At 43.9% G+C, this 72,089-nt stretch overlaps 1 protein-coding gene across 1 annotated transcript; it reads left to right on the top strand.

Moving 5' to 3' along the window:
• Positions 1-12,948: 12,948 nt before the first annotated feature.
• ADAMTS5 (ADAM metallopeptidase with thrombospondin type 1 motif 5) lies at positions 12,949-50,709 on the top strand. The gene is given in 11 exon segments (XM_050970863.1): positions 12,949-13,142; positions 13,184-13,352; positions 13,354-13,683; positions 14,683-15,540; positions 24,950-25,082; positions 36,621-36,788; positions 40,473-40,756; positions 41,880-42,063; positions 42,490-42,665; positions 43,315-43,490; positions 46,795-50,709. Coding segments are annotated over 11 exon segments (3,237 nt in total). The 3' UTR covers positions 47,360-50,709.
• The last annotated feature ends 21,380 nt before the right edge of the window (positions 50,710-72,089 follow it).

Genomic DNA, 72,089 nt, shown 5'->3' with positions numbered 1-72,089 from the left:
TTGAAGGTGCTCCAGCTCCCTGCAAGTTTGGATGCTTATGGCATTTGGATAAGGATCTGCCATATCCAACTCATCCCGAGTAAGCCTAAAAATCAAAATTTTCTGTACATACAAGAGGCCCTGGACATTTCAAGACCACTTTGCTGTCTGACTTGAGCTTGGAGACTTGGCTGGTTTTCCAGCAAATCTCTCATCAAGAGTTTCACTCTGTTAAATTTATCTAAGCAGCAGTGAACCTTTTCAGGTACCAAATCCGAATTTAATTTTAACTGACGAACTTTCATTGCTGTCGTGCTAAAAAGCAAGAAAAGCTCCAACCCTTAAAAAACCGAACGAAACAAACAAACAAAAAACCCTAGAAATCACAAGGGCAGACATTAAGCTGAAAGCAATTTATTTATTTCTGTGAAGTTATTGTTCAGCAATTGGTCTCCTCCTTTCCAACAATCAGCAGGTTCCATCTCATTCTTGCTCCTGGAGGTGGAGAAGTTGGAAAGGGCAGAGCACAACAAACTCGCTCAACATCACAAAGATCTCACAGGTCTTTAGCAAAAATTTTGCAAAACCATTTCCCAGCTTTTCAGGAGCTTTTCAGCCTTTAGTGAAGGGACAAAACAGAAATCAAAGCAAACAGAGGTTGAACATTCACAGTCTCTAAATAGTGTTAACAATCATTAAGCACTGCTGCCCGAGTCAGTAAAACACCAGTTGTCTCAGATTAAAACTCTGCCTAACAGCCTTTTGGAGAACATCCTTTAACAGAATAGACCTTTCATTCCTTCTGGTTTCATTTTGGAGTGGTTTTTTTCAAAGGTACCGACAGTATCAACATGATGAGAAAAGACAAAATCAGCTGTGGGTCTGATTTTTCGGGGAATCAAAAACAAGCAGAGAGGTTCTCCTGCACAGGGCTTGAGATCCAACATTTCCGTAACTATTCAGCAAACCTCCCATGGAAAGACTTCCCACCACCACCTTCCTCCTACTCCCATCAAAGTGTGGCGAAAAAAGCTGGTAAATGATGACTTTAAATCATATCCCGGCAAAGAAAGTAGGCTGCCAACAACAAGGAGTTTTACATGAAGTTATCTTTCTGAGTCTCAAACAAAACAAAGCCTATCTTATCTCCACATCCATTTACATGCTGTGATCTGGAGTGGTTTCACGTTGCGTTTTGTTTGAAGAAGCAGGGAAAAAAAAAAAAAAAAAGCCAAAAACGTTTTGCAGGAATTTCCCTTATTTTAAAACGACCTGATTAGTCCCCAGGTTTGCATAGATTTCAACCCAAAACTCAGGTGCAGCGAGGCAGGGCCGTCCTTTGCTTTGTTTGCCCATCTGTTTCTGTGCACAGGGGAATCGTGGCAGAGCTGTTTAAATGCAAATGGTGCTGAGAATATGGAACAAGTTACCCGAGTCGGGAGCCAGCGCTCAGCATACATGTGTTCAAATTACCGGGGATTTGTTCCTCTGCTAGGGAGGATTGAGGGATGAAAATGCAAAACCATGGGATTCAGCGAAGCTAAACAAAGGAATCCATGCTACATTTTGGGCCAGATGCCTTTTTCCTGAAGAGATTTTGCTTCCAAAGGATTCAGGTGCAAACTTGTTGTCTGCTGGGATGGAGAGCCAAGAACCCTTGGTTTGGGTTTGGGTGTGACACGTGACTGCAGGCAGGGGGTTTCTGCCTGGTTTTCTTCTGATTCAAGTTTGTTTTGGTTTTTTTTTTAATCTGCAAAGCATGTGCACTAGGAAAGGAGTGCTACAGGCTGTGGCTGAGGGCTGGGTTTTGGCCAGGCCTGAGTGGGTACAAAGCCAGGCAGAGAGAGCTGGTGGAGGTTGTTAAAAACCTGCTTCGTGTTCAGCGGGATCCAGAGAGGTTCCCTGGAACCAGCTGTAGAAAAATCTGCTGGGCCTTATCAATGGGTATGGCCTGGCAGAAAGCAGAAAAACACCTCCTCCCCTGAGTGCCTTTCTTCTGAGACAAAATTCCTCTGACATCCACCAGGGAACAAAACCCTGGATCACCTGAGACTGAGCTTTACCTACAAGGCATCATCTCAAGGCAGATGATGGCTCTGATACATTAGCTCAAGCACAGAACTGAGCAAACATGTCTGCAGGACTTCTAAATTAGAGCTGGCTGGTGTCCAGGCACTTCCAAGCAGGAGCAGAGGAGCCTCAGGTCTGTCTGAAGTGTCCTCTAGATGGATTCTCAGATAGGATGCTCTGAAGTGTTGCCTCTTGTGGTTGCAGTTGCCTGTGTGGGTGGCTGAGCTCTCTGAATCACATCTTGTGAAAACAGCACCTTGACAGTCCCATTAACAACACAGAGAGTTCTGGGTTCAGTATGAAAACCCTTCTTTTCAGAGTGCCTCAGATCTGAGGGATGGTTTGGAGGGGAAAAAAAAGAATCTGATTCAGAACTTGAAAGGAATTCATGTCTTTGCCACAACATTTATTACTGGGAAGCATTACTAACTTTTACTCTAAGAGGCATCGACCAATAACTCTCCCAGTGTTTTCCTGGTAGCACAGCAAGTAAAGGAGAAAGGGAGTGTTTTGCTTTCCAGCATTAAAAAATGAAATAAAATCCCCCCCTTACATGCACACAGAGCGCCCTCAAATCTGCAGAAAGAGCCTGAAACTCAAACTAAGGGCAGAGCTTGCTAAAATCCGTAAAGCCATGTGACTGCAGGGCACTCACACCACAACATAATGAAAACCATCAGAAAACCAACTTCATGTGGCTTTCAGGGACCCACAGCATCTGCTGGCTTTGTTTTGGAATTCTGCCTGTGCCCCATTGAGTCACAGTGTCAGGAGAAGAATGTGAGGGAGTCCTGGGGCCCTGCAGTGCAGGAACAGCAGGAACATCCCAGCTGAAGCCCTCCAGGTGCTTGTTAAAACAGGGTGAGGCAAATGAGGGAGGAGGGAGGGCCACAGGGGATACACTGCAGGCAGCAGACAGTCTGATGGGCCTTGCATTGGGTGCAGCCATGCATTTCCATACCTGCATGAGTGCTGCATTCTCGCTGCATGCCTCGGCTGCTTGGAGTGGGGACTACTCAGAATCTCTGTAAATGAGCACTCAGATCAAAAAAACACCAAAACCAATCAAATATTGCACCTCACTCAGCATTTGCTTCCAAGGACAAGTACAGCTTGTGCACAGTGACTGATGTGCAGCGAGGCTTTTTCTCAAGGACTTGCAGATTTTCCTCACCCACTAAATGTTTTCTCCTTGTGCTGGTTTCAGCTGGGGTAGAGGTAATTTTTCCCCTGGTGGCTGATGTGGGGCTGTGTTTTGGGTCTGATAATACAGAGATGGTTTTGTTATTGCTGGGCAGGGCTCACACAGAGCCAAGGCCTTTCCTGCTTTTGGTGCTCCTGGGGAGGAGGCTGTGGGTGCAGGGGACACCGCCTGGACAGGTGACCCCAGCTGACCAAAGGGACATCCCAGTGACATCCTGCTCAGGATGTAAAGGGTAGGGAAGAAGGAGGAAGAGGGGACATTTGGAGTGGTGGGGTTTGGGTTCTCAAATCACTGTTAGGTGTCATGGGGATCCCTGCTCTCCTGGGGATGCTGAGCACCTGCCCATGGGAAAAATTGAATTAATTCCTTGTTTTGCTTTGCTTGTGTGCAGCCTTTGCTTTCCCCATTGAATCGTCTTTATCTCAACCCATGAGGTTTCCAGGTTTTACTCTTCCAATTCTCTCCCTGATCCCCTGACTGGGGAGTGAGGATGTGAGACTGCTACAATGCTCTTCACTACAAAATTGCTCTGACCTCATCTACACAAAACTGCAGACAGTCTGTTCTAAGTAAGACAATAAAACCCTGCAATTAGAATTTACCAAAATGAGCTCTTCAGAAGATGCAAACAGGAAAGGACAGGGGGGTTTTATGTCTCTGTGAAGTGCAGGAGGGAGCCCTATAAGTAGAAACGTGTCCAAGCAGCCAAAACAGGGCTGCAGTGAGGTCGTGTCTCTGTCGGTGGCACTCAGGAAGGCTGACTTCACTCAGGGACCCCCACAGCCACGTCCTACACAGCAGCCCCAGGCCTGGAAGGCAAAGGCTGCAGCTCACAGGGGCTAGGGAGGAGGTGACTGTGCAACCAGGAACTCTTATTCACCCTCATTACGCTGTGGTTGCTCAGGGTTGTTCATGTGGATTTGCTGAGGAGTAGAAAATATGCAGCAAACTGGACTGGAAACTGAGGGACCTCAACGTGTGATTGTGAAGAGACAGCATCAAGGAAGGCTTTCCTTCTCTATAGCAAAATACACAATTCACAGACAGCACAGTTTAATCATTTTATCAGTAGCCTGCAAATTGATAGAGAATCATGGAGTCATAAAATGACCTTGGTTGGAAGGGATGTGAAAGATCCATCTAGTTCCAACCCCCCTGTTGTGGATAGGGACATCTTTCACTATCCCAGGTTACTCAGAGTTTCATCCAAGCTGGCCTTGGACACTTCCAGGGGCAGCCACAGCTCCTCTGAGCAACCTGTGCCAGCACCTCCCCACCTTCACAGGGCAGAATTCCTTCCTTTTATCTAATCTGTCCCAATAGAGAGCCCTGAGGGACACCACTGGTGACTGAAGTATAAAATCAGAGTCACATAAATCATAAAATCAGCTTTGGAGGCAGTCTGAGCTTTAGAATGGGCTGGACACTGGCATGAAGAATTTAGGATCCTGATGATGAAGCCTGGAGCAGAGCAGTGCCTCTGGAAACAAAGGCTGGAAACCATGACCTTACAAGAGGAGCATTCTCTCCAGAGAAGCAGGGGCTGTGCAAAAGCAAAGGGAGGAGCTGCTGCTGCTCCTCAGGTAATGAGTTCCTGGTGTGGTCTCTGCCCAACAGAGTTATGGAAGCCAAGTTGCAGCAATAAAAGAAATATCTTTGTCCAGCAGCAATTTCCACAGCTTAGAGATATTTTTGATTAACTGAAGGAGGCCAAAACACGGACTGAAATACTGAAAAATTGGTCTTTGCATAAACACAAGGTCTTTGCTGTGCTTCAGTCTGGCCAAGAAAGGGTCAGAGTGATGAGCTATTATCTATAATTTGACTAACTAGGAAAAAAGAAGCAGCAGACTCTTCAGCCTGGCAGGAAAATGCTTAATAAGGTGTGATGTCTGGGCACTGCAGCTAAAGGGATTTCAGATGGATGCCATTTTTTACCAGTTAAGGTTAATAAGCATTGGAACACCTTTCCAAAAGCTCTCATTTCTTCCCTGAAAATACCAAGTTTTAATGAGTCGAGTGGCTCAATCCGAGTGCTTTGGGTGTGAACACATGGCATAAACATAGTGGTAACACTCATCCTCCTCACAGCACAGCAGCTGGCACCTTGTGGGACACCAGGTGCCATGCTGGATGGAGTTCCAGCATGGAAAGGGGAGGTTTTTGTTGGGAAAGGTCATGGGTGGGACATTGCTTGGTTATGTTTTCTCTTAAAACATGTCACCATATGGTTTCCATGTTTGGAAGTGGTGAACTCCTGCTCTGAGCAGAGGAGAATGGTTCTGCTGCACTGGGGATGGGTGAGTTTTTATGAACCATGGAAAGTCGTGCTGTTCACTGGCAAGGGCTTGAGTACACACATTTGTCAGTTCATACTGGAGCACATAAACCCCAGTAAACATCAGGAAGGAAATAAGGTTGCCTGGTGTGGTTATGATCTAGACCATGACATGAACGTTGCAAAATATTCCCCTGGGAGAAAAAAAATCTGAAAATATTGCAAGCAAGAGAGCAGAGGAGAGAGAGAGAATAGGTGATTTGAGAAGCAGCTTCGAGGCTATGATGAAATCCCTGCAACTCAGACTGCACAGGAGAGCAAAGTTTGGTTTGGGTGGAAAGTTTCTTGCCCTGTTTGAACGCCATGAAAGGTGGGCTGGATTTTTTTACATTCCTTTGTAAATCCATTTCAGGCCACAAGAGATTTTGTAGCACGATGTAGAGTGGAAGAGTGTTTTTGTCTAGTGGACCTCAGGTTTTTCTCCTGCTGAAGGTCAGGATAGATGGATTTTGGAAGGACCAGTTGCAAGATCAAGCTGGTCTGTGCTCTGCCTACACATTCTATCTGTTGAACACTGCATTTTTTAATTTATTTTTAAATTTCTTTGCATCAGGGCTGCTGAAGATTTCCAAGACTCGTATTTGATGATATTCTAGGTGTCCAGAAAGGAGAGAAATAATTTCCTGTAGCAGGAACACTTTCACGGCAGCATCAGGTAATAGAGCTCCCCCATCCCTTTCAAACACCCTCCCTGAACAATGGTGAAAAAGGAGTCGTGATATTTATCAATTTCCACCATTGAACTTCCTGAAATGGAAACCCTAATGACAGCCCATGCAGGCTGTATGGTCAGGAAAACCAGACAAAGTCTCCCATTGTACCGGGCTGGTTGTTACGGGAGAGGATCTGCCTGCTTTGGTGTAACAGGATGTACTGCATATTTTGTATTTTTGCCCAGTGCTCCAATCCCTGTGGGCTAAACCTTTTCAACAGCAGCAATAAAAGAAGAAAAAGACTGAGGCCCTTTTCTTATACCACTTTTATTTTCGGGGGATATTAAATACAAAGAGTTTCACTCTCGATGGAAGTTGTCCAACTGACTCCAGGATACTGTGTAATCATTAGGAACTGGAAAAACTCAAACTGCCTGTCTGTAGTGGCTTGGATAAGACCTGCTGGGAGCCTTCCAGAAATGAATATTGCAGCTGTGATGAGACTCGTGTTTGGGCTTTTCTTTCGGGGTGAATCGCGCCCTTACGCCCAAGGCCAGCCTGAGCCTAATGCATCACTTGAGACCCATTTAAGCCCTTAAAATAAGACTAAAATTGCATTTAAATGTCACAAGGACCTCCCAGCCCTTCTGAGGGAAGTGAGTGTGCTGCAGGATATGTGCTAAACCTTCAAATGTGTGTGCTGATCATTAACGTGCCTGTGCTAATCATTAAATGGATGCTCTCCACTGCTAGAGACAGGAAAATATAGCCCAGAAGCTGCATCCCTGTCTTACAGACTGGACATCTCAGCCTGCACAATGCCTAAAACCTTTGAATGGAACCTTGTGCAGGGCTCAGCTGACACTGTTCCTCTGAAGTAGCAGGCTGCTCCAGGAAGGGGTGCAGCTGGATGGGAGATCTGGATGTGGAAGAGCTGGCTCAGGACGTGGCGCCCACTCAGTGCCCCTTTGGGAGGATTTCTTTGGTCTAGCTCTCTCCATTACCTGTGTGTGTCCAGGGGAACTTATTTCTGGTTGAGTTTCACCCTAAGGGATCCCCTGTGACCCCTCTGTGGTGCCAACCTAAGCACAGCCAGTGGAGGTGACAGGAGAATCCCTCCAAAAGCAGGACCATGATCCTGCCCCAGAAGCACCCTGGGAGCACCTCCAAGCCCTCTTGGACAGCAAGAGCTCCCGAAATGGTCCTGCCTGGGGATTAATGCTGGGAGAGCAAGCTCTGGGTTCTCCACCTTTCCCTTTCACAGCTAAGATTTCTCTTTGGAGTGAGGCTCAGCCAGATGGAGCTCTGGGCCGGGCAGTGGTGCCACCTGAGAGCATTCCCTCCTTCTTCACAGGACCTGCAAAGTCCTTCCTTCCCCCGGTTTCAGGGCAGCCAGGACTGAGATGGAAAAATCCATGCACAAAGCAACCAGAACTCGATCTCTGAAGTGGTGGAGCGTGTGTGTGAATGCCAGGTGAGATCTGGCAAGGGAATGTTTGTTTTAATTTTCTCTTTAATCACTCTTACGGTTTCAACTTTGAAGTGTAGGGAAGTACATTTTCTGGTTTATGCCTCAGATGACATGGAAAAAGATATTCCACCTCCAGTCCTGGAATATCATTTATGGATGTGCAAATTCATAAAGCCATGCCTCTAACAATTTGCCCATGTGGAATCATCCCAATTTGCAGCAGCTGAGAACTTGACTGAAAAAGAAAATAATTTTAAAAAATAAAATGTTTGAGGCATTTATTTTATTATAATTGCCCCAGAATTTCAGATCTAGCTATTTCAGAATATAGGATCAACATCCAGGCTCTGTGCAAAAGAAGGGCTGGGAGGACAGGGAGAAGCTGAACATACACATCTTTGGGAAAATATTTAAAGAAATAATGACAAAAAGTGCTAAGGTTTGGAGGGGTGCAAGAGAACGCAGATTTATTTGAGCTCTGTTTTTCTCCTACAGATGTTCTGCTAACTAGAGCAGAGATGTTCAGAGACCACATATTGGCTGTAAAATTCTAAGACTGAGATTAATTAAATGTCTGCTGCTCCTCATATAAACTACACTCGAGAGTTTTTCAGGCCTTCCACTCCTCTGAAGGAACAGCTGTAGAATACATCACATGCATTTCTTGCACCCTTAAGATGTATTTTTATAACAAGTGTCATTTTTTTTTACAAGGAAAGTTTAACATTTTACCCTTCCTCTGATCATCTTGCTGCTGTTCAGAAAATAAAAAAGGAGAAGGGTCTGATGCTTACTCTACTAACATGTGATACTTCCTGCAGAGCACTGCCTCCACCCAACACGTGTTTTTAAACAAAATTCATGGTAGGTTCAATGGTCACAATTATTCACTTGTGTTATGGCTGATGTGAGTCCATTTCTTGCAGCAAGTTGGAAGGTGAGGACCCCATTCCAGCCTATTTCTCCAGGTTAATGCCTAAGAAATACAATTTGTCATTTGCACCTCCTTCTCCTCCTGACTGGACAATCCCACTGCTTCTTTTGACCCACCAGCTCATCCCTCCCCTGGATACCTGTAAGACAAATACTTTTATTACATTATATATTTTTATTCAGGTTTAATCTTGCAGAAATCTCTTTTTCTCCTCCAAGATACCTCAACAATTTGATTTCTAGCCAAGCCTCAGAGAGTTTCCTATTTTAATTTGATACTGTACCCACAGCTTCACAACATTCTTGTGTTGTTACAGTAAAACAATACAGGAGTTTAAAAGTGCCCAACCCACTTTAACTCCACACCCCTCACAGCTGCCTCCTCAGCCCTGACAGAAAAATGAAGCTAAAGTTAAATCCAAAATTTTCAGCCTCCTGGAACTGCTATAGCCTTGATCCACTGCTTGCACATGCCACTTACAAAAACACAACCCCCAAGCAAAGGTGTCTCCTTTACTCCCTTGAAGGTGTCATTGCCCATCAAGAATCAAATAAAACATTTTGCCTTAAAGCCACAGCTGTTGCCATCAAAACCACTTGCATTCCTGACCAAACATGACTGGTTTAAGTTCATGATTTTGTTTAAACCGAAGAGCTTGGCCAGTTACAGCTGCTAGGAGTGGTGGACAAATGCAGGGGTGGCTTCTGAGGGGCACAAAGGTACAACCCGGCTAATGCCATCCAAGGAACTGAGCAACAGCCTGTGTCTTCCTTGAGAAAATACTTTCTGATTGTTTTTCTGAGGTAGCTGTTACTTGACCTTCAAATAAATAATTGAAGGCCTGGAAAAACTTTGTCCTGGACTCCTTGGAAATGCCAGCTGTGGAAATGGGAGAGGGCAAGGATGCAGAAGTTACCTCAGTCTCCAGGAGCACCTGGCTCCCAACCCATCCGTGGAGGCTGGCAGCAATAGGATGCACCAATAATGGTGGTGTTTTCTTGTTTATCAACCACAAATCCATTCCAGTATCAACAAGCAAGCTAAAGTCACTCAAAACAGCTGCCAGCAGGTCTCCATCTCTGGAGGTTTTCACAGCATCCAAGCCACAGAAAGATACATGGTCCAAAAAAGGGACAATGTAGCACATGTTGCTATCCTAGGGTGAGGATTAAAGGCTATATAATTTATTCCAAATGCTGGAATATCTAGTCCTTTCCAGAAGACTAGCCTAAAATATTAATCTTTAAGAATTCTTTGCAAAATTACTTATAATGAGTATTTTATTTACTAGTGAGCCACTTAGAAATAACTTTCTTCAGTGGTTTTAATGCATCACTGAAGGGAAGCTTTAAGATGAGGGGACTTGAGCAATGTAATCATCATTTTTGCATTATTAAAACTTCTGACAAGACCAACAAGCCATGGCCTTGGACACTTCCAGGGATGAGGCACCCCCAGTTTCTCTGGGCAACAGGCTCAAGTGCCCCACCACTCTCAGAATATAATTTTTTTCCCCTAATATCCAATCTAAACATCCTCACTTTTGTTTTGAAGCTGTTCCTGTAGTTACAGGCTGTTATAAATAATCTTGCTCCATCTTTCCTCCAAGTTCCCTTCAAGGACTGGAAGGCTGCATTAGGGCACCCCAGAGTTTTTCTCTCCAGGCTGAACAATCCCAGTTTTCTCAGCCTTTCTTTATTAGCAGAGCTGCTCCATCCCTCTGATCATCATCACAATAAAGTTTTCCATGAAGGCAACAGAAGAGACACCCTCGGGAGGGACAAATTGTTGTCCTATGTTAAGAATTGTGTTCCTACAGGTAGATCTTTGAAAAGGACCTTACCAAACCTGGGTCAGCTCTAGCCCTACATTGATCACAAGTCTATCAAATGCTGATTTTTTTTTTTTTTTTTTGGTATTTAGAATATGTTGGGCAGGCAAATTTCTTGGGTTTGATTCGGCCTTCTTATAATTTTACTGAACAAATGTTACTTCCCACAGTTATTGCCATCTTCCCTGGGCAGTGACTTAGAAATGCCAGACAGTCCTAACAGCAGAACAATGAAAACTGAACAGAATTATTGTAATTTCCAAGAAGGAGGAGTTCAATTAATGGGGAAAGACAGGTGCTGCAGGGGGGGACATCCCTGCTAGGCCTGGACTGCTTGTCACAGGGCTGTAGGCAGATCTTGGATTCATGGTTTTCTAACCCCTTCTAATGTGCTTGAGCATTGGAAAAGAGGTGATGTGAAACAGGACCTTTTATTAAAAACTGGAAGGACACCTGGATAAAATCATTAACAACCTTTCCATATCTCCACATCTCTCCAGTTGCTCCTTCATGCGAGTTCTTATAATGCTTAGAGCAAAGTTTCTTATGTGACTAAAACACTATAGGATCAGGAATCCCCTGCTACCCAGGCATTCCTGAGTCCTGATCTGCAGGATCCTAAAGGCTTTCACAGACAAACCCAGGGGGTCAAACACAACTTTAATGACAGCAGCTTGTAGCTCACAGAGACTTCCCAGAGGATTGCACCTTCTTTCATCAGGGTTGAATTTGATCCAAAGTGTACAAGAGTTGTGTTGTGCCTCAAAGCTAATTGAGGATTTGTGGCTCTCTATCTCTCAGTTGGGAAAGGTCAGCCTTGAAATTTCCAGGTCAGAACTGCTTGACAAGGATTTAGTGTCATCCACAACTCGGGACATGCTAACAGGATTTCTTGTTTAAAGGCAGCGCTCTAACTGTAAAGAGAGGCTAAGAGGGCAAAACTGCGAGGAAAGAGATGAATCATTCCAGTGATTTATCCTTGCACTTCCAGGCTCTCAGACTGAAAGATGTTCCCTCTCATTGCACGAGGCATGACTGACCCATCTTTCCATTACTGCAATGCTGTGCTGAGTTATTGCAGTTCAGAGATGTAAACAGGACAGATTTCCTAATCTGTGGGGTTATTTGCACAAAATAACTTGTACCTTCCTGGAAAGCCTGGATCCTTGCTTGGTGTAACAGGGCAGCCCAGCCAACTTCTTTGGTCACTTGGGAAATCAAAGACAACTGCAGAGATGAACAGTGGGACACACCATTTAATTATCACCAGCCTTTCCAAGGATTCCTGTTTTTCCAAGGTTATATGGCCGGACAGTTGGAATTAGGCTGCAGCCTGGGAGAACATTACACTGGCCTCTTGTGCACCATATCCCTTTTCATTGACAAACTAACACTTCTTTAATGAGATGTGCTGAGGTCGTTATCCAAAATACATTCCTTATCCCAGATCTCATCTCTAGCACCTCTCCCAGGGGTATCTGGGAGTTTGGACCCAGACACATTTGCAAATCCAGGGCTTGATCAGGTCCCAGTGAAGTCAATAAAAATATTGTTGGTGCTGAGCAGGCATGCATTAGGCTCAAAGGAAAAGTAAAACCCATCCAAGAAAATTACAGGTTCGTTTTTCAAGCAAAAGATGTCTTCTCTATTTTTTTTTCTGCTGTTTTAACTTTATAAGGAGTTTAAGTAACTGAGAAGTGTTTAAAATTTTTAAATTTTGAATAGTCCTGGCCCAGTGCCCAAAAAGTTAGTGTGACCTTCCTAATACATACCTCTTATTAATTTTGAAACTTACTGGCTCCAGTGAAGAATTTTTGGGGATGACAGAACACTGAAATATAGAAAAAGAAATACCAGGAGGTTGAGAAGTGAACTGTAGTTCGAGGCATCACCATTTCCGGAAAAATGGAAAAAGAAGAATGAACACTTGCAAAACTTTGGTGAGTTAAACATTTCATAAGCACAACCTCAGGGTTACGTTAATGCAATCATTTACACGGGAACATTAATTTTTGAAGCTTTTGTGCCTTCAGTTAAGCTGTTCCTTGAAGAAATGGTGGACTTGCAAAGCAGTCCCTGGAAGCTCCAGGGGCAGGTCTGTGCTTCCCACCACCCATTCTGACCCTGCCAAGCATTACAGGTGTACACATCATTTTCTTCCAGAGCGGTCAGAGGTTTATTTGCTGCTTGCAGGTGAGCATGAGGCTGGAGACCTGCATCCCTGCGGAGTCCTGCAGCCAGAGAGCACCTGTTCCTGGCACTGTGGAGAGGAACCATGGGATAAACCTGATCCTGGACGTGCAGAGGAAACATGGGATAAACAAGCACTTTTGTTTGTCGCTGTGGGGTCTGGACCTCAGCGGGGGGAAATCAGTCGGAATCCTCAGGGGACCCCTTGCTGTCACCTTGCCAGAGCCGTTCCAGCCGAGGGAAGGGGACATTTGCCATCTCCACCCATTGCAGCGGCAATGCTAAAGTGCAAAGGTGACTGCGGTCACCTGTCCCCGCTGGAGCCCCAAGCAGGGGGGGCGGCAGACGAGGGGACGGGGTCAGCGGCTCTGTGCGACAGCGGGGGGATGACCCAAGGGTCCGAAGTCATCCCGAAGGTCAGAGCAAGCATCACCTCCTCCCCGCCCACTGCCGCCGGGCTCGGGGAAGCACGGTCCGCCACGGTGGATGACAGCTTGCGGCACTTAATGACAGGCTGGGCGCAGACAAAGACGGGAAGTTCGGCGCTGCCCGGGGCAGGGGCCGGGGCCGAGCGGGGACACGGCGGGACCCGGGGGCTCCATCAGCCCGGCAGAGCCGTGGCCGCTCCCTCGCTGGCTCCGGAGCCAGGCACAGACCTCTCCTCCTCCTCCTCCTCCTCCTCCTCCTCGTCCTCCCCGAGCTCTGCGAGCGCAGCCCCGGCAGGACGCGAGGTAAGCGCGGCTCCGGCCGCGGGCACATCCCGAGCCCCGCTCGGGGCTGCCAGCGATGCGGGGCAACCTCGCGTTTTTCACACACAAACACAAACACAAACACAAACACAAACACACGCACACACACACAGCAAACATCTCTCTCCTGCCGGTCTGTCTCTGTGCCGTGGCCCGGCTTCCTCCGGCTCTTCTCCTCTCCCGCTTCCCTCTCTCCCGCTCACTCTCGCTGGTTTTCTCCTCCCCCCGAAGCCGCCCCCCCTCCCCCTTTCCGCCTCCCCTCAAGTTTCTCCTTCTGTCTGATTAAATGAGAAGGAAGTGTGGGAGTGGTGGTTTTGAAGCTCTCCCTTTAAGAGGCAGCCTGCAGTGACGAATTGTTGAAATTGCCATTGCAGGATGGCATTCCGCTATAAATTCATTGTTCCACCTCCTCTCATCTTCACATTTCTCTCCCTTCTCCTCTTGTTCACATCGACTGACTGGGGATAACAACAACAACAACAGGAAAGATACAGGGAGGGGGTTTTTACAGAAATCCAGGACGTTTTCCGCTTCTTGGGCTTTTTTTTCTCTTTTTTTTTTTTTTTTTTTTTTTCTTTTTAACCATCTCACCGGAGACGATCGAGACGGTTTTGGGTGCCTGAATTTCTTCTCCCCCCTTCTCCTCCTTCTCTTCAAAACAAAAGAGAGCAAAAGAAGGAAAGGAGCCCACCGGAGCCCGAGAAAGTGCCGAGTCGCAGCAGACCTGCTCCTGCTCCTGCTGCTGCTGCTGGTGATGATCCGGTGACTACAGCAGAGAACTGGAAGGGGAGTGGGAAGTGCTCAAACTTCTCTACTTGCCGGCTCCGAGCCGTCTCTCCTCCTTTTCCTCTCTCCTCACTCTGCCTCCCCGGCAGCAACGATTTGGGAATTTTTTAATTTTTTTTTTTTTTTTTTTTTTTGCCTCTCTCTCTCTCTCTCTCTCTCCCTCTCTCCCTTTCCATGTGCTCCCGGCTCTTCCCTGCAGAGAAACACAAAGTTCACACGCGAGCGGCTTTTGTTGACATTTTTTTCTCTCCCACTCACACTTGACTTCGGGAGGGAGAACTTTTTTTTTATTTTCTTTTTTCTTGTCGTTCCTTTTTTCTTTTTTTTTTTTTTTTCTTTTTTTCCCCCTTCCCCTCATCTCTCCTTTTCTCCCCATCCCTTAACTCCGCTGCCGCGCTCCGCCGGCCGGCTCCCGTTATTCCCATCATTATCACCACCACAATTCCCATTACCGCCGCCCCGCTGCCCCGCGCCGAGGCGAGGATGCTGCCGGCGCTGCTGTGGCTGCTGCTGGCCGCCCGTGCCGGCCGCGCCGCTCCGCCGCCGCCCGCACCTGCCGAGCCCGGCGCGCCGCCCGCCCGGCCCCCCGCCCCCGGGCCGCCCCGCGGGGCCGTGCGGCGCCTCGACCCGACCTACGCGGGGGGCGGCAGGGCGGGCTACGTGCTCTACGCCGGGGGACAGCGCTTCCTGCTCGACCTGGAGCGCGACGGGCCGCGCTGCCACTACCGCGGCACGGTGGACGGCAGCCCTCGCTCGCTCGCCGTCTTCAACCTCTGCGGCGGCCTCGACGGCTTCTTCGCCGTGGGCCGCTCCCGCTACACCGTGCGCCCGGCGCGCCGCGCTCCGCACGCAGAGGCCGCGGCGCGGATCTACGGCGAGGGCCCGGCCCGCGCCCCCCACGTCTTCCGCAGGGAGAGCTTCAGCTTCGAGACGGTGCCGGCCCGCACCAGCTGCGAGACCCGAGACCCCGCCAGGCCGGCGGGAGGGGACGGGAGGCGCCGGCGGCGGCGGCGCTCCGTGTCCCGGGCCCGGCAGGTGGAGCTGCTGCTGGTGGCCGACGCCTCCATGGTGCGCAAGTACGGGAAGGGGCTGCAGCACTACCTGCTCACGCTGGCCTCCATCGCCTCCCGGCTCTACGCGCACGCCAGCCTGGAAAACCACGTGCGGCTGGCCGTGGTGAAGGTGGTGGCGCTCGGCGACAAGGAGAAGGGGCTGGAGGTCAACAGGAACGCCGCCACCACGCTCAAGAACTTCTGCAAGTGGCAGCACCAGCACAACCGCCTCGACGATGACCACGAGGAGCACTACGACGCCGCCATCCTCTTCACCCGCGAGGTAGGCATGGCCCTGGCCGTGGGCACGGCCATGACAGCGACGAGGTGTCCCTCGAGCCTGGGGTGGCCGGGCTGCCCGACCTCCGGCCGCCCTGCTCGGCTTTGCTGAGCTCCTGGATCCGGCTCGTCCATCGGGCAGTGCAGCGTCTCAGGGACCGGCACCCACTGCCGGGCATGGCAGAGGACTTGGGATTTGTGTATGTCCCCTGGCCTGTGCTGTCACCCCAGCCGTGGGTTCACGGTGCAGTGTTGGGACCCCAGCCCGGTGGAGAGGTGGGAGCTTTGAGGTGGGACTCAGCCTGACGTCCCTTTGCTTCAGACTCTCCTGTCTGTCCCTGTGAGATGTTTAACACCCTCTGCACAGGTGGCCCAGTCGGAAAGGGCTGATAGCACTTCCCAGCCTAAATTAGTCCCCAAACAAACCTGGTAGGGAAGTGGTGGAGAGCACCTTAAGAGCACAGACGGCTTGCCTGTGGAGCACATCGGGACGCTGTTTCCAGCAAGGATAGCTCCGCCGCGCTGGAAGCCAGCTGCGCTTGTGGTTCAGGTGTAGGACGTAAGTGCAGACCGCAGGTAAACAGGGCTGCACAAGCTGAGTGAGCTGGGCTGGGTGGTGGCGAGGGGCTGCAGTCCCTGTCCTGACCCCCGAGTGGGTGCCCTCATCAGCTGTGGCTTGGATCTGCTCGCCTTGCCCATGCAGAGCCGTGCCTTGCTGCTCCACGCTGGGTTGTTGATTAATTACATTGCCAGAGGTCGTTAAGGGACATTGCTCTGGTAGACATGTGGCCGAGTTTATGCAATGAAGTTCTGTAAGAATATCCCTTCAGCGGTTTGGGCTTGGTGTTTTCTTTTTTTCCCTTTCCCCAAGAACGAAAAAAATAACTGCATGACTTTCCGTTCATTTGAGTTCTCCGGCTTTGCTACATGGTAGGAGTCTGCCAAAAAGGATGCTTTGGATGGTTTGTGGAAGGAGTTGCTCCAGAAGGGGGAAAAAAAGCGCCTGGCTTGCTTTTATAGCTGTAAATAGTTGAAACATTAGGTTCTGTGTCAGGCATCACTTGTACAACAGGAGCCCTTTTTAGCAGTTTAAAGCCCATCAGTGCAATTTGCAAGCTTTCATTTTTTTATCGTTATAACATGCATGAAAGCTGGCTACCTAGACTGGGTCAGAGTGTCTTTTGGTTTGCTAAAAACATCTTTTCCAATGGCTTATCAAGCCTGGGCCAGAATCCATCACTTCCCTCTGAAGAGTGTTTATTCCTGCTTATTTCCCTGGATTATATGACAAGTCCAAAACGCTTAGTGAACCTTAAAGTCAATCATTAAGTAAATTTGGACGAGGTAGGATGTGACTTTAAAGTGCAGTTTCCTTACAGATGCTTAGCTGTAATTCTTTGCGTGGACACCCTCCTGCCAGAATAAGAGGGTGCTGCTAATCAGTAATCAGCTTTCAAAGACTCATGAGCACTGCATAGAATTACCTCTCTGGACTGTAAATAGTGCATAGAATAAACAAATCACCACGGTTCCTGTGGTCTCCTTGCACTCTTAAGATGCAAATGTTGCTTGCACTGCTGCTCAGGGCTGCTTCATGAGAAGAAAAGCACAGGTTTGTGTTTTCTTGGTTTACATTTTAACAGCCTTAACTCCGGGATTAGCTGCTCGATGCAGTTCAGGACAACTTAATCTGCTTTAATGCTTTGCTGTGTGCACACGGACATTGTTTGGCAGCGTTTGACTGAATTAAGAACCAGACTGGAGTTTCTTGCTACATGTGTTCATGATGTTCTTTGCAGAGAGTGTGTGTGAGCCCACACGATTTTTATATGCTTACCCTTGAAATGTCAACATGAATCTATTTGCTCCCTGTGGAATGTAAACACGAAAAGGGTTAAAGGATTGAAAACGCAGTGGAGATGTTTCCTGGAGAAAACAGCCCCGCTTTGAACTAAAGGAGAGATTTTTTCCAGTTTAGCTTTTCAATGAGAGTGGCAGCAGTTGGCAGGAGAGCACCACTTTTACAACTCTGTTTTGGATGGATGAAGTTGGTTGCTAAGATACAAGACGCCGAGCCGTGGCTGCGTGTTTTGATGGGCTCTGAATATCGTCATGCTGATTTTTGAGCATCCAGATGTCTCTTTCTAAGTGCCTTGGGTTTCAGGCATTGGGCAAACGTGGGAGGTACATTTTCCATCGTTGTTTACTAACTGAGGCCACCTTGAGCTTCGTGTTGTCAACAGAATAATATTTGCAGATCGTTTGTCAGCTGAATGCGTGGCCTCAGCTGTATGGAATTGGCTTTGTGTAGATAGAATCTGCATTGTGCATGGCTGATGCCATACAAATCCCTAAATAATAATTATCTTTGTTCCAGAGTGACATTCGATTGGATGGTATTTTTTTACACCAAAAGAGGGCTTTATTTGAGTTTCTATATGAAGGAAGAATCCTGACAGAATTCAGCAGTGTTGCTTCATCCTCTTTCGTTGTCTTTACTTCTTTAAAGATAAATTAGGAACCATTGGTAGACTGAGAGTGCATTGGCAGCTTTCCTTCATTATTAAATTAGTGGTGGTTCACATTATATAAGTTCAAATTATGGTTGTCATCCTCGTCATCATTCATACTAGGAAGCACTTCCTATGTAAAAAAATTTAGAAGGAAATTCACTGATCCTGAGTTAAAACAGCCACTTACTTCTGGTCATAATCTATATTTAATTGGATAAAGGCTTTAAAGCAATTATTCTGCAGATCACAGTAAATCAATATGAACATGAATTCAGTTTGGGGTGATAGAGGCAACATCTTAAAGCTGTTTTTAGGCTTTGTGTTGCTTATCAGTGATGGCAAAGGTCCATTAGCTGCAGTGGGTCCTCTGCTTACTCTGTAAATGCAAGGATCACTAGAGTTACATGTCTGGCCATTGTGAAAACCTTAAGTGGACACAGAAATCATCTGTCACTAAATATTGCAGAAGTGTAGTTGGGTTCCACAGTGATTTTTTAAATCTTTTGACCCACGAGGAGCAGGATGAAGCATGGCAGAGGTCTGACTTGACAGTAAGCAAATGTGATAATTTTCTGGTATTTCTAAATCTCCTCAAGGCAGCCTGACCATAAGAGCCTTAGAGAGTGCATGGGTGCCCTGCTGTTGGACTACTTTGGGGTTGAGTCCTTGGCAGCAGCTGTAAATCTTTGTGCCTCATGAGTCCTAGAGCATCCTCCCTGGAATGTGGTGGTGCAAGGATGCTGTTCTGGTGGCCAGGTGAGTCTCCTCCACCCCTGGAGATTAGATCACTTGTTGTCCACAGCAGTGAAGTCAACAGCAAATTTAGAGTTTATTCTGTAGTTTGCAGGAGCTGGAATCAGATTATCTTCGGATTTTTATGGGTGCAACAAAACACTTGCCAGATTATTTGCTGCCGTAGATTAGATGGGACTTGCAAACTGCAGTTGAGCTCACACTGTTCTTTTTCTGAGGTCCAGCCTGGCCTCAGTTATCCCCTAGAATCCAGCCAGTCTGTTTCATTAGTGGCCCTTAGTTAAATTTCAAGTGAACTATTGAATGCATTTGGACAAAATCCAGCTCTCTTCCTTGGGGGCCCCCCCCCCCCCCCATTCTGAATCATCTGAAGATTAAAATAGATGTTTCTCACAGTAGATACAAGACATTAGGAGCAAGGAAAAAATCCTTTCCTAAGTGCTTGTTAGCATCATCTGTGATAGTACCATCATGCCTGGCTCGAGCAGAGGGTTCATGCTAGAGCCAAAGGCCACTGTCCTGCCTTTTTCTACACAGTAATTATATGGAGCTGGTGTGTTTGATTTAGTTTAACTGTCCATCTGGCAGTGCTGTTGAAATTTAACAGCAAGCTTTGTATTATCTCAGCTCTGTAGATGATAATTTCACTGCATGAAGCACATGCTTTCTTTGGCTCTACTTCTTTCTTCTTGTTTTTTTTTTTCCTCTTTTCTCTGTTATCATCTTCCAACAATTATTATCCCCTAGCAGTAAAACAAGTCACTGTACCAATGGTCAATAGAATAGATTTCACTGTTAATTATTATTACTCTGAAGAAATTGTAGTGTGATGTGTATACCAGTTTCACAGTGTTTTCACCAAGTTTGTTGCACATTGAAATAACGTCCCTAGGGAAAATAAAGTGGGACATAACTGATAGAGGAGAAGTTTGATTCACCCTGGTGTGGAGAGATGGTGTGGAGTTTCCCCACAAAGGAACTGTGGGCTTAGGCAGGTTAAATCACACATTTTTACTTGGTCATCAGTCAGAAGTTTCACGGGGAAACTTCTCCCCATGCAGATCCCAAATGCTTTATTTGCATTTTGTCAGTATTTTAAAATAATCTGTAGTTTGTATCACTTTGCTGTTTCTTCTTTTTTTTTTTTTTAATGCTCAAGCCTCAGGTTCATAAGCAAACAACCCCAATTTTTAAGCTCAGCTGCTGGGGAAATACATTTGGTTTTGGCCAGTATCACCATTGTGGTTTTCCTCAGAAGGTAACCAGGCTTTGGCCACCCTCTCAAAATGTGGCCAGGGGAGGACAGAGCAGTAACCCAGCCTTTCCTCACCCAGGATCCTTTCCGCTCATGTGAATGTTGCATTTGAACCCCCGTGTGCCACTCCAGGTTGCTGTGACATCAGTGAAGTTCTCCCACCTTGCAGAGGAGCTGAAGGGAGGGTGGATGTGTGTTCCTAACACCACCTGACCCCACCCTCCTGCCCAGGCCTGCGGTGGGAGCGCTGCTGCAGGATGTCGGAAAGTCGAGCTTAATTCCTTCCTCTGCTGGAGGGATTTTAGGTCTGTATCCCCCACCTCCCAGGAGAGCTCCTTAACCAGGAGGTTGTAAGCTGTTCCAGGTGTTAAGGAAACTTTCCACCCCTCTGACCAAAGGTCTGTCACTGTTTAGTGGGTAATTCATATGGTGAGAACGAGGGTGATCGTGACCTGAAGCCGCTGAGTGGAGCGCAGCGCCTGGAGCAAGGTGGTCTGGGTTCCTCAGTCACTGTTTCTGTGATTTACCACAGGCTGTTCAGTGGGAAAGAAGAAGGATGAGCAATAGGGACCAAAAATTGGGTCCCTTCCCTGACTGCACTTCAGCTGCAGCCTGGGCTAGGGAAACCGTGGGCTCAGGGGCTGCTCCAGGAGGAGCCGCAGCTCTGTGTGCTTGGCAGGAGCCTGGTGTAGACCACAAAGTGCTCTCCTAAAAAAGATGCTTCTAGTTGACCTCATCCCTGGAAGGAATTTGTAGCTGGATCACTTGAGCTGATGAGCTGCTGCAAAAGGACCAGAAGAACAAATGAACAGAACTGTAAAGGTTTTAGCTGTGCTTTAAAGAAGGTGATGTGCAGCTTGACCTGCTACAAAGCTTCATCCTGTTGGTTCCTCTCATTCTGGTCTGAGAAGCTCTGTGGGCTCAGCTTCCCTCAGGGCCAAAGGTGGAGGAACATCTGAAACATCTGAATGAAATATCTGAACCCCAGTAAGCAAAGTGCCCAGCTGTTCCAGACTGTGGAACTGTGGCACTTTGGGGCCCACAGGATCCCAAACTGCAAGCCCAATGAGGGGTAGATAACTCAAAAGACTCGAGGACATGTTCTTCTGCCCTTAAATCCCACCCAAGTGTCCACGTTGGTGCTCACATCATGATTCGGATCTGGTCAGCGGGCTCTGACCTAATACCAGGTTTCACTAAAGAGTTTATTCTTGTTTTGAAACCTACTGTAGAACTCATTTCAGGTGAAATGAGCTCCCTGCTCCAGCCTGGACATGGTGACAGTTACCTCCCTTCACAACAAGGCCATGTATACATGGCAGCCAGCCAGCTGCTCCTGATGGATTCAGAATGCCAAGAAAACTTGGCCTCTAATGAGCTGTCTAATTAACTACTAGACTTGTGATGTACAGCTTAGTTTTACTAAGCCATTCCTTTGCCAAAGCTTAAGTCTCAACATCTCTTGCCTCCTGCATAGCAAATGCATTTCCTTGCCATTCTTCTGTTTTGAAACTACTGTAAAGCAGATCGAGGGCCATGCTGCTTTCCTTCTTTAGAAATATCAAAAAACATTCTTTAACTCTTCTGCCACTGTTTCAAGGTGATTGAGCATCCAGATCTGAGTAGCTGATTAACTTTGTAGTAGAAGCAAAAAAGCCCAGAGTGAAATAATCATTGGAAACTGATTTTATGTATCACGAGTCCCCTCCTTCCTCGTGCTTTAGCTGGAGTATGAAAAGTTGAGGCTGCCCACACAGATTTTTTAAGATTGCATCATTACATTGAAGCCTGTTTTTAACAAAAAGTTAAAATGTTTTCTAGGGAAATAAAACCTTCTACTGTGCTCCCAAAAAGTTTACTTCATGAAAGTAGTAGACTGCTTTCCAGGACTGCCCAGGAAAGCAAAAAACAAATATAGCTATTGATTCTGGTAGTAAATAATCCATAGCCAGTGTTTGATGGCTAAGCAGGTGTGATTTTCAGGAACATCACTTGCAGTCAAGCTGTTTGGAAGCTGGTATTGGTGAATTGACCCAGAAGCAAACTTTTCAGAATATTTGTCTCAGAGATGCCTCTTGATAGGCTGCAGCTTTGTTTTTAGTATATACTAGGAACAGAAAAATATTCCAGTTCAAATCATGCAGAGGCAGGAGAAGTAAAGAAGTGAATGAGATAATGACAACAGAGGAGCCCTCAGTAATTTGCCTAAATGAGTATTGATAATGTCAGCCTTAGCTGCATACGAGCATCCTCAGGCAGCCACCGAGGGCTGGAATTGGCAGGGAAAACCAGGATGCTCAATCCATGCTCTGCCCAAAGCACTGCCATGGCATGCCCTGCTCTAGCAGCAGATGGGTGACCCACAGACATCCCCATGACAGCTTCTGACAAAGGAGCTGATGCCAGAAAATCCTTTCCTGTCCTTGTTTCCAAAATCCTTTACAAGCCCCTCTGTTGCTTCCCAGCTGGGATTTGGCGGCGGCTGCAGGACTCCCACACTGGCTGCTGGGGGACCACAGGGAGGTGGCCACGGGGCTACTGAGGGACCAGGGCTCTGCTGGAGCACTGCCACCACTGTCTGACCCCAGGCTGGGCGCTCTTCTCCTTCCTGGGGATGGCTGGTCCCACGTCATCTGAGGACACCTGTTTGCCAGCTGTCCGTGGGCAGTTGGAGGAGCTAGGTGATCTGGCATATCAGCAGTGTGCAGAATCATGTCTTCCCTGCTGTGGGATTTTCTAAGACCAGCCCTGATGTCTAGGGAAGACATTGTAATGCCATCCTGGGCACAGCTTTTGAAATACTGAGGGGAGATTATGGTACCATGTCTGCCCTAATATTCCATGCTCCACACATCCCATCAGAATTAGCTCTGTGGAAGTTTGCAAGATTGCCTGCTTAGAAAAATTTATATTTTTTTAGTTATGTTTGTGTCATCAAACCTGGTGAATCATTGTGAAGTCTGGCTGTGGGTGCTGGTGTAAATTCCCAGTGTAGCTGCTTCTTGTGTGCAAATGGGAGTAAATCCTGAGTGGCATGAGGCATCTGGGTGCTGATACCATTGTGCCACACTGGGAGCAGCAGTGATGTCAGTACCTATGTAATAATGACACCCAAATACCAGAAAATACTGAGTGACATAGGACCTGCATGCAGAGACAAAGCATGAATTAATGCAGTTTATACTGTTTTGGCATTCCCAACCTGTCTAGCCCTCCTCCAGTAAGCTGCTTTCTGTCTGATTGATGTGCTTTTCAGTACTTGTGTAAGAATTTCGGTTCAGCTGCTTGTGTGGATTCAGGTCACATTGCTCCATCACAGGATCAGTCATGTTGGAAATGACCTCTGAGATCATTGAGTCCAACCACCTTGTGCTGGACCATGGCACTGAGTGCCACATCCAGTCTTTCCTTAAACACTTCCAGGGATGGGGAATCCACCCCCTCTCTGGGCAGCCCCTTCCAATATCTCATCACCCTCTCTGTGAAGAAATTCTTCCTGAATGTCCAACCTAAACATCAAGCTTAAGACGGTGTCTTCTTGTCCCACTAATAGTTTCCTTGAAGCCAGAACTGAGCCTGAAATTTCTCCTCCATATATGTAATACTGCTTTGTACTTTTAGCTTGAAAATTTCCTTTGTTGGGAAAAAAACCCCACCTTTTTTCTTTTTTTTTTTTCTTGTGTGTATTTGTGAGAGATGCTCTGTCACAGTGTCTGTGCATTAGGTTTTTCTTTGACTTCAGTGGGATTTGAATCCTGTGCTTTTCCAGGTTTGCCTAACCTGTCATAATCAGTGAACACTGCTGCTCTGAAGCCTCCCACAAGGTGTCTGTTATTCAGGTGGATTAATTAGGAAAGGCTTCATAAAAGGAAATCCTTGTAGAAAGAGATCTGAAGGGAAGAAGAGAATCTTGAAAATGAAGGGAAAAAAGTGCCCTTTGATCATTTTGATAATAACATTTGTCGTGGCTTAAAAATGACAGTTTCATTCAACCACAACGAAATGTTGAAGTGTTCCAAATAGCATGGCCCCTACTTCTCCTGCTCATCCAAAAAAAAGTGTATATATGCACATGCACAGTAATATTCTTCCCTCTGCTTCAACAGAAGCATGGAGGAATTGCTGTTGGTGATAAAAGCACAATGTCTGACCAAAGTTGAAAGACAAAACCTGATGCTACCTGCATGGTTTTTGGAGACACCCCCATATCCACTTGTGGGAGAAGTGGTTAAGTTGTTGGGATTTTGAACTTTCTCACACCACTGACTCTCAGCAATCTCGGAGGATTGCTTAATACTTGGTATATTATTGGGTAAGACACGAGTAATTGTACTGCTTGACAGATGTGGAATGAGGTTTCACATGTAGCAATCTCATTTCTGTTAAATGAGAATATAGGATTGGCTTCAGAAAAGAAAGGTGATCTCTGGTTCAAGGACTGATCAGGAAGCTGAAGCATTCTCTGGGCTTTGCTTTACTGTCTGTAAATAAAGAGAATTTTCTGGTTTTATTGTCAATGAGGAAATGCTTCCACACCATATTTTCAGCACCTACCTCAGTGCAAGGGTGAGCATCGCAGAAATACAAATTTACAAATTTAACTAATACAAATACAAATGTAACTAACAACAATTAGAAGCAACAACTAACAACAATTAGCTGCAGAATGTGTCCAAACCCTGTTAAAGTCCATGGAAATACTCCCACTGACCTTACCAGGGATTGCCTTGCTGTGCTTTTAACATCTTTAGCTGGAACTTTGCGTTGATACTTTCATTTGGGACCTGCCATTGGCAAAGGCGCCTTTAACCGGTTGTTACCGCTGGGTGTAAAAATTCATTGTAATGATTTTTTTTCTTTTTTTTGATTTTTCTTTTCCCCTTCCTGGGCAGGATTTATGTGGGCATCATTCCTGTGATACCCTGGGAATGGCAGACGTTGGGACCATCTGCTCCCCCGAGCGCAGCTGCGCGGTGATTGAAGACGACGGCCTCCACGCAGCTTTTACGGTGGCTCACGAAATTGGTATGCAGTGCCTTTTCTGTTCCCCTGCCAAGCCAAACACTCCCAACAGCTGCATTAGGAACCAAAATACCCCGCAATTAATTCCAGATTTCCCCCGGCCCAGAGCCCCGCCTGGGGATTAGGGCTGTGTACATATGCACTTCAGGGTTAACTAATAAGGGATCAGAAGGCAGGGGAAGGCGCACAGTAGGTGTTTCCTCCCTGACAGTGGCCTTTCTAAGCAGCAGTTGAAGTGAAAATTCAAAGGCTGCTGCTACTGCCCAGAGATGTCTGTGCATGGCCCTCCTGAGAAAGCTTTTGGCCCATCTGGTGTGATTTGCATGCACTTATTTATTAGAAAACAAGTCGCATTTTTCAGCTCGTTGCATGTGCTGTTAGGAAGCTTTTTTCCTTGTCTTACCTGCAGAGAAAAGCTTTTATGGCAAAAATCCAACATAATTCCAGTATCTTTGTAAGTGTACAGAAATTAGTTTTAAATCCTGTAAAAAGTGAAATAGCATTTAGGTGATAAAAATTTGGTCACAAAACCTGTTTAGCTTTGTTTCAGTTTCCACCTCAGAGAACAGCAGTTAAAATAGGAGCCTTACATGTACCCTTCAGAAGGGTTTAGGATAGAATTAGTGACAGAAGAAAGTTTGTGTTCTGGGATATGAGTTATTACTTATTATGTCATGATATAACCCTTCAAGAGAGATGCTGCCATCTTGATAATGTTTAATTTGCTGATGTTTTGTGAGCTGTGTTCACTGGAAATACATGTGCTATAAGGACTATTCACTTGGGGGAGTGAACAGCAGTTTGAAAGTGGAGAATATTCTTTTTTTTCTCTTTTTAAAAAAAAAAATATTCTTGGAAGGAAATGACAAGGAAAGGAGAACTTTCAGAGAGAGCCAGCTGCTGAATTGCCTTGTACCTCCTGCCAAACCAAAGTAAAGTTTGCTTTGGGAGTATCATTGCAGTGGTTCCATTTTCAAGGAGCTTGCAGGTAGAGCCTGAGATCTGAGTGCCTTATACATAGGGCTGAGGAAAGAGAGGTCACCAAGGATGGAAAATGACCTGACTCTTCAGTGACAAGTGATCCTAACCCTGCTCCTCTTATGGCTCTGCAAAGGAATTGCATCAGTGGTGGCTGGAGAAGTGATCAGACATTGCATGAAAACATGAAATACTGCTGCAGGATGAGTCCCCAAAGCAGAAATTTTATTTTAGTAAGTAGTAATGTCACAACAAAAGAAAAAGTTCTCTGGAATCACTAATTCAGTGCATTTAGAGAAAGCTGCAGCAGTGTAGAAAGACAGATTGACATGGGATGTGGATGCTGTGAGTGAGCCATCACAAATCTGGGATGGGTTAAATGGCAAACTTAGCCTGAGTGTTGGGGACACTGCTTGTGTCCCTTGCATCCAGAAGTGATGTGTCTGCTGAGGGTCCTGGATAGGGTTGGGTGAGGAGCCCTCTTGTTGTGGTTCTAGTGTGTGACAAGGAAAGCAATGTCTTTCCTGCCATTTTGGCAGCAATAAATACATTTTTAGGTAGATTAAAAATGAAAGAGCACAGACCAGTAAAGATAAGGATGAGCAGTAAACGTTCACATTGTCACCTTGAATTCCACACAGAGAAAATATCAGCAGAAGTGAATTATTTTTGGTGATCTAGAAGCACATTTTGGAGAAAGGCCATTTACATACCTAGGCATTTACAGGAATCTCTAAAAACTATAATTTTCAATGTAAAAAAGGCATGAATTGAAATGAATAAATAAGAACCCTAATGGACATAAAACCTCAAGTTTGAGGCTGTTTAAAATAACATCCTCTTTTTTTTTTTCCCTCCTCACCAGAAGTTTTTAAGAAAGGAGGGGTGTCAAGTCACAGAATGATCTTTGTGTGTGTGGCCTGAAGTGGGAGAAGCTGAGAAGAAAACACAGCTAAAATTGCTGGAGTACTTAAATTAAATCAAAGGTCAAAAAAGGATGAAAAATAAAAGTGTGGCATGGATACCCTTTAGTTAAGCACTTTGGGGAAAACCTTGCTGTATTTTATTTGGAGACCAGATTTCTTCCTGCAATCCAGAAATCTCCAAGTTCCCCCTGTCCTGTGGGCAGGGTGTAGCTTTAATTTTACAGTGGCTCAGTTCCTCAGTCAGAGGGGATGGTCTGAGCCTGAGATGTTCTTCTCTTTCCCTGGGAAGGTCAGGGTGAGCCACTGGCTGAAGCAGAGTCACTCTCAGGGCTTTTTGTGCATGGGGAGCAGATGCAGCATCCTTAGCATGGACTTGATCCTCAGAGTGTCCTCACTGTGACTTCCAGTGGATCTGAATGCTCTTTCTTCCCCTCTGAAGGATCCAAGAGCATTTTCCAGGCTCAGATTCTTTCTCTGGAAGGCAACCAAAGTCAATTGAACTGCAGCTTAACCCAGCAGGAGGATGCACAGCCCGGGGGCTGGTGTTGGATGGGTGCACAGGCAGCCAAAAAACAGCTTTGCTGCAGAACAAACCTGCTGCTTCTGTTGCCAGGGTTTCTGCCACATCACGTGGGAGATGTTTGTTTTATTTCTTCCAGATAAAATAGATGGATTTTGAGCAGTGTTTTTTGAGGGAGAGTGAATGAATGAGCAGCAACAGGAAAAACCTCCACAGGCCTGTAGAGGAGAGCACAGGAAGGAATAGGTGCCACCAGATTCTTGGTATAAATTATTAATTGGCAATAAGAGGTGGAGATCTTCATATAAAGTTTGATAAGGTAGGACCTAAATCTTGTCTTATATGTAGAAAAATCAGTAACAGCTTGTCCCCAATGTCAAATGAAAAAAAAAAAAAAGAGGATAATGCAACAAAAACCTGGAAAGAAGCCTTGTGACTTTGAATGTGGTACTCCAGTTTCTGCTCAGAATACAGGGGAGCAGTGCTAGTACCATTAATGTTATTTTGAAATCACAGCCTGCCAAGGCATCCAGCCACCAACAGTAAATCCATATCTGGTTATTTTCTAGCAGGGTGTGTACTGCTGTCTGTGGGACAGCAGTAGCTTCATTTCCTCAAAAATAACCCCCTGGATTCTTGCCTGAAATCATCACCCTGTTGTGGCATATGGGTGCTTTTTTTTACTTCTAGCAACTCCTTCAACTACACCTCCAGAGCTCTGCAGAGCTGTCTGAGCTTAGGCACAGTATATAGCCATTCTCCAAGCCTTTGTTATCAGCAGCCTGTTGTCTGCAAAAAAATGATATTTCCTTGCTTCATGCACTTCCCTGCCTCCTGGGGACATGTGGAGGGGAGCAGTAAAGAACCTGAGATTGCTCATAATCTCAACAGTTATTTAATGTTTTTCTTAGGGCAGCTCTACATTGCTTCTCCATGTGTCCCTTACTAAAATAACCATCAGGAAGCAACACCAATGAGATTTGCACTCTAATAGTCTGGACTTTTGGATCAGAGGTTTGTTACTTTGACAGTGCTGAATTATAAACAAGTGAAGATCAGCACGATCCAGCAACAGGCACAGTCAGTCAGTTGGAATTACATTTGACATACTTTGTGATGGGATGTTTCCATGTTCTGCAGCCTGGTGCTGTGTTTGAGGTGCAGTCATGGTCAGAAGTTTGTGCTGGAGTCCCACTGTGCTTTGGCACAACCATACCACCACCCTGAACTGTTTGCCATCTACAAAAGCAAAGTGAGAAGAGTTCAAGGGGATCTAAGAGGAGCTACTGCTTGTTTTATCTGTAGGAAATTTCCCCAAATCACAAAGGGAATCCCAGGGAAAGCCAAGAAGTAAACCTGAGTTTTGATCTAGAGTCTCCTGAGTTTTAATCTGGTCCTTAAGTACAAAAGCATCCTTCCTGCAGCCTTCAAGCAGGCAAAGCTCCAGTTCAGCTCAGTGGGAGTTATATGGGTCTAACATTTTAAATTATATTTATCTTTGTTCTTTCCATCAATCTTAAGAAACTTACTTTTTAAAAAAGAGGCAATACAGCCTTTTTTTCTCAGTGATAATGTTCATTTGACCTTTGCAATGTTCCTACTCCTCTGTTACACAAACACTCTGGCATGCAGTTACTCCTTCTGTCCTCCTGAGTAATATGGTTTACTGATGTTCTTTCCAAGTATTTTATTTTTAGGCTATAGCTTTAGCATTGCTGCGTGGAACTAATTAAACCTTTGTTAATTAGTTGCCTTTTATCTTTCACATGTGACTTTTGGGGAGGCAAGGCCAAAGGGTGGGATAAAAGCAGCCTTCAAATACGTTAAAAAAATTGCTGCAAAAATTTGCATAATAAATCATTCCCCTTGTCCACCTGGGACAGCACAAGGGGTAATGGCCTGAAATTGCATCAGGGGAGATTTGCTTTAAGCATTAGCCAAAATCATCTGAGCAGGACAGTTGAGGGCAGGAGTGAAGTGCTTGGGGAGGCTCTGATTCTGGAGGTTCACAGGAGCCATCTGGCTGAAGCAGCTGTGGCTCAGGGGATGCTGATCCTACCCCAGGGCAGAGGGATGCACAGGATGCCTTTTCAAGGTCTCTGCTCAGCATCATTTTCTGTGGTTATGAGGAGTTAGCACAACATCCTCCACAGCTGGGCTGTGTAATGCCTGAAACCAGGGGATGCACAGAAACTAAAGCTCAAAAGTCATGGAATATTTTGGGTTGGAAGGGGCCTTAAAAATGATCCAGTTCCACCCCCTGCCATGGCCAGGGATACCTTCCACTATTCCAGGTTGAACACTTCCAGGGATGGGGCAACCACAGCTTTTCTGTGCCAGGGCCTCACTGCCCTCACATCCAAGAATTTTCTTCATATAACAATTATGAGTTTGATACCAAATCTTTTCCAGCATGGCATCACTCTCTGGCCTCTGTCACCACTGAGGACACAAGTGTCATGAGCACTGTCAGCAAAATGTATTAGAGAGTATCATTTTCTGTAAAAAAGCCATTTTAGAAGTGAGGTATTGCTCCTGGCATCTCTGCTCAGGTGGTTCACTGAAATGCATCAGAATGCCATGAGCTCTGAGTGGGTTGGAGCTGTTCATTCAGAGCCTGAGCTGTGTTTAAACTGCAGGAAGGAATACCATGTCTAACTTAGAGCAAACTGATTCTGACCCCTTCAGTAACAAATGGAACTGAGAACAACGTGTGTGATACTTACAGGAGTCTTTTGATGTCCATAGAAGAGTCAAAAAATCCTCCCACTCCTTGTTTTGCCACATGTGCTCATTTTGTGTATGTTCAAAAGTAACTAAAGACAGCAATTTTCCTTTGCCATGTTCTGCTGAACATGCAGCCCTTTGATTTCCAGGCTGTCAAGATAAAGCAGATAAAGACAAACTTCAGACCTGACAGCTACAAATCTCCTGGAGCCTTTCATTTCAAGGGGGATACATTGCCAAGGGCACAGAGTCTCACAGCCACATGAGAAAAGCAGTGGAGGTTGTGAGTCTCATATTAGGTGTCCTTCATGACAGATGAAGTTTAGGCAAATATCCAGGTAATCATAATTAGGCAGATTTGCTTTCTTGAAACAACAGCAAAAAACTCCAGAGAGTACACTCATTTAAGTTTTCTCTGCTGACATACATCAGGAAAATTGCTTGATTCTTCTTCTTTGAACCTTTTTTTTCCAAGTTCTATCTTAATTTCTGCTTGCAAAAACTCTCAAATTAAGCCTTCATGAGCATACCCCTTTTGGTTAAGAGGATGGGTGGGCAGACAAAGCTAAACCTTCACAAGAGCTGAAGGTGGGGCAGAAAATTAAGCTGATGCCTCAAAAAGCAAACATCAGCTGTCTAAAATGTTGCTGGTTAAAATTTTGAATAAAAATTCTTGGCTTGCCCAGCAATATTTTTATTAAGTTGTAATGTTATATAAAATATATCATTGCTCCACCTGCAACAGACATGGTGCTTAAAGCAAAGTGTAAAACTGTGTTTTGCCTAATATTTCACAGCAGTCACTATCAAAAAATATGGTATGGACGTGGTTTAGTGGTGGATTTGGCAGTGTTAGGTTTATGGTTGTGCTCATTGGTTTTTTCCAACCAACCTAAGTGATCTCTGATTTTATGATCCTAAAAGAAGTTCAGTGTCCAGCCTTCCAGACTGCAGGGTAAAGTAGGGATTGCTTTCCTCCCTGGCAGGTGGATAATATAGATAATACCAATCCAATAATTTGTGGTAGTTTTTGTGGGGGGAGGCTTCTGGTGCAGCAGACAATGCAATTTTTGCATTCTTGCACTGTGTACTCCCACAGAGTTCATTCATTTACCATGAGCTACTGTGAATTATGTTCTTTCCAAGCTCCTCTGAACTGAACAGGTGTGAAATAGGTGTCACCATCTCCTGCTTCTTCATTAAAATGAATATTTCTCTTCTGCATGCCCCATTAATTAGTGCAGTGTGGACCTCCAAGGCCACATCTTTTTAAGGATTATTTAAGTCTGTGTGGACACAGTGGTCTCTGATTGCCTGGGCAGAACCTGGCCTGGGAATTGCCTGTCTGACAGGGCTGATGGGTCTGTGATCTCCCACAAGTCTGTTACAACAAGCCAGCTCAGCACAGGTTTGTTTTGTGTAAAGTCTGCAGCACTGGTGGGTAAATGTCTGATTGGGGCTTTTTTTTTTTTAATGTCTGCTCCCAAGAAGAAACTGCACTCCAGACTATTGTTTCATTCAGTCTGAAGAACTCTTTTAAGCCAGAAATATTAAAAACTGCCTCTGGGCTGGAGATTTAAAAGAGAGAGTGAGTTTTTTAATCCTTTTCCTTTCATAAGTGGCTGATAGCAGTCAAAGAAAAGAAAACTGGAAGTAAAGTTCAAGAATAAAAAAAAGAGGAATGTCTAGTATTATATTCTATGCTTTATTTTTTGTAAGCTTGTGTAACTCAAATCACTTCTGTTTATTAAAAAAACCACCAGCTTTATTAATTGTTATTGCTTAGGTCCATCATGACTTCAAGAAGATTCCTGAGTGATAGCAGCATGAAGTTCTTTATAAGGAGTCAGAAACTCACAGGACTTAGAAAAATAGCCCATGCCAGAAGAAATGGTTTTATTTTGACAGGGTTCCCACGTGCAATCTTTGTTTAGCCAAGGGCAGAGCAGGAGGCTGAAGCAGAAGGTCTGGCCTGGTGATTATTAGCCCAAGGATTGTTGAGCCAGGAGCTTCCTGAGAGCCACTGACTCACAGGGGAACCTGGGGCAAATCTCTTGACCTTCTTTTGCTCCCCAGTTGTCCCAGCTGGAAATGAGGTGAAAGACATGAGCTCACTGGCAAACATGTGCTTCATCTGAGCTGAGCTCCTCTGAGAAAACAAATCACAGTGCCTGCAGCATTTTCAGCCTGCTGTGCCACCTTGTATATGTCTCCTGTGGTCAGAGGGAGTGCAAGAGCTGCTCTTTGACATGCTGTCCAAATTCTTGTCCACTAGCAGGTGGCTTTTTTCCTGGAGACCCACCTTGGTTTGTGCTTTAGCAAAGCCTGGAGTTGGCTTGCTGTATGTTGTGGATATTTTCTGTTTTCTTGTTTCTAATGCTTGAAATAGCAGTGAGAAACCTAGGACAGGATGCATGCTGTTCACTCAGAGAACCTCTGCAGATAGTCTAGAACTGGATATTAAGAAAACCTAGAGATATCCAGGCTCCAAGAAGCATTTGGACAATGCTCTCAGGCACAGGGTGTCCTGTGGGGCTGTCCTGTGCAGGGCCAGGAGCTGGACTTGGATGATCCTTGTGGGCTCCTTCCAGCTCAGGATATTCTGTGATTTTAGTTTACTTCCCACTCTTCCTGAGAGTAAGAGAGCTGCTTCACCACACTCCTGCTTTCCCTGCAGGGCTCTTGTGTCCTGATCCTTAGAGAGCTTGAAAGTTTTAACTGACTTGTCATCATTTCTCTGAAGTATTCCCACCTTGTATTAGGGATATAACCCCCATTCCTGCAAGGTGTAGGGATCATTTTGGAACCCTTTTCAGGTATTGTTTCCTGTTGGGCTGTAGCACGTGTTGGCCTTCAGCAGGGAAAGCTGTGAGGGGAGGATGTCACTCCATTGGGGTCATTGGTCTTTTTGGAGTTGGAGATGAATTTACAAGCAGGCACCTCCTCCTTGGCTACAAGAGGGCAAGCCCTGCCTCCCCTCCATCTGTTTCCTTCACCATTTCGTGCATTCCTACAGCATAACTTAACTAAACACCATCCTGCTGGTAAAATTGTATTATGTCATTTTCACTCAGTGGGAACTGTCAGCACCACTAAGATGCTTCATTAAGTAGAAAACAGCAGATAATCTAGGAACCCATTCTCAATCAGTCATCATTTTACACAGCTGCTGGGAGCCTTTTCTTTTTCTTCAATAGCCCAGTTTGACGTTCGTACGGGTACAAAATGGGGTGGGGCTGAAATTGGCATTGTTTTCAAAAGCCTTCTGTGTAAGATTTGTATTCCTCGAGTCTTCACTTCTGACCAGAGCTTTCACCAGAGCTCTGCTTCCATGCAGGGTCACTTGAAGGATCAGCCTTTCCAATTTGGAAGGCAAGCACCCCACCAGAAAATGCCAGAAACCACCATTAATGTCATGGAATAACATCAGCAGGGTTTTATGCATGTGAGGGCTGGTGGGGAGAGACTTCTTGAAGTAGGAAAGGAAGTGTCCCTCCCTTAATTTTAGGATGCAAAAGGATGAAGGGTACAGGTGTTAAAGAACTTTGCTGTTCTCACTTCTGTGCTAAAAGGAGCAAAACTTAGCCAGGCAGTATTTAGAGATTACACAGGCCTGTGATATTTTGAATTTTTATTCTTTTCAATGAAATGCAAAACCAGATTGCAGCATCATTTGGAATTTGTCATATGCTTTAATCACTTCTAAGTCTGGTCAGAGTGCCTTAAAAGGCAAAGTTAGGACAGGGAGAAATTTAGATTGTGGTAAGAATTAGAAATCTTAGCTCCATAAAATCCTTTGAGAGTTGCATTCACAGGATTTCTATGTGAATGTGTTTGTCACCCCAGGACATATGCATACAAAATTAACTGGCAAATCAGTATGGAGAACTAAAATCCATATATTTAATGCTGTTATCCTCACTGACATCACTGGGGGCTCATTTAGAAGCCCAAACACTGACAATCAGAATTATGTATTTTGCAAATTATTCACTACTTACTGCTTCTTTCCTTGTCATGTGGGGTTTTTTCAATTATTTTTGAAAATTTTAAACATAACGAGGGAGATTCACAAATACTTTGGGAAGCTTCTCCTCCAAGAGGCTGAAGTCTGCCAAGTCAGTGACTTGGTTCTTGTCATGCACAGGAACAATGGTCTGATTTAATATGACAAAGTCGGCGCTGCTAATGAGGTGTGTCCTCAGCTCACCCCATTTATCAGTGTGAAGCAGAGAAGTTATGCTGCTCTCTCATTAAAGGTGAATTCAGTAGCCTGACACTTTCCAGGAGATGACCCTGTTTCAGATTCCTCTGCTTTTGCCAGAGTATTTGGGATGAAATGTTCTGTGCTGAGCAGCGGCCTGAGAAGCATTTCATTTTATTTATTTACTCTGAAATTCTCCATTGAGGCTGTCCAGGCTTTTTCTGAGGGGAGAGGCTAAATTGCAACAGTGTTAAGAAGAAATCCTCAGTGTCTCTGCTCAAAGTGAAGGGCTGAACATTTACCTGCAAGCTTCCTCATATCCAAAGGATATTTTTTTGTCTGTCTCTATGAAGGAGAAAAAAACAAAGATGTCATAGGTAGCAGAGAAACTCAAGAGCAGCCCAAGCTGCAGGAGCTGTGAATTGTGCACTGTATTGTTTAGTTGTGTTCTTACATGGGATGTCCTCAGCAGAAAATGAACAGTCCTGAAGAGTGAAGTGCAGTTATGCAATAAAGGGATTTGTCTGGAGAACAAAAGTGGGTCTTACTTGGGTGAAGTGCTGCAGAGTGGTGTGGGAAGTGAATTTGTAGAGAATTTTTAAAGTCTGACAGAAGGTGGAAACTGCCTTCTGATAGAAGATGGAAATGGAGCTAGAAACAAGTTTCAAAGGGTGGCCTTACAAATAAGAGTAGATACTTTGGAGAAATAGAGCTATGAAAGATGCTTTGTAGTAGGACCCACGAGGGATAGTTTTAGGTGATTGGCTTTAAGGCATCTACAGCATGGTGTGACAAAAGCTGACAGGCTAAGAAACACTTAGAGTGTGTTGGAATTAGGAAATAGTTGGCTTCTGATTGTGATGGTGTGAATTATAACATCTGTATGTCTCACCCTTCTCATGACGCTGAAAATGGAGTAAAAGGTTTTAAAACCTTTAAAGTAAAAGGTTTTAAAACCTTTTCAGTTGCCACATCTCTGGGTCAGAAAAAGGCCTCATGGATAGAGTGGTACCAGAGGCTGTGACAAACTGCACTTCTGCCCTGCAGGACTGAAAGCTCCATGTCTCAGAATTCTGGGTAGTTCTGAATGGTGCTATAAAATGCTGAGCACTCTGAAAAATTACATCCTGGAGCTGCTGGTGAGCACCCAGCTATCATTCATATCCCTCACTGAACCAGTGCTGAGTGCCATGGGATGTTACTCAGCCAAACTCTTTGGATCAATGCTCCAGCTTTTTTTATTCACCCAGGGCTGTTTAGTTCCAAGGCAAAGACTTAAAAATTAAACTCCTTTTCCACTGAGAGACCCTCACTGCCTTATTTCACAAACATTCTGCAATGAGGTAATTTATACATCTGTGAGCAGTCTTGGATGAGTAAATACAGTGTAAATACAATGTATTGAATGCTCAGCCCACTTCCAGAGATTTTGCTCTGCAGGTTAGAAGTGTTGCATGGATTATTTGGTTACTCTGTCAGAGGAATCTGTCAGTTTGAAATAATAATCTTAGCAGTGAATTGTTTTTCTCAACACCAGCATTTGTCTGGAATGAAACAAAGCTGTTGTCGTCTCTTCAGAGCAAGTCTTTGTATGTAGTGCTGTATCAGATTGAAACTTGACATGTACCTCCTGATATTCAGTGTCTCAGTGCAGCATAAAACCAGCTTTATCTGGCCTTGTATAGGAAGTATTGCCAAACAAAAATGGTTTTACTTACCTGAAAAAAGAAAAGGCCAAATCTTGCAGAATGGGTCCCTTTCAGGGCATCAGGATTTTTTTTCTGCAGCAGCTTTGATGGGTGGTCTGGTCCTTATTGTTAAAGCACTCTTGGTTTAGCCCTGCATATCTTATTAATCAACTTGTGGCTTAGGCTGAACATTTTGAGCATTAAGTTCAGGCTTCAGCTCTCTCTGCAGCTTTATTCCCCTTCATTCTTCTACCCTTTGTTTAGTTGCATCATAAATACTTTTATTTTTAGCTGTTTAAGAAGATGTATCACCTTTCTAGACAGTTAAAAAACATTTTCACAAAGTTTTTCTTGCTTTAGGTGATTTGGAAAAGCAGTAAGAAATCAATTGTTGTTAAGTATAAATGAGTACAGTTCCCTTCCCTCACATGACTGTGAGCTCCAGCTGGTAAACTCTGCATAGTCATATAATTTTATTTATTTGTTTCATTTCCACAGGGCACTTGCTTGGGCTTTCCCATGATGACTCCAAGTTCTGTGAGGAGAACTTTGGCTCCATGGAAGACAAGCGCCTGATGTCCTCCATTCTGACCAGCATTGATGCTTCAAAACCCTGGTCCAAGTGCACTTCAGCAACTATCACAGAATTCTTTGATGATGGCCATGGTATGTGTTATCACTCCCTGTGCCAGCTACAGGGTACTTTTTACTGTCAATCTGTATTTTTTAAAAAGCACATTTTAAGGCAGCTTATTTGCTAAATACGACATTTACCCCTCAGGGAATAAGGACAGAATTTTCATTTTCCAAAAGTAGAGTTAAAAAAGCATAGTCTTCAACTTCACTCTGTAATGAATTTTAAAGTCTTCACTTTGCTCCCAAAGCAACTGCAGTTATTAAACAAACCACTCAAATTCCAAAATGCTGAGATAAAAATGACATAATTGAGTGAATGGATCAAGTTGTTATGGTAACCAAAATGCTTATGGATAAATGTATGGTGTGTCTGCTGAATGTAAAGATTTGCTTTTAAATATTTTGTTGGCTGATTTCAGTGCTCTCTGAAATATTTTTCTCTGAATGACTTAATTTTTTTTCTCTCAAATTTATTAGCTCCATTAATCTGTACTATCCTGTTTTATGGTCCATATTGCTCTGGCATTGATTTAATATTACCAAATTAATTTCCACAAATGAAGACAACTTTCCCTTTTGAGTTACTGAGGTAACTCTCCCACCATCCATGAGTGACCTCTCAGAGAGTGTAAGGAACTGTTTTCTCCTCAGTTCATGAGTAGCTGTAATTTAGGTGTGTGGTCCTCAAGAGTGATTGATATGATGAAATTTTTCATAGCAAATTTGAGCCTCTCATCATGTAGGTCTGTAGTCCTCTGGGAATTCATTGTATTGCTGATGCTATTGGTGTGATTGCAAATGCATATTTAAGGAATCTCTTTTTCTTGATGGATCAGCCATTCAGAGAACTTTTCTAAGTAACAGTCTTCTTTTTTGTAGAAATTTATAATTTCCCAGTTATTTTTTTTAAATCAGAGATCTCTCCTAACAGAATACAAAATTCCATTAAGTAGAAGTGGAAGTCAATAATTTGACTGCAAATTATTTGGAAACTTGATTTGACAATCAGTGGCCTCAGCAGCACTGAGTACATGACTGGTGCTGAGTGACACCATAAAGTGATTTTGCTCAGCAGTGAAACACCTGACAGCTGAGTGCACTGCAGACACCAGCATTACATGGAGTCAGCTGAGTAAATCCCAGTGGAAATGTGTTGTCCAAGGTCAGCCAGGGGGCTGGGGAGGATCAAGGTGCTGATTCCCTGTCTCCTGGGCCCTGCTCTGAGAACAATAAACAGCTCTGTCATGGTATCACCATTTTTTTTACACTCACGAGATGACCCCAGACAACAGTTTGACATTTAGGAAGAAAAGGCTGGGTTCCTGTCCAGAGGAGAGTGACATTTATATCCATCTGCTTTTAGCAAAGCCTTTCCAAAGGTACTAATTGCCTTTATTGTCATGCCAACCACCAGGCTGTGGGATGGTTGCTTGGATTTGGTGTGTTCAGTCCCAGTGCTCTGTGCAACCTGGAACAAGGACTGTTTGTATTTTAATTAATTTATGTCCTGCTTATCTGCTTCCTGCACAGATCTTGTTCCGCCTTCTTTTTTTCCCCAAGATACATTACACATGGCATTGAGAGAGATAATGAGATGGCTTAATTAGCACTGTCATCAGCCAACAATGTTGCTCTATTCCAGGGCACAAAGATGTTCTTTGGGGCCCAGGACAAAAAAAAAAAGGGAATAGAAATATGTATGTGCTCTGGATGTTGAAATGAAATGGGGAATTGAAGCCCTCTCTGCACCACCAGGGCCATGACAAGCAGGAGGTCGGACCAGCTGGTGGTAAAAACACCTGCAATTCACTGCACCCTGTCCAAACACAGACACTGCTACAGTCTACCCATGTAAAGATGGGGTTTTTCCTGGGGAAAATCCTTAGGGGCCTTCCCTATCTTCAGTTTTGAATTTATCATGTGATAATCACCTGGCTTTGTAGAGATTGCACAATTTCCCTCACTTGAGGAGAAGTTTGTATCTCATTCCCCTGTGTTCTGGAGGGGGAAAAGGCTGTGTTTGCTGTGTGAGCTTGTGAAATTGAAATGACTGACAGATGAGTTTATGCAAGGATGAGACTTTTCTTTCCTTTTTCTCTAAATTTGTATTTCCAGCTGAAAGGAAGTAGTATTATGGTGTTTTAAAATACTGAAAACCAGCTCTGCTTGGGAGTTTTATAAACTTAGGCACAGGTACAAAAGCAGTGTATAATACTGAATATTGACATGCTGCAGCCTTCCCTTCACTGCCCTCACATTTCAGTGGCTCTCTCCCTTCTCACAAGGTCTATGAAGGAGGATTTCCACTGCTCTTTACTTTTACAAAGTGTATTTTTGCCAGAACTTTTGCAAATTATGTCCAGAAACTCCAGGAAAAAATATAGGTGCTTCCTTGCTACTCATCACATCTCAAATATTTTACACTACAGCAACCCAGAGTATTTTTAGTTGTCTTTATTTCATGACAGCTAGCATTGGCACACCTTGTCTACACTAAAATTTCAACATAATCCAGATTAAATAGAAGGCTAGGGTAAATCAGGGTCAGCAAATGGAACAGGTTTAACAAGACAGAGTTTTTGGTTGCAAATCATCACACAGAAAGAATTTTTGGCTAATTTGGCTAATTGGCATTAGAAGAGCAGAACAGTTGCAATAAGTGTGTGTTTTGGAAGGAAAACTCAAGCTGTTGAGAAATGGGATATTTGGTTTGCTTCAACTCCCTGCCATAGCTTGAAATTCTATTCCATTTTGTGTAAATAGTGTGGGTTTTATAGATAGGCTTTTTTCAGCCATGATGCAAGTGAAGAACACTGGTGTGGGTTCCAAAGTGAGGTAAAGTGTGGTGAGTTATTTTGGCTGAGGATGAGTGAAGCTTGCCCAGACCACATATCCCTTTCATAAAGTGTAAAAGAGGTTACACTGAATAAATAGTTCTGCGTGTCAACAAGTGAGGTTTTCAACAGTAAAGAAAACCAGCTATCAGAAGATACCTGGAACATAAATGTAAATTCTCATTTTTAGAGTGTGCCAGACAAGCCTTGACCACTGCAGACCTTAAAACACAAATACAAATCTCTACATTAGTGCATTTTTTTTCTTCCTGTTATTTATGGGATTTAATATAAAATGCATAGCCCTTTTCAAACTAGTTCCATAAGCAGACAAGTATCACTCCTTAGAAGAAAAGTGCAATCCAGCCTTAGTGGCAACATGAGTTTTGATACCCAGCTTATTTTTCCTTTAGCCTGGTAGAAATTTTGATTTTTCAGTCTGTTTTGTTTGGGTTTTTGGGCCCATTGGCTACAAGTCTGTGCTTTTTGATTTTTCTGGCATCCCTTTAGAAGCTTTACTATTTCTGACATCTGGTTTAAAACTCAAGTTACAAACTGTGCTTGCTTTGAGTCTTGCTTACATGAGTCCAGCTCTCTCCTTAAATCACGAACCGATAAATAGCACGGAATGTGTTCCGAGTCTTGCGTAAGGATTGAAGGGCCAAAAGGAGCTGGGTAAACTCATTTACACCTCAGGCTGGGAACAGGCAGCTCAACAGCGGGGTCAGAGCACAGCAGCAGCAGTTTGACCTTGTGAAAAGGTGATACAACCTCAGAATCTTCACATCACCATCCTTCGAAGGAGGCTCGCTGTTGCCAAACAATATCGCAGCACTGTGATACAAAACTGAGTGAAGAACACCTTGGCTTGCTCTTGTAGGGAACTGCCTGCTGGACCAGCCCAGGAAGCACATCGTGGGCCCCGAGGAGCTGCCGGGCCAGACGTACGACGCCATCCGGCAGTGCAAGCTGGCGTTCGGCGCCGAGTACACGGTGTGCCCCGGCATGGACGTGTGCTCGCGCCTCTGGTGCGCCGTGGTGCGCCAGGGACAGATGGTCTGCCTCACCAAGAAGCTGCCTGCTGTGGAGGGAACCCCCTGTGGCAAAGGGAGGATCTGCCTCCAAGGGAAATGCGTGGACAAAACCAAGAAGAAGTACTACTCGGTGAGTTACCCCATGAGGAATTGGAAAAGGTGATCCCTGGGAGGGGCTGGTTTTTGTGGGAGTCAGATTGAAAGCTGCCTTGTGTTTTTTAGCATGTATTTGGGGTGTTGTTCGTGAGGGATGTAGGGAAAATGCTGCTGAGGTTCAGGAAGTGTATTTTCTTCCTTAAGGAAAGCTTTGTACTTGGAAAACTGGAGGTGGTGATTTTCCCATTCAGTAAATGACACTTATCAGGACATGGCTTTCTGACCTGGCATGGAAAGCAGGATAAATCTCATCTCCACATTTAACTCACACCCTTATCTGAAAGGCCCCAGGCCCCTAATTCTAATGAAGAAAAGGACAGACGAAATTAATCCAGAATATAACTTCTGGATCAGAAAAGTTTGTGCTTCCAGCAACAGAGAACCCGTCTACTTTATACAATTGAAGAATCCCCAGCCCCATGAGCGCTGTCAGCTGCACAGTTCAGATATCTGAATTCTCTGGGTAGACAGTCACCCCTTCTGTGTGGACTTGCAGAGCTTTGTGAAAATATTTGCAAACTATGGGAGCCATTCAAATCAAGATACAGCGTTTCTAACACTTTTTAAATGGATTTCTTTACCCTTTTTAATGGATTTCTATGCTTTTACATGATATTGCAATACTATAGCCAATGTAGCAGAGTTGACAGCTCCATCTCTTGCCAGTAATTCCAAGCAATACCTACACATCACAATGGCTGGATTTAATTAATCCTAGATTAGCAGTATGGGTATATTCTGGGAGTTAAACCCCTTGGAGCCAGTTTAAGGGGCCTTTTTAGTAGGAATAGCAAAAAATAAGAGAGCAGCCCGTGAACTGTGGGTGTGTTCTGTGAAGAGGCTGAAGGCAGCTGTGTGGAACAAGGCCCAGAGTTGGCTTTGCACCCACAGTGCAACTGAGATTTCATCAGCGTGCAAATAAAAGATAGAAATTAACTTTGCTGGGAGAAAGAAGGTTCCTAACAGCTATTTTCCTTGGATGGCCAACTGACGGAATTGCCTTCAGCTGAGGAAAGCATTAGCAGTGACTTTGAGGCAGCAGCTCCATTCAGGCTTGGATGATGAACTCACCTCCTGCTGTTCCATGTGTTTTTCAGGCTTCAAGCCATGGCAACTGGGGATCCTGGGGCCCCTGGGGACAGTGTTCCCGTACCTGTGGGGGTGGAGTTCAGTTTGCCTACCGCCACTGCAACAACCCAGCCCCCAGGAACAACGGGAGGTACTGCACAGGCAAGCGGGCCATCTACCGCTCCTGCAACGTCACCCCCTGCCCTGCCAACGGTGAGTGCCCCCTGCTCCAGCCCTGCCTCCCTTCTCTGACACTGAACACTGCTTATCTGCCCTGAAACCACACAGCAAAGGCTCACTGCAGCCTCCCCAGATTGTATGTATCAAGGCAAGACGTTCAGCATTAGTACAATGTCCTAATTCTTCATCCACGCCTCGCCCTGGATGCTGTAGAGAAAGCTAAAAAAGTCAGTCCTCTAAAATGAAACATCATGCAAACTTTAGGCCTTTACTGCTTGTTATGCCATTGGGAGATTTCCAAGCTAAATCAGTACAGGGATTGGAAGGCCAGTTCTAAGTAAAGAAGTGGTGTGACATAACTTAAAAATGATGTAGGAAAGAAATTGGAATAATGGATGGACATAATGATATTTGCAGCATGGTCTGAAATAGCCACTAATGATGTGAATAATTCCACAGCTAAATCCTTCCGACAAGAGCAGTGTGAAGCGAGGAATGGCTATCAGTCTGATGCAAAGGGGGTCAAGACTTTTGTGGAATGGGTCCCCAAGTATGCTGGAGTACTGCCTGGAGATGTCTGCAAGCTCACCTGCCGAGCCAAAGGAACCGGTTATTATGTGGTGTTTTCTCAGAAGGTAATGGCAGCTCCAGTCAGGGTTTCATGCTCCAGCTTAGAAGTGTCCCATAGTTTAGAAATCTTTCCCTACAACCAGGGAAAAGAAGTGAATTATATGATGCAAATATTTAACTGTATGATCAGATTTAATGGTTTGATCCAGTGGTTGTACCTTAGGGCCAGAAAATAAGTTTTTCCATATCTTAGTATGTGATTGCATCAAAATTATGGGCCTCTCTGCACTAGGTTGTTTGCAGTAGTGCATAAAGGGCTTTCTGCCTGGAGTTTTCTGTCATTATGGGGTTTTCTGGAGGAAAAGGAGTATTAGGAGAAAAGAGTACATCTAACCCTGAACTATGTTTAAGGAGTCCAGAGTAATTCCTAAAGAACCAGTTAGCACAGGATAATTAGTGGAACAAATGTGACTTGTGGTCAGTATGTTCTATCAGATGCAATCCAAACTGAAAGTTACCTGTCCTTGCTTTTGTCCTTTAGCTACATTTCATCTCCTTTTTTTACCATCAATATTAGAGAAGCTCAGTGTGATCTGTCAGGGAAGGAAACCTGCTCTGAGTTGATGACTTCAATAAGGAGCTGGGTTTTGCCAGGTGGATCCAAACCCACAAATCTCTGTGGCAGTCTGAACCAAGTTTTATTTGCTTGCCCAGGTCACTGATGGCACAGAGTGTCGACCCTACAGCAACTCAGTCTGTGTGCGAGGGAAGTGCATCCGGACGGGCTGCGACGGCATCATCGGATCCAAGCTCCAGTATGACAAGTGTGGGGTGTGTGGAGGAGACAACTCCAGCTGCACAAAAGTCATGGGAACCTTCACCAAAAAGAGGTACTGATCTCAACAGCCAGTGCATCTTGTTGTGCAAGTAGTTACTCTGACACGTGCTGCTTGCTTTCTGCCTCTAAATTCAATTTGCTTTCACATGGGGGAAAAAAACCCACACTGCCTGTAGCTTATTGCAGTTTCCAGATGTGCACAGCTGGCTCCTAGCATTATCCTGAAATTGGCAAAGCACCAACTGGCAAAACACTGCACCCAGCTCATTTCTGACACAAAGTGCCAGTTAAGCAGGAATAGCAACTCATGCCACTTGCAAACCTTGCTGTGTCAGGTGGATTGTGGTTCCTAGAGGCCAGAGGAAAAGGAAGACAGAGGTGAATCAGAAAGTTCTTGGGATGAGAATTATCTGCATCTCTCTGAAATTTTGCATTTCTCACTTGTTGCTGCATTAGCAAGCTACACCCTGAGAGTGCTTTTTTATCTCATCTATTTTGAGTGGCAGCGAGGACATCGCACCTGATTTTGTGACAAACATTCCTTGTATTAGAAGTGCAAAGAAGCAGACAGCTGTAAACACCTTCCTTAACAGCTGAGAGAGATTATACCCAAAAATTCCCTTTTCCCACTGCTGAGTGTGTGTGGAGTTCAGATAAATAGATGAGATATCAGAAGTATCATAGGCTTACTCACGACTATATCTCTTTGTATCCCTTCATGTCCACTGGCATAATATCAATCTCCAGATGGACTTTTTAAAGTCAGAATATTTATGGCATTTATTCACAAGCCATTTTTCTCTCAGAGTTCACATTCTAACTCTAATAAAACTTAATATAAATAAAATAAAAGGAAATCCTGCCATGGTTTTCCTCACCACACTAGGGCCAGTACTGATAGACCAATCTCAAGTAAGTCCTCTCTGTTAACTAATTTTTTTTCCTTCTTCAATTCCTAAAATTCATAGAAAAATTTGGATTTTTAATCATCATTTATACATATTCCAAAATATCAAGGGACTGATCTACGCTTAGAAACTTTTAGTTGACAATTTCTGTTCAGAATCTGTGGCTGTGTTAAGCATCTTTTATGTATGAACTTGATTTTATGACTTCCAAATTCTTACATAGCATGTTGAAAGCTACCAGAAGTTGAAATCTGACTCCTGAAATGATCTTTTATTTCTATACATTTCAACAGACTGATTAATAGCAGTCAAAAATGGCTTGGAGAGTGAATTTATTCTAAAAATAAATATAACTAATCTTCTTCTTGGTAAACCAACGATTGCTCACCTAACAATGCCAAAACACCTCTGAAATTAGTAATTATATAAACCAAATCTTTTCCAATTTGTAAATCCTGGGATGTCTGGGAATGTCTAAGTGAAGTTGACAGTGGGAGATGTATTCATGTGATTTGGCAATAATCAAGCTCCAGGAAAAGTGTTAGAGGGGCTCCATGAATTTCAGGGAGGCCAGATTTGTACCATAGATACACTTGGAAATTGAGAGATTTATTGTAATTATCCCTGTGAAGTTACCATCTTACTCCTCAAATCATGCCTTTAAGTGTCATGAGACTGGCCAGAGGGTAAATTTATGTTCTAATATGATTTTGATTGGATTTGGGACTGCTGATTTATTTTTACTGGAAAAGTTGTTTGGGGCAATTCTTCTCTGCGAGTAATTGAAGTTAAAATAATCCCCTGATTAAAATAGTGAAATCTTAATTGTCTGAAAACTGTTTTTACAGTTTTGTTTGAAAGGGCAGTGCTGGTAGGAAAATCATTTTTCCTCCACTGAGAAATGACAGCTCCCTTGTTGCTGTCCACTATAAACTTCAACAATCTACACGAAATGTCCAGGGAAATTTAAATGTACAAGGCAAAACTACTGTTTCCCATTGCAGACAATTGCCAGGACATCATTTGTTTGTGCTTTTTTTTTTTTCTTTTAAAGCAGGCAAAACAGAATCTTCTGGGAAATTGCTTCCTAGGATTTTGGTTTAAAAAGCTGTAAAGCCAAATTATCAGAAGTTGGGAAAGAGGGGAATTAATCTGCACATGCTTCTCTGTGCACATGGAGCATTAGAGCTCTTCGTGCAGACAACTTGAATATCCAGGACTGCTTGTAGGTTTTGGACAAATGATTTTGTAACTTTAATGACATGTTTGAACTGAGTTATTCTGGCAACTCTCATGTAAAAATATTTGTGCAGTGCTGTAGAGAAGAGTCCCCAGCCTGGGATTCACACCATATTGCTCCAGCTTTATGGAGGTGCTAAATCAATGGAGTCTTAAGTCATTGTCCCATAATTGCTGGAAGTAGCAGGGGATCAGCACAAATGCTTCATTTGTAATATCTGCAATATCTACTTGTGCAGCCAAAAATTCTCAAAATTAGCAGTCTGTTCTTCAAACAATCCCAAAGGAGATGCCATCACTTTTATGTATTTTTCATGTATTTTCTCATGAAACCTTTCAGATGTGAGGTACTTTCAGGATGGCTTTGTTATGGGTTTAGGAATGAAAACACATCTCCAATGTCCAGCTGGTAGTTTCCAGCTATGTAAAGCCTTTAAATTGTTTTCTATATATCAGTGAAGTTAAAATAACATACTTGAGATAGTGATAAATTCCAGCACACTTGCAGGTTTTGAATGCTTGTCACTTTTGGTAAAAGAGTTTAATCTCTTTTCCTAAATCCCAGTTGAGATAGTTCCTAACTAGTGGAGAATTCTGTGGTGGCACAGATGAAGCCTTTGGGTGCCCCTCTTATTAGACACTTGACGATTAATCTTTGGCTTTATAAATTTCAAAGTAAACAAATTTTTCCTCGGTGATCAAGGCTATTTTTAAATGTTCCCAAGGTACCTCTACCCAGCTGTTCCTCTGCTTGTGCTTTCCTTAATCATCATTATAGCAAAGACAGCAAGAAACAGCTGTAACCAATGCATATCTCATTATCTTTTCCTTGGCAGGCAGCGCGTGCATCGTATTTCATATCTCCCACCCTTTGCTGAAATCTATAAGCTATCTGTTATTTTTCATTCCTCTGGTATCTGACCCACGTCAGACTGTCCCTAAAGCTAAAGATTAGGCAATCTGCAAGAAGTGCAGTAGAAAGTTCTTGGAGAATACGAAGAACAACACAGCAGGCCAAGAGTGGAACCTGGTTAAATTAATCTTAGGGAAAATCCAGGTGGCCTGAAGTGAAATGAAGCAAGATGTTGTTGTCCACAGGTTGGACTGAAAGATCTGTTCCAGCCTGCTTGGTCCTGAGATTCTGTGTCGTGCCAGTGAGGCATTTGTGAGGCATTGCAGTGAGACTCTCCCTTCTTTCCCTTCCTTCAGCAAGGGCTACACGGACGTGGTGAAGATCCCCGAAGGGGCCACCCACATCAAGGTGCGGCAGTTCAAGAGCAAGGACCAGAGCAGGTTCACGGCCTACCTGGCCCTGAAGAAGAAGAACGGGGAGTACCTGGTCAACGGCAAGTACATGATCTCCACCTCGGAAACCATCATCGACATCAACGGCACCGTCATGAACTACAGCGGCTGGAGCCACAAGGACGACTTCCTGCACGCCATGGGCCACTCTGCCACCAAGGAGATCCTGATCGTGCAGATCCTGGCCACCGACCCCACGCAGCCCGTGGACGTGCGCTACAGCTTCTTCGTGCCAAAGAAACAGGGCCAGCTGCCAAACTCCGTCCCCAGCGGCGGCGGCAAAGCGACGGCGGCGGCCGCGCAGCCCCGCTGGGTGACGGGGCCGTGGCTCTCCTGCTCTCGAACGTGCGACACGGGCTGGCACACCAGGACTGTGCAGTGCAAGGATGGGCACGGGAAACTGGCCAAGGGATGTCTGCTCTCCCAGAGACCCTCAGCGTTCAAACAGTGCTTGCTGAAAAAGTGCTAACCTGTGGTGGTGAGCTGCTCTCCAAGAGGTTTGAGTAAGCCGCTCTTGGCATACTGGTGTCCGGTCTGCCCACAGAGATGGAAGCAAAGGCTTCAAAGTACTTGTGTTCAGTCTCTAATTATGGGCAGAATCTGCCTGTTTGGACCAAATGAAGATGTGCACTGCTTTAAATATTAGTAGGGTGGTCTTAATACGTCAAAGAAAGTAAGCGTTAAAGTTGTTATAAGCCCTCTGTGTCTGCAAAAACGTAAAATAAAATAATGCAAAAGAAGAAAAACTAGTGAATGGAGGATCCTGGGATATTTGAAGGTTACAGAATCATCTCCCCTTTTTTCACCTACCTCTACTACAGTATGTCCTTAGGAAATGTCACACATCCCCATGATCCCACAGTAGCTTATTTTATACTGTTTTGTAAATATCTTTCAGTTGGTATATCACTTTATATCACTTCCTTCTATTAAAGAAATCAAAAGACAAACTACATAAGCAAAATGATTGACCAAAGTATATCTGCGGCCCTTCTGGACTTGGTCCATCCTTCAGAAAGGGCCACAGATGTTTTACTGGAAAATGAAGAGCTTGCTGCTGGTGTTAAAAAGTGATACCTTTTGGTTTTGACAAAAGGAAATACGTTTTCATGATAGGAATTTCCTGACAGTATATCAATAATGTCCGACAAATCTTGTGTTTCCACCCCAAAATTCTCAGGAGGAGCCTTGCAGCAGCTTGCAGAGCAGGGAAACCCCCATTGCTCGAGCAGCAGGAGCATCAGCAGCACCTCCTTGTGTGTGTGTGTCAGGCATGCACCCAAGGAGGAGCTGGCTGCAGGAGGAGTTTGTGTACGCTGGGCTTGCAAACCTGCCTGGTTCCAGCTGTGTCACAGCCTGGGCTCCTTGTTGTCACTGAGCAAGAGCTGCTCGAGCTGCTCCTCTCCACAAAACAAAGGCATACTGTGCTTTGTAGAAAACTAGTTAGAGAACCCAAACTTACAGGTGAGGTAATCAAGTGTCTTCTAACTCAGATATTCTGAGGCTGTGTTCAGCTGCTTTCTCTGGTATTTTCTGTATGGCTTCTGCCTTGAATTTAACAATGTGTAATGTACCTACATCTTTTCAAGAGGCTCTCAAGGTCAAAAAAACACAGCAAGCAGTTAATATTTTATCACTGTTTTGTCCATCGTGTCTAACTCTGGTATTCATCTTACCAGCAAAAGTTTGTAACTATTTGTCTTTTTTTTTAATTGTTTTGTGTGTGTTTTGGGTTTTTTTTTTTTTTAAGCTATAGAAGGCATTCATGTTTTGTATATCTACCACATTTGGGAGGAAGAGGGGTCACTAGGAAGTCAAACCACATCAGGATGTGGAGGACTTGTCCAATATCAATAAGACTGTTTCCACAGCACGGGCAGTAGCTGGTAACAGTTTTCCTTGGCAGCAATTCCTGAATCCTCTTATTGTCTTGTGGAAGTTCTGTGACTGAGGCTGGGCATTTCACCTTGAGCAGGTGGAGGCCTGAGAGCAACCCTGGTAAAATTGCTCTCTTTAATATCAGCAGGCTTTGAATGAGACCCTAAGATAACAGGCACCAAAATAAATGGTAAAAAGCCACTGACAAAAGTAGAACCCCATCTTTTACTCCTTTGTTAAACCACACAGGAGAGCAGGAGACTGCAGGAGGGTTTTCAGACAAGCCTCAGCTGTAAGTCCGTGGTACTTGAGCACTGGAACACCTCAGGCTCTTCTGAAAATCCCAGGCATTAAATCAGCAGGGAAAACTCGCTGGAGTGTGGAGCAAGAAGGGCAGGTCTGACTCCAGGCTGACACAAACATGTTTTTGCAACTGTGGCATGTTTGTGTGAACTCTAAAAAATCATGTGATGATTTCAAAACAGCATGGAGTTGCTACATCTACAACTGTGAAATCTGGAGAAGGATCTGGGTTTTTACCCTGTTTTAAATAAACAGTACCAAGGGCAGGGCCACCTCCTCTGTTAAATGGATTGCCAACAAATGTTATTAATCGTCTTTCTAAAATGGTGTGGCCTTCTGTTCAGGAGTAGATCCTGTGCAAAACTGTGGATCTTGAGGAATACTCCCCTTTTATTCCTGATCCCAATCTAAGAACTGAGATCAAGGCTCAGATGACTTGCAGTCCTAAAAAGTAAACTTTATGCCTCCTCTGCCTGTTAAAATAAGATCACTTTGAAATGCTTTATTTTTCCTTCCAAGTAATCCAATTTTGATGCTTAAGTATGTATTACACATGTCCTAGAACCTCTCCAAAAAGTCCATAACAAATAGAAACCATCATGAGAGAAAAATGACCAGGAGATTGAATGTGTCTCAGCATAGACATTTGTCTCAGCATACAGCTGCTGTGTCAAGTGGTGTTTGTATTCTGTCATAATAGAGACAGAATGTGCAAGTATTTGTGTTTGCATCATGGTAATAATTTATTATATATTCAGCAGGCTGATAAAGCTTTTGGATGCTATCTAGGCATGCCATGTGTTGGTGTAAATTCAGAGTTTCCTTAGATCAGGAGTATCTATTAAAAATGAAAGAGTTTACTTAGAAATAAATACAAGAACAAACCACTGCAGTGATTTTCACCAGTGTAGCAATGAAGCAAGTTCACACAAGCAAAGATGTGAGGGGGCAAAGGGGACAGACCAAGGCAGGACCCAAAAAGTGTAAGATAAAGGATAGGCCAACACTTGCTTTTTCAGGTGTTCCTAAATCAGAGTCCAGTTCCAAACCTTGGCTGTGGTAAGGCTGTCCCATGTACCTGATGGATGAAGAATTGGTGCAAGGTCTGTTCTCAGCTGAATCCCCTGTCACTCACACTGTGACATCATTGTTTACATTTCTGCCCAGTGTTGCACAGCTGGATTCATGAAATGCACTGAGGGGATGGAAACCTGGAATTCTGCTCTTGGCACAGCCAGGAACCATCTCAGTGTTAAATTCACTCTGACTTTGGGACACGCTTCCAGTGCCCATGGGTGAATTTGGACCCCAGAGCATCAGTGGGGTTTACAGCATCTGCTTTTCAAGTAGGATATTCTCATTAGGAAAAAGCCTGGCATCTTTGGTTTGACCATGTACAAGAAATTAAGCTTAGCTGCCCTCCTGTGGAAACAGTTTTATCACAAGGGGAAGAGGGAATAATCTTGCGGATTAATAACAACTGTTAAAAAAAAAAAAAAAAAGCAACACAGCACTGAAAAAAATAAAATAATTTATTGTTTTTACAACTGGTATGTGAACAGATGTAATGAATTTATTTATTCTTATTTAACAAAATACGAATTGTGCAAATTCTATATTTAAAATGTTTTGCTATCATCTCTGGCTCTCTTTCTGGCTCTCTTTTAATTTATGCTTCGGGTTTGTGTTGAAAGTACGCCTTGTGAGTTTACATAATATATGGCACTGGTCATTTTTGTATGATTTTATTTAGAAGACTTCCTGCATGGAACAGGAGTATATGTGTATACACACACGTGTAGATGTATATTCTTTTTCTGCTGCCACCTTTTCCTTCAGGAAGTTGCAGTAGCTTTTTTATTTGATGACAACTCATGTTCCAAGCTCCTTGGTACCCTTCAAAAAGCTCTCAACAAGCAAGTCCCAAAGGTCTGCGGACCAAAAAAGCCCTGTAGTGGCACCTGAAGAATTCACAAAACACATTGGTGTCTCAAAGGCACATGCAGTTCATGCTGGAGGCCTCAGTGATAGACCCCCAAAACTGATCCTACCCCTTAAATTGCAGCAGAATTTCAGTAACTGGGAGTCCTCTCCATGCGAGTGAGGTTCCTCTGCCAGCACTCCTCTCTCATGCAGCTTCTTATGTTTAAGTGACAACACTAAGGAGAAAGCTCCTGGGTGTCTCTATAAAATAGCTTGATAAACATATGATTTGGTTTATGAGGACTGAACCATTAAAAAAGTTGTTTTTTCTATGTTATTACTGTTTATATACATATATAAATATGTATATATGGCTATAAAAGGTCAAAAGTCCAACTTGGAAGGCTTTGCAATGTTTTACTTCATTGTATTTCAGCTCTTTGCACCACATCAGGCAGTTAGATAAAAAAAACCAAACAGCAAAGCATGTTTCCACGAGAATAATACCTGGTTTTCTTCCAGTTCAACTTTCTGCACTCATAGACCAACACAAATGGCTCTGCCAGGGCACTGCCAGAGCCTGCACATAAACAATTCCACACTGCTGGAAGTCACCTTGCTCCAGTGTTGACCTCAGTTAAATTCCAGCTTAGCCTCTCCTCTGCCACCCAGGCACTGCCCAAAGGCAGTCAGCTTTAGAGGAATTAGGGATGGCCAGTGGGTGATGCTTCCTCTCAAGGCCCTATCCAAAATGCCATGGAATACAAAGCTGGGCTTTGATGATCTTAAGGGCAGGCTTTGAACAAGGTTTCCTCATTAATTGTGGGCTTTCAGCAGTAAGTTCTGGTGAATGTTTCAGCAGTAAGTTTCTCCTCATGCCATGCTGTTGTCACTGAGGAAGTGGAGCCTATAGCAAGAGGTAAAATTGGATTCTTTGGGCATAGGCTGGAATTCTCAGGGGAAAAAAAAAGTTAACGTGGTTTGGAGAATTTTTCCTTTTTTTCATGAAGTGATTTGATTTTTATAGAGCTGCCAGAGTGCCTCACTGCATTCATACTTGCCGTGGTCAACATTTTCAAGGGCTTTTTTCCTGTGGGTGCCCTTAGATTAACTTGTATAGTAAAGCTAGTTCAATTCTTGTTTCAAACAACATTGCAAATGCAGATACTTTTCTGGTTTATTACACACACCAGCAATGTCTCAATGTAAGAGAGATAATTGGGTCCTCAGCTGGCACCCCATAAGGGTCTTTGGGGCTTAGAAGGTTTAACCATAAGCACAAGTTTTCAGTGATAAAGTTTGAAAAGCCCTAAACACAGGTGAGTGGTGTAAGAGCTCCTCCCCACACCACACCAAACATCCCAACACCATCCCGCTGCTCTCCATTCTGTGAGTCACAGGACAAAACTCACAGAATCTTTTGCACTGGAAGTTGTCTGTGGAGGCTCAGAACCAGTGTAAGGACAGTAAAATCCTCTCCACAAACACCAGCCTGGCACAGACCATGTTCAGACACCCATGGCTAAGTGCAGGTGCATATTTTGTGTGTGTGCTTGTCTATGTGAGTACTTGTGTCTCCATAACTCCCACTCCCAGGGGGAAAAAAGTTACACTGGGTTTAGTAATACATAAATTTAGAGTTACTTCATGGCATCATTGGCTTTGCTGGAGGTGCTTCAGACTTACGCCACTGTGACAGCATCGTTTTTTCTTTATTTATAGTAGCTGGTTTACACAATTTACCATGTGAACTGTGAAATCTGCAAATAGGTTCTCTTATGAAACATAGTGACAGGCATACAGGCATTGTTAAAATCCCATCAGATACAGGAAATATGCTGAATTAAGTAAGTTGGAGACAGGGTATAATTCTGTAGAGCAATAAATTTAACTTCTATTGCCAGGTCATCTGCTTAGCATCAGATAAGAAAAAACGAACAAGGTATTACAGGCAAGACTAAGGGGAAAGCACAAAGTTTGGGTTTGCTTAGTTGACTTCACGTGTCCCTTTGTGCACTGTCAGTGTCAGCATATTGTGGGAAGTCACTTTGTCACCTGGCTGAAATACCAGTATCCTTTCAGAAACCAAGATGTGTCACAAAACTTATTTTTCATCCTAGTCTGTGTTTAATCAGAGGGAGTTCATATTTTTAGAGCACCACTGTGTCAGCCAGTTTACAACATCAAAATATGATACACAAAATATAAATTCCTTTGAAGTGAACTGTGCAAGGTCTACACTGTACAATGACACACAGAAGGCCAACATTTTGTTTTGTAAACTACTACATATGTATAATTTACCAGCTGTAATCTTAAAACACTTGACTCTGTGATTTCAGTAAAAGTAATAAATACAAACTGTATCATAGGTCCAGAAGATTTGTTTATATGGTATATCTGGGGGTCTCTGCTCTTTGTGCCCCACTGCAGGCAGATGAGCAAAAAGATCTTGAGCATAAATTTAAGACATAAATAATTCTTTCTGTATGTGAACCCTGTGTTTTAGTTGTGGTGGGGTGGAGTTCCAGAGTGTCTGGGGGAGTTGTGAAACAGCGGGAAAGTACAGAAGGTGGTGTTTGTTATAAGAGTCATAATTATCCATCTAAAGCAATCTCAGAGCAATAAAGACCTGCCAGAAGGGATGGTGTTGGTGCACTCTGCGTGCTGAGATGGTGGCACAGAAAGGTGAGAGGTTTTTTGGGGAGACAGAGTTGCAGATACTCCAGTTGAAGAGTGGCTCTTCAGAGGCTCTATTACAAAGATTTACTTTTCTAATAGAACCTTATAATTCATTTTCCATGCTGATTTCTCGCTTATCCTTTCACATTCCACAACACGACGCTGGGAGCTTTTCTTGTTCCCAAAAATGGTGCTTTCCAAAAAGATATTCTTCCCAAAAGTAAAACCAAACTCATCCTGTCTAAATCTTACCCCATGTGTGTGTCTAAATCTATTGATTGCTGGCATTTTTATGAATTTTGGATTTTGCCTTTTATTAACTTGGAGGTTTTGCTTTCTTGTGTTTTACAAATTGTGAATGAAATTGGGTTTTATTTACAGAAACAGTTTATATATGCCTAGGAACATCTTTTCTTCCTAGGCTGTTAAATAATGGCAGTGCAGCTTTACAGAGCTGTCAGTACCTACAGAGGGCCCCAAGCTCTTTCCAAAAAAGTCTTATCACCACAGGGACACATGCCTTCTCCACAGCTTTGCACAGAAGCTGCAATGTCACTGTGATCATGGCAGGTCCTGTCTCCCCAAAATTCCATTTTCATTTCCCACTTCAGAGTTTGCAGTAGCTCAGAGAAAGCCATTACTGGCAAGGGAAATCCATTGGTGTACAAATCAAATGGAGCAGACACAGCATTACAGACTTTCCCAAATGTCCAGCGCTGCCATAATCCAATTACTGTGCAGGGACTGTTCTGTATCAGGAAGATGAACTCATTCTCTCTTAATGCATTTTCCATCTCATCACACTGTGACATTTCACCTCTTCAGAAACTGTCTGCAATTACATGTGAGGAGGGTGATCTTTATTCCCAAGTTTCTTAACTTGTAGATCCAAATCTCAATTTTAGATGGGGATGGAAGATGGATTTGATCCAATTTCAGTATTCAAACCAATCTTTTTTCTTTTTCTTTTTTTTTAAGGAAAAAAAACCCAGTTTTTGAAACCTCCAAGTACATCCAGTAATCAAACTAAAAAATGTACAAGTCTTTCCACATTGCTTATGCTGTTACCTCATTCTCCAGTACTCTGTGAAGTTTAAAGCAATAAATCCATCATACTTAGACCACTCACCATTCTAAGCTGACCCAAGAAGAGGGTTGAAGAGGTAGTGCATGGGAAAAAGAATTTACAAAAGCCAAGGAAAAAAGACTCTTTTCCATGCTTGGAGGGCCAGGGCGGCAATCTCTTTGTTTTCCCTTGATTATTCTGGGGAAAAAACCCACATCTAAGTGAAAAGTCACAGATGTTTTCTTAAGCAGCTGCTCAAGAAGGCTTTGTTGTAGCAATCTAAGGCTGAGCTCATTAAAACAGCCATTTTGGCCATTGCTACCGTAGTGACTGCTGCAAGTGTTGCTAAAGAAACACAGTGAGACAAGGAAGTTGGATGGAATTCTGGAGCACGTAGGTGTGGGAGAAAGAAGGGTGAAGAGCCCTTACTCCTTTTGAACTTTAAGCTGCTGGGTAGCAGGTGCTGTGCCCTCTCCCAGTGGGATGCCTCCCATGCCTGTGGAACATTTTGCTTATGATCAAAGGCCAAATGCCTTGGTGAAGTTTGCAGATGTGAATTTTGCCCTGGTAACCACGTAAGGGCCATACTCACCTCTTAGTGCATATAAACTACATTTTGGGGGGGGAAACATGTAAATTGCATGCAAATTGCACCTGGCTGGCCATGCAGCAGGGAGAACCATTGGGAATCAACCCTGCAAAGCCACGGAGGGACCAGAGAGGAACATCACAGTGAACACCAGTGATGCCTAAAGTTTTAACTTTCATATTTTTCAGATTCTGTACTGCATTGGTATATAACTCTGAACTTCATACAAGGTGTTAGCAAGCTCTCCTCACAGCTCAGTCAGACAAAACAATCCTTTTCCAGCCCCAGAACCAAGGACACCATTACAGCTTCAGGTGAAAAAAGTGCAAAACAACAGGGAACTGAGGAGGGCAAATCTGGGAGGATGGGACTTCATCACCTGAAGCTGTAATTGGACAATGAACCCCAATACGGCAATGGACCAAAGCTTATAAAAGTGTAAACACTCGTGACACACCGTCCATCTTAGGTGCAGCTTGGGTAGGGCCACGACCAGGCTTTTGTACTGCCCAAGGTGTATCCTGTGAAGACCTTTTTGATAAATCCCTACTTTATTCCTTTAACACTGTCCAGCCTGTGTTCCAGGAAGCCTCTGGAGGCACCACCGGGACGGTCCTGTCGCGCCCCAGAGCATCGGGGAGCTCACATCTTGAAATAGTTGGGAGCTGGCAGCAGGCCACCCATGCGAGGGCCGAGATGGCAGCTGCCCAACAAACAGGCCCAGTTACCTACTAAAGGTGGTCTGTAACTGAAGGGGAGCAGAAATTCCACTGGAAACTTTCCGAGAGCACTTTAAAGTGGTCGATCTGAGGCCGGGCCCTGCCCACTGGACGCAGGCCTTCGCCGAAGGCCTCGCTGCGCTAGGCCGGGTTCAGGCCAGAACAAACAGCGCTGGGCGCATTCTGTGTGGGCTGGGAGGAATGTTTTCTCACTGATATTTATGTGGCATGCTAAGATCTGACAGCCATCCAGAGGGGGGTTTGGGGCCAGTGTTTCGTTTTAAATACAGGCTGCACAGGGAGGAAGGAGAGCAACGTGCAGTGGCATTGCTCGTGAGGGGTGATGGGAGCGGCAGAGCCGAGACGGGCTCCGTATGGCCAAGCAGAGATAGAGGTTGTTTCGACAGGAATTTGAGCTATGAAAGGATTTAAGGGGAAATTACCAACCAGTCTGGCACTCAGATGCCAAAATACACAGGCAGACTTGGCTGCACAGGCACGCTGTAATGCTCCTCAGCTTGGTTTCAAAGGGAGAAGGGAAGCGGCAGGACCTGGCTGTGGAAACCTCAGCCTCTCCATGCACGCAGGGAATAAAAAATCTCCATCACGACACCACCCCTTTGCTGGGATCAAATCAAACTCTAAAGAATTCTACATGAAGAACTGTTCCTTCAGAGAACAGAAGAAAGAAGCAAATGATGCTTTGCTTCCCTCTCCATCAGAATATTTTGCATTTTGGGATGAGTTTTTGTGCATTTTTGGCTACTTTCCCCCCAGAATAGGCCAGGTACAGATGAAGCCAGAACCTAAGGCAAGCTGTGATGTTGCTGAGGAACAGCTTTGCCTCCAGAAGGTCTCTGCCTGCCTCAGCCTGCTCAAGGCTTTCCCAGCATGGCCCCAGACTCAAGCTCCTCTTCCCCAGAGCCCACATCTTCTCCCCCCAGAGCCATTTTCTTTGGCTGCATTCATAATGTGTATTTAAATCATCACCTGGTTTGCTTTCAGAGCTGGTCAGGTTTCTAGAAATATGGAAAAGAGGATGTCTAATACCAGATAGATTAGGGGGAAAAAACCACATCAGAAAAAAAAAAAAGAAATTAGGAGGTGTAGTTACTTCTCATTTACGACTACAAAAGAGAAAAAGAAGGGGAAAGCTCCAAGAAGGAACAGTATCTATGAACTGTATCTCTTCTCTCTTGAATCTGGATGTAAGCCATAACCAAGCAGCGTTCAAAAACTTTGGAAAACTCAGGGAGTTAATTTAGATCTCACAGAACTCAATATCTTGGGCTAAGCTTTAAAATATAACACAGAACAGCTAAAATAAGAGAATAGAGCAGCAACAGAGGAAAAAATTCTTTAATTTTTAATTAGATACATCAAGGAGGAAAAATTAACTAAGAAGGGAGCCCAGATGGTTTAAGATCATTTCATACAAGGTTAAATGTAAGAGATAAACACAAGGAAAAAAAATTTGATTCCAAAAGGATAAATATGGATTTCCATTAGAAGCAGTAGCTGAAGAATTTATAGCCCATTTTTAATGACAATGTGGATATTGTTACTAAAAACCTGCAGCCCAGACAGGTCTAACCTTTTAAGCCTTTTTAAAGCCTAGTTCATTTGTTTAATTAGATATTCCAGGAGGCTCCTGCTCCTGCATGGAAGCAATGGTAGCTGCTATATACATTACAACTCCTGAAGGGGTGGGAGTGAGTGAGGCACTCCTGATGTACCTCTCAATGTAACAGTGGCTTTCAGAGCAAAGGCTTAGCAGGGAAAAATAGAATTTCTTTGTACACCTGCTCAGGCCAGGAAGATGCACCTCAGAGACACAGGATTCAGGCACCAGCTTGATTAACAAGATTAACCCCAAGGGTTAAAAGAAAAACCCTGGGACTGGGGTGAGGCTCCCTGCTGGAGGTGCATCATGACCAAGGGTTGCAAAAGGCTCCTTGAGAGACAATTTCTGTGCTGACCAAAGAAATTTGTGAAGATGAAGGGATAAATCCTGCCTGGGAGCCAGTCCTTGAGCAGGGCTGTGAGACCAATTCACCTGACTTGGTTCTGTGAGTAAATCACTTGGGACACAGCTCAAAGCACTGCAGGGAAGTAGCTGGAGGACCACAAAAACTACATTGGTGTCTATATGGCAACAGGCAGAGGTTATTTTAGCAGTGTGAAATGTTTTCAGATTCCAACAGCATGCAAATAGTGCCAGAGTAATTTGCCAGTGACAATAATGTGTGGTGTAATGCTGAGGATGAAAAGCCTTCAGCTGGGTTTGACCCAGTATAAACCATCCCTGGGTTCTACTCCAGTTGTTTGCAGTGTTTATCAACTATATCTGGGCTTTTTATCTGGGTCATATCCATCACTTGAATAAAGATAAATATTAAATTATGTCTACAATTACAGCTGCAGTTAAAAATGTAACTTTTATTTCTAAGTCATTCCAGTGAATTTGTAAATCCCATCCTTAAAGCTTTTGAAAAACATACTCTTTTTTCACTCTGCTATTTAACACCAGAGTGTGGCTCCAGCCAAAACCTGAAATCCCACGCAAGGCAGATTATGTTCAGCTCTCTGGCTGTCTGTGTATTTTCCTCTCCTATGTACCTTACAAGCCAAAGCCTGAATTTAGCCCTAAAAGCATATCCTGAGCATACACTCAGGAGACCACATTCAGGATCCTGCCACCCATCATACTGAACTGATGGATTCTACCAGGATTGGTAGTAAAACCATCATTTCAAAAAAGGCTCTTTACTTAAAGCCTTTTTTTTCTTTTTCTTTTTTTTTTTGTTTTAATGGTATAGTAGTTATGGCAACTGCTTCCTGCCACCTCTGCTGCCAAAAGCCACAATCCATCCATGAAAAAGAGCTCCTCCATCCAAACACATTTTTCAGTGGACAGCAGCATTCCCTGGCTGGAGCACACTCTTCCCTTCCCTTCTGCCAAACAAAATGTGTAACGAATGTGAGCTAAGAGTGAGGAATTAAGTGAACTCCTTACAAATGACTTTGTATTTTTACACAAACATGCAAGAGACAAGAAATAAGAACACCTCTCAGGGAGGGTTTAGAGGGAGAAAAGGGTAGTGAACCCCCAGGGCTGTTCAATGAAAGAAAATGTTTTCCTTTCTTAGAACACGTTTGGAATTCAAACTCTTAAAAGTCTTGGCATAATACTAATTAAAAAATTGGGGAGTTATTTCCCCTTTTCCCTTAGTTTTATTCTACCTCTGAGGTCAGTGGCAGGATTTCTCAAGTCTGGGGTATTTCCTGCAAAATGATCAAAGTTTGCTGTATGAATTTGAAAAGAAAATGTTCCTATTATTTGCTAGTCCCATAACTCTGTTTCTGTGGGCAATTCTTCCTGGTCTTGACCAAAGTAAGTCTTAAACTTCTTCTTTGACAACATGGTTTAGAAAAGCTTTACAATTGCTTCTATAGGCTGTATTAATAACTATTATTTCCCCCCACCTCCAGGTGTAATTCCAATGCAGAGCTGTTTGGATCTTGCTTGTCTTCTTGCTTTGTGGGCTGTGACCTTTCACCACCCAGAAAATAATTAGTACATTTTCTAGCAGATAGCTGGATGTTTTCATGCCCTCTTATTATGGGAAAACATTGTAACAGAGCACTGGAGCAAACAGTTCAATGTGCTGTTCTTTCAAGCCCCTGTGCAGCAAATGAATTTAAATTTACAAGAATGTCAAAAATTGAGGGAATCAAGAATGAGCAGCGGCTTATAAAGCAGGAACTCTCCAATATGGACTGAATTTGGAAGTTTTCTCAAAATGCACTGCAACCATCACGATTCAAGTCCCTTGGAGATTTTTGGCTGCCTGTGAGAAGACAAGGCATGGGTTCCAGGTCTAATTAGGCATTGCACGCATTGGGGTCATTAATGATTTCCACCACAGTAGCTTCAGCCAATGAGATATTTTGCAAACAAATGGCAGAAGCACAGTGTGGGCACCCAAACACACATACAGTACACAAGCTGGAAATCATGGGAAATAGAAGGGAAGGTAACAACAGAGACACGGGTCCAATCCAAAATTTTATGTCAGTATTATCAGCTTTACTTCCAGATTCAACAACACATTGCAGCAACAGGAGAACCAGCAGAAATGAGAAGGCAAAGCTCATACATATGATGCCATGAAATAAATTGATGTTTGCGTTTCCAAGGATTGACTGATTAACTCATTGCTTGGATTTTTTTCCCAAGTGAGTTATGCTGGGTTGATCCAGGCCTAGCCTAACTAAAAGACAGTGCTGCCATTCAAATCCTAATCCTAATGAAATATCCCCAAGTTCCCCTTAACTGTGAGGCTGAGCTGCAAGATTTCAGAATTTTTCTAGGCTTGCACAGGTCAAATGAAGTGGTGACAAACAGGCACCAGAAGATATTCTTCCCCCTGTTTCCCTGCTGAAGCAACTGGAAGACATAAAAGTCATAATTATCCTGGTTTAAGTCACACAGTGAGCAGAACCACAGGCAGGAATGTACCGTGGGCTTCTAGGCTCCAAAATAGTGATATAAAACAACTGTTCCTCTGTTACCAGGATTTTTTACAGCTGCTTTCAGCATCAGGTTTACATTCACAGTTATTTTTTCATTCCAGCCACCCCTTGCAGCTGCATCCACAGAAGCAGCTCCACACTGCAGACAGGAGCAGTGGCCATGCCTACAGAACCTTTATTTAGTCAAACCACGTACCTTTGCTAATTGACAGAAAATCCCAGAATCACTGAGGTGGGAAAAGACCTCCAAGACCATCAAGTCCAAGTTGCATCTGATCCCCTCCTTGTCACCAGCCCAGAGCACTGAGTGCCTTCCTTGGACATCTCCAGGGATGGGGACTCCAAACCTCCCTGGGTAGCCCCTTCCAAGGCCTGAACACCTTTCCAGGAAAAAAATTCCTGCTGATATCCAACCTGACCCAGCCCAAGGCTGTTCCCTCTCCTCTTGTCCCTGTTCCTTGAGGCAGAGCCCGACCCCCGTGGCTGTCCCCTCCTGTCAGGGACTTGTGCAGAGCCACAAGGTCTCCCCTGAGCCTCCCTTCCTCCAGGCTGAGCCCCTTCCCAGCTCTCTCAGCCTCTCCTGGCGTTCCAGCCCCTTCCCAGCTCTCTTCCCTTCCCCGGACACGCTCCAGGCCCTCCATGTCCTTCTTGCAGTGCAGAGCCCAGAACTGCCCAGCTTGGTTTCTTCTGCAACTGACTGAGGCTGCACTCGATCCCTTCATCAAGATCATCAATAAAGATGTTAAACAGCACTGAAGATATCAAACAGGACTGAAAAGCAGGCACCTAAGAGGTACAGTGCTTGTGGCTTTTGCCCCTGACCTTAGGATCAAATGAACAGTGACCCACAGGCTCTTGCTTCTCCCCAGTGCTGTAGGGCCTTATAGATGGAAAATCTCCCTTTGACCAGACAAATCCACCCCTGGGCTCCAATTGCTCTACAAGCTGCATTATGGAACAATGGCTGACTTTTCTGAGAGTAGATCTGTGAAGACAAACACTGCTGTCATAATTTATTCCAGTGGCACGCTGTCTGCCAAGGCTGCATTACACTGCTCCTCTTATTTATTTATTTTTTAAAGCCTGAATATATAAAATAGTTGCAACTGTTTAATGGACTTTCAAGAATGTAAAAGAAAATATTTTGACACTGTGGAAGGGATTTCTCCCAGGACTTTTGGATGTGCCTCTGAACAGTGTTTATAGGTACCTTTAGGATTCAGCATGGAGACAATGGGAACTTCACTCATGCTCTCCTTTTCAGCCTGCAGTGGATGTCCCTAGTGGGTCAGCTGGACTGCACATTCCAAATGTGTGCTCCTTTCCAGTGACAAAGGGTTCAGATGCAGACAGGCACAGTGCAGATGTCTGAGGCTGAGTGAGATGAATCTCCTTCCAGGTCTCAAAGGGCTCAAAGTGCTTGGGAGCAGTATCCTGTTTCCAAAGAGTTTTCAAGTAAGAACTCCATTCCAAATGACCATAATTCTTTCCAAAAATTGACTGGATGAAGGCAGGTTTGTTCTGCAGCATTTTTTTTCACTGAGCTACCATTGTGAGAATTAGTAATGTTCCAATTCAGCCTCTCTCCCTCCCTATCATCCCTCCCCTTGACGTCCTCCAGCTCTTACATCACTGCAAAGTTATCTTCGAGCCCAAAGTAAGAAACTGTACCTCCTCTCTGCTATAGAAAATATCTGCAGTGCATTCAAATCCCTCCAGAACGTGAAGGTTGCAATGATTGTCAGAAAAATGCTTTGCTCACCTTCCCCTGCACAAAATATATTCCTGCAGAGTGACCTAGTTATTATGCTGCGACTTATTTTCAGATTTTTTTTAAATTAAAATATGAAGTTGTTTAAAATCAAATTAGGAAGGCCTTGGAGAGATGTACAAGTATTTGCTTCACTTGGCCTTGATGCACAACATCAAAATTGTAACTACAGAGCTTTTAGAGTCAATTCTTGAAATACATATTTGCAGTGGTTATTAGAACTCAGTATCCCTACTGCACATCCAATATTGGCAAGCCTTTAGCTTCAAGGAGCTGGGAGTGTGAGATCCAAAATGTGGCCATGAAACACACAGAGGCTTTGATTGCTCTGCATTGTGCAGAATCTCTCGGTGAGGAACTCTTGTTGCTGTGCTACCAGCACAAAGGGAACCCAGCTCCTCACCCCTTTGCTGTGTGTGTATTTCCACTGTCTCTCCTCTCTTGCCTTTACTCCATGGTGAATAAATGTAATCGAGCCAGCTGCTGCTTTCATGTCTGTGCAGTTTTTCTGCAGGTGGCACTCAGTTCTCTTGAACGTGCTCCAGCTCATTCCCTGAAGAAAACCCCAACATCCAAACTTCTCATTTTGATTATAACCAAATAGTTAGGCAGTAAGAAAGGCAGAAGTGAGCGAATTACTGAACTCATAGAGGGGAAAAGCTTTGGAGCAACCAGTACAAATTTTTGTGTCTGGTCCCTTGGAAGTTTCTTTTCATCCTCCTACTTTAGCTGCAGTTTTACAGGCAACCACATTCAAAAGAGGAGCCTCATAAAAAGGAGAGTCAAATATTTGTGGAAGGTGTTGGATCTCTCAACTTCTTTTGCTATCCAAATGATTTCTGCTCCAAGCAAGGGTGGTGCTCAGTGTTCTTTCATTTGTATCATTTATTATTAACATGTATTTGATTAAAATAATGAAACTGAAGTAATTGTAGAAAATTACTCCCACAGGATGTGAGGATTCCTCCTCTAGCATTTTCTGTGAACACTCTCATCTTTATGGTTTGGTATAAATTAGAGGCCACTTCTGAGTGTTTAGAGGTTATAAATATGAAAGGGGTGGTTTTTTCCCTCCTTCAACTATTACATCATAAAATGAGAAGTGACTAGCAAAAACATGTCTTACTGCAGAAAATAAGCTAATTTAAAAATCAAAATAATCAGCCCTACCCATTATAGGAGGGAGTGACAATCAGCTCCTTGCTAACACCTGTCATTCCATGTAGCTCCATGGCCTTTGGTGGGATGGCTCCACATTGCACACACATAAATAAAAATACCTCGGGCCAAATAACCACAGATTTATAAAGGTCAATGTACAGCTTCTAAAGAAACAAATATTTTAAGTGCAGTGCCTAATTCCTGGGTAATTTTAACCCATTTTCACAGCTCACCAAATGTCACATTGTTGTGTTTACAAAGACATGAATGCTTTCATGTGGGCCCAGGGAAGTCATATTTGCAGTGCAAAGTTTACCTGCTTACACAAAAGTCTCCCCAGTTCTCCTGTTGGTCTAACATAGAATTATCTAAAATGATTCCTACTTTTGCACACCAAATTACAGAATTAAGCTAGCGAGCTATTTCTGAGTATTATTAGCAAATTTTTTGTGTGTGGGTGCCTGTGAGCAGGACTAAAAGTTTTTTAGTGCCATCTTTTGGGTGGTCCTAATACTACAGAACAGCTAAATCAAAGCAATTATAGATTTGCCACCATTTCTGTGCCTAGGAAGCCAAGTGTCACTTGTTTCTAGAGAGTGTGGGGATGACACAAACTCAGCAGGAGCAGGAATTGCTGAGAGTGTTTCCATGCTGCATAAAGAACCACCCCCTCCAGCCATTTCTTAGCACACAAATCCCCAAATCCCCAGCAGCAAAATATTTTCCTGTTTAGAAATGCTGGGTTTTTTCCAGCTTTGGTCAATGTTCATGCTATTTTATAAGATAATTATCCATGTATTCAGTCACACCCTATAGCACCAAATTTCTTTCTCCTGCCTCTCAACATAAGACTGACAATAAACTCACTAATGTAATTGTTTCTCTTCTGTCTTTATTCAATATTCCTTGCCAGCTCCCAAAGTAGATCCATGTCAAAATCAGACAAAACCCAAGAATTCAAAACTCCAACTTAACACCTGCTCTGACAATGCAGAATTAAAAGTGTATGTAAGATACTACTCTCATGGTGCCTGGTACATGATAATTACAAAATCTAGTCATAAACCAATGGTTTTAATAGGCTTCTAAATAGGATTAGATTACAATGTCCCTTTGAAAAGGTTGGTTGTCAACTAATAGCACCTTAGGCAAGAAGAAATTGAGTGTACTGAAGTAGGTAATGCTTTCCTTTTGCTTTAATGGGATGAGAGGGCTTTCTACCCCCACTCCTGGACAAATGAGACACTTCCCACAGCAAAGCCTAATTTCACCTGCTGGGGTAAGCACAGGGCTTGGAGGTAGCTGGGCTTTGGTGCCCGGGAGGAGCACAAAGAGCAGGTCAGGGTTTGTCCTGTGTTCCCTGACCCAAGGCAGCAAACACAAAGCCAAAGGAATTACTCATGTGTGGAGCAGCATTTATTTACAGCACTTGGCCCTGGAGTCTAGAACACCAGCTGATCCTTTTTGTGCTATCTGTGAGGGTTGAAACGACATACAGAGCAAAGCTTTGGACAAAGCAGCCTCTCCAGCAAAATGCTGATGTCTGTAATTAAACTTATCTCTGTGTGGTAATGTTCCCCAGGCACTGCTTCCTGCTCCAAGTGCTTGTTGGAGGCTTTCTGGAAGTGTCAGAAGGTTTGCATTCCCCTACTCTTGGATAATCAAAACTGCTTGCAAATTTGTTTGGATGTTGAAACAAGCTCAGGCAGGGAGTTTATGCACGGGTGGTTTGCAGCATTTCAGGAACAGGGGTCTGGAAGTTGCTTCCCTCACTAATGCATCCTTTCCTCTGCTGGGGTAAGAGGTAGATACACGTAATTCAGCCCTGAAATTCATCAATTCCATTTCACAGCTCTCTGTCTCCATCCCTCCTGCTGGAAAACACATCTACACATGTGCCCTCCCTGAAGCAAAAATCACGAGTTAATGCTGTCACTCCTTGCAGTTTCTGAGTGCCTGATGTCATAGCTGGAGTGTTTATAGCCTTTCAATTTGTTTCCGACACCATGTTTGAGTTTGGATCCTTTTGAGGAGGTAAAAAGAGAATATTTTTCTTGGAGAGCTTTGAAATCCAAATTGCAAAGCTGGCAGGGCCCTCTCAGTTAAATTCGGGTTCACTTTTCTGCCTTATTAGCAATTTCTTTGCACAACCTATTTTAGCTGTGTATTTACCATATAAAGCAAAGCTAGCTCAGCTGGCATCACTAGAATTATATAAATGTATGTTTTTAGAAAGTGGAAAATTTTTACCTGTTTGCTAAAATACCTGATGATGCTTTGGTTTTAAAAAGTGTGCTCTGTGTGACAGCTGTGCATATTTGCACTGGAGCTGGGATTTTTATACCACACTCAGTCCATAAATGGCTTTGAGCAACAGCTTCTGAGATTTTTTTAAATAATCAAGAAAGGAAAAGTGGGTGAGGGAAGCTTGGAAATTGTGCTGATCTACTCTGGGACCTTGGAGGTCTCAGGGAAGGGGCTTCCCTGGATGGCTTGGAAGACATAACATACAAGCAGAATGGTTACTGGAATAATTAGAATAATTGGAATGTCAGCCTCAGAAGTCCAAGAAGTCTCCTTCAGTCCATACCCCCCCATTAAATCCCACGCTTCATGGGGACCAGCCCTGCTCCTGCCAGTGCACCCCTGAGCCCAGCAGCAGGCACACAACCTCAACCAGCACCTCCCTGAGTCCAAACCACCCAGATCAGCCACACAGAGGACTCTGTGTCCTCTTCTGCTTGCATTTCCCAAGGGACATGCAGATGTGCAGCTGAGGCAGCCAGAGCCAGAGCTGCAACCCAAAGAATTTGGGGTTGCCTCAGCTGTGTTCCCCACAGACCCAAACTGGGCACCAGACCAGGCCTCTTTCCCAGCAGGAGAGGGCAATGCCAGAGGGGAAGGGGACATGATGTCCACCTCCCAGTCATGTCCATCTTATGGTCATTAAGGATGGCTGAGCTTGTGCAGGCAATTAAATTAATTATTCTGATTAAAAAAATATCCCATGTGAAACAACACTGCATCTTTCTGCCTGCAATATTTTAACAGCATATCTAAATATATTTAGAATTAAAACTTATAATCCTCTGATTAAACTGAAGGTGGAAAACAACTATGAGAGAATGAGTCAAAATACTGAGATTATATAGAATAATACTGGGAAAAACTTTCCTCATACCTATTTTACTCCCTTCCTCTCTTCTTAGGACTTTGCATAATGGTTTGCATTTCAAAGCAAGGAGAAATTGAGTGATGCTGAATGGAAGTTACAGTTTGTAAATTGACTTCTTGATGTTTGGTCTCATGCAGCAGCAATGTTCCCTTCAGAAGATCTAAGAGCAACAAGAGTGAAAATACAGATTTGGTTTGCCTTGGTTTACTACTGTCTGTTTATTTCCTGCAGTGTCCCTGGGATAAACTGACCTGGGGGATGGATGGGTGTTTTGTTTGAAAAGCCTCACTTCTTGTAGAAGACACTGCACATGCTTCCTCTCGATAACATTTGTAAACAGAGCATTTCAGCCAAGTTTTTATGAAGCTTTCTACCCTGTGAGGGGTTAGCACGATGCTGGGAGTGAAGCCTGACTATAAATATTCCCAGGAGTGGGGCCTATGTGTCTGCTGTGTCCCCTTTGTTCCCATCTGTGCCCCAGCTCCGTGTCCCATCGCTGCACAGGGGCTGCTCCTGGGGTGGGAGGTATTAGCAGTGGGAATTGCCCTTGTGCAAGAGAGGTTTTGTGCCACAGGGGCTCCCTGAGCTCAGCCAGGGAGACACAACCAGGCTTCTGCAGGGAACTGGGACAGACAGAGAGGGCAAACCTTCCAAAAACAGAAGGGAGGCTCTGGCTGCCACTGCTCAGCTCCTCTGCCCACAGCACCCACCTGGGCAGCCAGAGGCTTCCTCACCTCACACACTTCCCTGGGGATGTGCCAGCCAGGGACAGCCAGGAAGGGGCAGCATCAACTCAAACCTGATGGAAACAGCTTGATCTATTTTGTCAGCTCCTGGTGGTAGATTTTTTTGCAAATCAGTGTGAAAGAGGAGCTCTCCTGGGCTTAGCACAGCCCTCCATTCCCCATCCTCCTGCACCATTTCAGAGCAAGGCAGAGGAGTCAGGAATTAAGGGGGAAAAAAATAAGGCAAGCAGGCAACATCCTGTCTTTGCTCCTCACCATCCCACTCTAATTGGCAGTAAATTAAATTAACTTTCCCCAAGGTAACTCTGCTTTGTTTATGACAGTAACTGGTAATTGAGCTCCCTGCCTTTACCTCAATTCATGAGCTTTTCTATGTTATTTTCATCCTCCTGTTCTGCTGAGGAGGAATGAGGGATCAGCTGACATTCAGCCCACCATGATACCCTGCAGTTCTTTGTCTAAAATCAATGTTTTATTTCTCCCATTTCATTGATTAAATGGAAATATTAAGCATCCAATGTGTCAGCCACATTACGTGATGACGTCTTGCCTCCAGTTCAGCTGACCTTGTGATTAAAACAACATGTCAGTGCTGATATAGAGAAATTATGTGGATTTAGGGAGACCTTTTTGGAGTTTGATCCATCCCAAGGCACCTAAAATGTCTTACTGACTTACATGCCCTTCTACCTGATGGCAAACAAAGATTTCCCATTCACTTCATCCCCAATATTAAATGTGAAGCAAAACTCAATCTGAAATTAGAGCCTAACATTAGGAAACAAGGGGGATTTAAAGCAGAAAAAACCCCAAGTGGTAATCATCTCATGTCCTGTTCAAAATAAAATTTGCCATAAAATTTGCCAAAAAGCAAGAACCAATCAGCAACATCACGAGCCCCATCCTGAAAATTATGGCAGAGCTACAGGTTCTGCAAATGTCTAAGAACTGCATTGATGTAACAGAGGTATTTTGTATTATTGCTAAGAAATTGCTAAATCCCTTTGTACCTCAGATTTCTACCTGTTAAAGAAGGATAAGCTCTCTAGGGGAATTTAGGAGATACTCATTACTGGCAGTGAGTTGTTCATTTGAGCCCCATCCCTACAAACCAAGAGGAAAGCCCATCCAAGCTTTTAGCAAAGCAGGGATTAGATGAGTCTAAGCATGCATATAAATTGTTTGGAGAGTGGAGAGTGGTTAATCACTTTCCTGAAAGGTTTGTGCCCTTTGCTAAATACACTCACTGCCAATCAACTTTTGATTATCCAGCATAACAGGGAGGAAGGGTGGGAGAAGAGGGGATGAGCCAGGATGAGGGAACTGATGTTTAACTCCACTGAAAATGTTTGTTGCTAATGTTCAAATTTCTTGACACTTTTTATAAGCTGTATCAGCATTAAATGGTCATTGGTCAGAAAAAATGACCTAGCACATCCAGAACAGAGTGGAAATCTTAGTGGACAGTGGCTTTGGAATGAGTGTGGCATCACACACAGAAATCCCAAAGGTAAAAAATCATTAATAGGTGCAGGGATGAGTTTTAATTAAGAGGAATTCCATGGGAACTGTATCATGTCTTGCAGTGCTTGTGAAATCTTCTGTCCACAGCACAGGAGAAAGTGAGGGATCTGTTGAAATCCCAGTGTGATAAAAATATCAAATGTCAGTGGAGCTCAGGGCACTATGAATGTGCTCCTTGCCATTTGCCAAGGGACTTTGGAGCCATTGTTAAAGCTGTACTTAACTTCTGAAACACTTTTAAAGCAGACATGCCATAATGAAGCATTTTGCTTTGCCTGGTTGCTTTTATTTGATCCCTGGCAGTTGTTTTGACCATGAAAATTCAGATTTAGGTCAGCTGTTCACAAGATATTTAGATGGTGGTGAAAATTCTTCAGTGGGAACACTTCTACTACCAGAAAGTGAGACACAAAATCAGACCTCAACAGTCTTTTAAACCACTCATTGTGGATTTCTGCAGGGTATGGACAGGTCTGAATTCACATTCTCATGCAAACTTCCTTCTTTTTAAATAGCAAAATATTTGACTCATGCAACCAGAAGTGTCAGTCTAAATTCCTGCGGCCCAAATTTCTACATCTATTTTTTTTTAATGAACTTTGATAATCAGTAATGTAAAAGCAGAAATTACAAAGAAACACATCACCACGTTAAATCCCATGATTCTCCTCCAAAATAAAAATGTGTACTTCTCTTCAAAGTAATGATGGATATTGTTTTGCTTTTCCCATTTCTGCTGATTATCAAACAGGCAACATTAGAGGTTTTCTCTCTTAACCTTCTTACCCTACATGCAAAATACCAATGGTTGATGACCTCAAAATGAACAATAAATGGAAATACATTAATTAAACATGCAAAACACAAAGACATCAGAGAGAAACAATCTCCAGGAATACTCTTGGAAGTGTTTTTCAGAGGACTTTTTCTACAGCATCAGGTTTTTTATCCCCTATTCAATGGGCCTAATGTGCCATCTGCTGTTTTAATTCTAAATTAATTTTAATTATAACAGGTTTTGAAAGAAGCAATCATTCTGCAGCACTGAAACAAATGAGGTTAGGATGGTTGTTTGTGTTGCCTCTTTTTTTTTTAATTTTGGAAGCAGCCATTACTGCAAACGGTAGTGAAGAAATTAAAGCTTCAGCATTGTTAATCCTGCTCAGAGACCGACAGCATTTGGGTCTGAGCCATAAAAACTGTTCTTGCAAGGCAAAAGGCGATGATCTGACCCAAAAACGATGATGTGGTGGCGCTATCTGGTGGCCTAATTGGCATTACAGTGTCTTGTACTCGGGACAGGCTGTGCTTTCTTCCTCCAAGCACTAGCAATTTCTTTAAAAAGACCGATTTTATGCCTTTTCTGGGTCTTTATCTACGTGAAATCCTGAGAAAGGTCAGTGTGTTTCTTTCTAATTCTTGATTCACACGAACTGTGATTTGGAGCTGGCACAGATTTGGTACGATACAGATTAAAAGTACCTATACAGTGGTTTCAGTGCCCTGAATAATCCAGCTAAACTCACGGGGGCTGTTCACAGGAGGCAATTTAAGAACCTACAAGATGATCCAGGTGGTGATCCAGGTGTGACAGGCAGCACACGTGTTCTAAAAATTCCTTCCCAACATGATTTGTGTTCAGGTAGTGCAACAGAACAGCAGAGTTCTTGCTAAAACACTTCCCTGGATGTTACATAAAGGCCAGGAAAACTTCTGTTCTAATCAGGGCACTGTAAAGCTTTCTGCTAAAATGCAAGCCCTTTCACCAGGGAGCTGGGAGATGAACCATGGAACTCTCCCATAACAATTTTTTATAGGCGAGTGCCACCTGGTGGAATATGGAAAAGACTTTTCAGCCTGAAAAAGCTGTTTTAAGGTGGTCAGGATCTTTTCAAAACAGAGAATTAGCATCAAAAAACAGCAGCAAAACCAAAGTGCATCTGGCAGCTGGGTGGACACACCTTTGGTGGCCTGGCTCTGATCTATGAATGACACTGATTATGCTGACAGCAAAGGAGATTTTCCTATTTTTAATTCATATATATTTGCAAGAGTGTCTATCCTGAACCAATGCAAATTGAAAAATAAATTATGAAGATGCTTTCCTTTTAATTCCACGTTTCCATTTCCAGGCTTCTAGACTGGTAATCCCCTAAATTAGATATCACGTGCAACACCACATTAATTAACAGTTGTGTTCCATCCTAGAAAAAGCACAGCAGATCTGGGCAGAGAGTGATCTCAAAGGTAGGAGTAGAGATTGACACACATTTCCAACTCAAGTGAAAAATTATCATAACTGAATGGATTTTTCTGCTGCTGATGTATTAATGGGCAGCAGTCACAGCCTCTGGAAGTCAATCCAGCACTTCCTGCTGTGTCCCAAAGAAAATCCCCCATTTGAGGCCTTCTTCTGACTTTGTCCATCACTCTGTGGGACAAGAGCACTTTTGCTGAGCAAGTAGCTGAGAAATTGGGTTCATCTTTTCCTGTGTTTTTTTGCACAGCTTCAAACAATGCGCAATTCTAAGCTTGCAAGATTTGCAGGACGCCATGGGAAATGGAAGCATTGTCAGAACTTAGCAGGCAGTCAGACTGGGCTATTGACACAAACATGTGGTTCCAAGTTTGTCTGACATGGTTTAAATTAGGAAGAAAAGCCTTAGGGTTATTAGATTTAGTGGCATAAATGGGACACTCCATCCCAAGAAAACAGCGGGTGCATAAAATTTTAGAAACTTTTGCCCTATCCCAAGGTTTTACTCCTTCTGTTTTCAGCCCCTGAGTTTCATACTTGTATTGAATGATGTGTTGACAAACACAGAAGCATCTTCGTTTAATTGGGAAGTCCAGGAGCTGTCACCAACAGGTACACACATTCTGGTTTTATTCACACATTTACTCACCACTTCTCTGCCCCCCTCCTCCAAAAAGGCCTCCAGAAGCAGAAAGCTGGGGCTGTGCACATAAAGAATTAAGGGGATTAGCAGCACCACTATGCTCGGGTTATGGCTTCAAAGCAAAACATTAGCTGCACCTACGTAAACGCCTCTGTTTAAGTGATTGGAAAGGAACGATTTCTCAGAAGTACAGGTGCATGACCGACTGCAGCTAATAGGGCCGAGA

Source organism: Serinus canaria, chromosome 1 (genome assembly GCF_022539315.1).
Source record: "Serinus canaria isolate serCan28SL12 chromosome 1, serCan2020, whole genome shotgun sequence".
Classification (NCBI taxonomy): Eukaryota; Metazoa; Chordata; class Aves; order Passeriformes; family Fringillidae; genus Serinus; species Serinus canaria.
Note: the sequence above shows the minus strand (reverse complement) of the source record. Positions and strands in the feature narration are given on the sequence as shown.